Source organism: Myotis myotis, unplaced genomic scaffold (assembly GCF_014108235.1).
Source record: "Myotis myotis isolate mMyoMyo1 unplaced genomic scaffold, mMyoMyo1.p scaffold_m19_p_6, whole genome shotgun sequence".
Taxonomy (NCBI): Eukaryota; Metazoa; Chordata; class Mammalia; order Chiroptera; family Vespertilionidae; genus Myotis; species Myotis myotis.
This window is the reverse complement of record NW_023416368.1, coordinates 100,033,050-100,104,356: the sequence shown is the minus strand read 5'-3', so window position 1 is coordinate 100,104,356 and position 71,307 is coordinate 100,033,050. Positions and strand designations below refer to the sequence as shown.

The 71,307-nt window shown below is 51.4% G+C and overlaps 1 protein-coding gene across 1 annotated transcript; it reads right to left on the bottom strand.

Annotated features, from left to right (window-relative positions):
- Positions 1 to 42,930: 42,930 nt before the first annotated feature.
- Positions 42,931 to 70,362, bottom strand: QRFPR (pyroglutamylated RFamide peptide receptor). Its single transcript, XM_036314412.1, has 6 exons — positions 69,883 to 70,362; positions 54,825 to 54,983; positions 51,509 to 51,570; positions 46,446 to 46,681; positions 44,772 to 44,869; positions 42,931 to 43,616 (listed from the first exon to the last, which is right to left on the bottom strand). Exons 1-6 carry the CDS (start codon positions 70,220 to 70,222, stop codon positions 43,273 to 43,275), a joined length of 1,239 nt encoding a protein of 412 aa, XP_036170305.1. The 5' UTR covers positions 70,223 to 70,362; the 3' UTR covers positions 42,931 to 43,272.
- Positions 70,363 to 71,307: the final 945 nt, after the last annotated feature.

Genomic DNA, 71,307 nt, shown 5'->3' with positions numbered 1-71,307 from the left:
GGGTCTATAAACTACTGGTACTGATGTTTATACATATGTAAATGTAGTACAAAATGTGTAAGCATAATAGGATGTGTGTGTACGTGTGTGGTTGTGTGTGTCTGTGTGGTTGTGTGTCTGGCTGTGTGTGTGTATCTGAGTGGTTCTGTGGGCCTGTGTGGTTGTGTGTGTCTGTGTGGTTGTGTGCCTGTGTATTTGTTTATGTGTGGTTGTGTGTGTGTGTCTGTGTGTGGTTGTGTGTGTGTCTGTGTGTGGGTGTGTGTGTGTCTGTGTGGTTGTGTGTGTCTGTGTGGTTGTGTGTGCCTGTGTATTTGTTTGTGTGTGGTTGTGTGTGTGTCTGTGTGTGGTTGTGTGTGTGTCTGTGTGTGGTTGTGTGTGTGTCTGTGTGTGGTTGATTGTGAGGTTGTGTGTGTGTAGTTGTGTGTGTATGTGTGTGTGTCAAACATGTCACAGTGCCAGCCTCCCCCAGGGGACACTGAGAATGTGGCTAAGGAAACCATGTTCTCCTTGTTATTTACACTTATATTGCTGTCCTGTAGTCAGTTTCCAAACAGTGTCTCATTTCCCCGGACTAACCCGGGGTGAAAATAGTCGTGTGCTCTCCGTGTCTGAGAAACAACCTTTCTTTAGGCTGGTGTCCAGCGGGCGGGCACCCTCCTTGACAACACGAGAAGCTTCCTCTGGCTGGTGTCCAGCGGGCGGGCACCCTCCTTGACAACACGAGAAGCTTCCTCTGGCTGGTGTCCAGCGGGCGGGCACCCTCCTTGACAACACGAGAAGCTACCTCTGGCTGGTGTCCAGCGGGCGGGCACCCTCCTTGACAACACGAGAAGCTTCCTCTGGCTGGTGTCCAGCGGGCGGGCACCCTCCTTGACAACACGAGAAGCTTCCTCTGGCTGGTGTCCAGCGGGCAGGCACCCTCCTTGACAACACGATAAGCTTCCTCTGGCTGGTGTCCAGCAAGCAGGCACCCTCCTTGACAACACGAGAAGCTTCCTCTGGCTGGTGTCCAGCGGGCGGGCACCCTCCTTGACTACACAAGAACCTTCCTTCTAGCTGGTGTCCAGCGGGCACCCCTCCTTGACAACACGAGAAGCTTCCTCTGGCTGGTGTCCAGCGGGCACCCCTCCTTGACAACACGAGAAGCTTCCTCTGGCTGGTGTCCAGCGGGCAGGCACCCTCCTTGACAACACGAGAAGCTTCCTCTGGCTGGTGTCCAGCGAGCAGGCACCCTCCTTGACAACACGAGAACCTTCCTCTGGCTGGTGTCCAGCGGGCGGGCACCCTCCTTGACAACACGAGAAGCTTCCTCTGGCTGGTGTCCAGCAGGCGGGCACCCTCCTTGACAACACGAGAAGCTTCCTCTGGCTGGTGTCCAGCGGGCACCCCTCCTTGACAACACAAGAAGCTTCCTCTGGCTGGTGTCCAGCGGGCGGGCACCCTCCTTGACAACACGAGAACCTTCCTCTGGCTGGTGTCCAGCGGGCAGGCACCCTCCTTGACAACATGAGAACCTTCCTCTGGCTGGTGTCCAGCGGGCGGGCACCCTCCTTGACAACACGAGAAGCTACCTCTGGCTGGTGTCCAGCGGGCACCCCTCCTTGACAACACAAGAAGCTTCCTCTGGCTGGTGTCCAGCGGGCAGGCACCCTCCTTGACAACACGAGAAGCTTCCTCTGGCTGGTGTCCAGCGGGCACGCACCCTCCTTGACAACATGAGAACCTTCCTCTGGCTGGTGTCCAGCGGGCGGGCACCCTCCTTTGACAACATGAGAACCTTCCTCTGGCTGGTGTCCAGCGGGCACCCCTCCTTGACAACACAAGAAGCTTCCTCTGGCTGGTGTCCAGCGGACAGGCACCCTCCTTGACAACACGAGAACCTTCCTCTGGCTGGTGTCCAGCGGGCACCCCTCCTTGAAAACACAAGAACCTTCCTTCTAGCTGGTGTCCAGTGGGTGGGCACCCCTCCTTGACAACACAAGAACCTTCCTTCTAGCTGGTGTCCAGCAGGTGGGCACCCTCGTTGGAGACATGAGAACCTTGAGGACGCTTTTCTAAAGAGCAGCTCTGAGCCGTGAGAAATGTAGGGACCCCACCGCAGTTTCTTCTACTTCTACTCCAGAACTAAACTCTGGGTGAGGTTGGCAGGACCTTGATGGTGATTATGAAAATAATTCACTGGGTCCTGGTGGGGTGCTCAGTGGGTTAGAAGTCATCCAATACGCCAAGGTTTGGAGTTCCATCTCCGGTCAGGGCACATGAAAAAGTCAGCCAATGAATGCACAAATAAGAGGAACAACCATGTCTCTCTCTCCTTCCCCCTTCCTCTCTCTTAAAAAAATGAATAAATACATTTTAAAATGAATTAATGGTCAAGAGTACAATTAATTGGGTCAAGAATTCATTGGGTCAAGAGTTTGGCACGTAAAACACAGGGTCTCTCCCAGCCAAAGCATCAAGGGGTCAAAGGAAGAGGAAGAACCCTTCTCTCTGTGGTTCAAGACTTTTCACTACAGAAGACAAAGCCGAGAAAACTTTTTGGGTAAATTTGCATATTTTATTAATATTTACCTCCCCGTCCAATTTCATTCAAAGGCGATAAGAGGAAATGAGCAAAAGGAATGGGGTCTGCGTAGACCTTAAATTTACAGCTACTGACCTTCCCACTGCTGGCACACGTGGCCTCACCCACGCGGTCCACTGGTCCCAGGCTTTCTTACTCCGCCCACTGTGTATGCTAGACTGCCGTCAGAGGCAGAAGTGAAAATCCAAGCAAGACACCCCATCTGATGGCGCTTCTCATTCAAGGGAACATGGCTGACTCATACTTCTTCCTGGTTTTCCTGAGCTATGATTGACAGGTAACGTTGTATCAGTTTAAGGCTGTGACACCGGAATCTGATGTATGTATGTCCTGGGCAGTGATCATTACCATGAGCCAAGCTAACATGCACCCCTTCAGTGGTTACAGTCATTTTCTTATGATGCGATCTTTTGAGATCTCAAGTAGACAACCCGGAATTGTTCGCGATACTCACCACGCTGTACATCACACCCAAAAACGTATTTGTCTTATAACTGGAAGTTTGTACCTTTTTAAATATATTTTCATTGATTTCAGAGAGGAAGGGAGAGGGAGAGAGATAAAAACATCAATGATGAGAGAGAATCACTGATCGGCTGCCTCTTGCACATCACCCACTGGGGATTGAGCCCGCAACCCAGGCATGTGCCCTGACCTGGAATCGAACCGTGACCTCCTGGTTCATAGGTCAATGCTCAAACACTGAGCCACACCTCTGGTCCCCTTTACCCATTTCCCCAACCCCCCTACTAGTGGATATTTTAAGGGGACAAAACTTGTATAGGAAGTTAGGCAGTTTATGAAAAAAATCTTTTTACTTTCTTTCCTGAGTTTGCATCATGTTTTGGACTTTAGGACATTAGTGCTATTCATACCGGAGGAGTGGAAAGTGGTGCCAGCGACTGGCACCGACCACTCTGCTGACGGGATGAACCTCCAGCTATGGCAGCCCGTGCCGTCTGCAGCAGCGGCCTGGTGAGTGTCTGCGTGTCGCATGGCAACAGCGCCGTGGTCACGGCCCAGGGTGCCCGTGGGACACGCTGTCCCCATCACCCACCGACAAGGACCCCAAGACAGGCAATTAAAGTAGCAGGGAATTAGGTTGCTTACCAAGAAGTGTTCCTATAATTAGGAAGGAGGCCTCTTTTCTGAAATTTGTTTTTATTCTTCCTTAGAAAAAAGAAAAAAATTTTGGAAAGTGCCGTGGGTTTTTGGTCTGTCTCCTCCTTAGAGTGGCAGTCAAGTGACGCCAGCTCAAGTTCTCTAACAGGTGAATGTAAATTCTCCCCTGGTTTAATGGTGTTGCCATTGCGAGCAGACCCTCTGGGCTAGAGGAGATAGCTTTGATGCTGTGCCTGTGGAGTGGGGTGAAATTGAGATTGAAATGTGGGGTAGTGGTGTGCCATCTGTGAAATGCCCTTTGCACCTTCCCATCCATTTGGCAAGAGTCTGGAGGGCTTAACCCAAATACTTCCTGGTCCCAACTTCCCTTTGGCGCCATCTGGTGGCAGCAATCTGTAACCGGTTCATGGGGACTGGGATTCCAGAACCTTCTGTTTCCCTGGGGATGGCGGGAGACACTGTTCATGGTATCACCTGCTTTGCCTGTCACTCCCAAGGCGAGAACCGTTGCCTGCTCTTGGAGAATGTCAATTATTGCTGCATAAGCCACTCCCACAAGCCAATCAGAGCGACTATATGCAAATTAACCCAACCAAGATGGCAGCCGGCAGCCATGGAGCTGGAGCAAGCAGGAGGCTTGGTTGCCCGGGCGATGGAGGAAGCCAAGCTTCCCGCCTGCCCTGAGCTGGCTATGGCCTCCGCTCATGGCAACAAAGTTTCTATTATAAAAGCTAAATAAATCCCAGATACCTGCTTCCAGCCAGCCTCCACTGGGAGCTTGGGTGACTGGGGGTTGTGGCCAGCCTGCAAACAGCCATCAGCCACTCACCCTGCTGGCCACACCCTCATGGGGTAAGGGTCCTTGCTGGGGGGGCTTAGCCAGCCTGAAAACGGTCCTCAGTCCCTCACCCAGACTGGCCAGGCACCCCAGAAGGACCCCCCACACTGAAGGGGCTGTGGCCAGCCTGCAAACAGCCATCAGCCTCTCACCCAGGCTGGCCAGGCACCCCAGGGGGGACCCCCACCCTGAAGGGGCTGTGGCCAGCCTGCACACAGCCATCAGCCCCTCACCCAGGCTGGCCACACCCTCATGGGGTGAGGGTCCCTGCTGGGGGGCTTGGCCAGCCTGCAAACAGCCATCAGCCATTCACCCAGCCTGGCCAGGCACTCCTATATAATAAAAGGGTAATATGCAAATTGACCCTAACAGTAGAACAACTGGGAATGACTGGTCACTATGACACACACTGACCACCAGGGGGCAGATGCTCAATGCAGGAGCTGCCCCCTGGTGGTCAGTGCACTCCCACAGGGGGAGCTCTGCTCAGCCACAAGCCAGGCGGATGGATGCCAGTACAGCGGTGGTGGTGGGAGCCTCTCCCGCCTCCTCAGCAGCGCTAAGGATGTGCGACTGCAGCTTAGTCCTGCTTCCTGCTGGCAAGTGGACATCCCCCGAGGGCTCCTGGGCTGCCAGAGGGATGTCTGATTGCCAGTTTAGGCCCAATCCCCCAGGGAGCAGGCCTAGACCAGCAGGTGGTCATCCCAGACTGCGAGAGGGCACAGGCCAGGTTGAGAGACACCACCCCCAGTGCACACAAATTTTTGTGCACCGGGCCTCTAGTTAAAAAATAACAGAAAATCATTCATTGCCTTGGCCTGTTTCCACCCGAGAGCAGGGCTTGTGATAAAGGCTTCTGCACAAGTGGTTTGTTGGAAGTGCCTACAGAGGCCATGCCCTGGGGAGAGGAAGTATGGGCCTGCCTCCCAGGGGGCCTGCTGCTCCCAACCCAGGGGGTCCACTGTCCCTACCTCCCAGGGGACTCACTGTCCCCACCTCCCAGGAGGCCCACTGTCCCCACCTCCCAGGGGACTCACTGTCCCCACCTCCCAGGAGGCCCACTGTCCCCACCTCCCAGAGACCCCACTGTCCCCACCTCCCAGGGGACCCACTGTCCCCACCTCCCAGGGGACCCACTGTCCCCACCTCCCAGGGGACCCACTGTCCCCACCTCCCAGGGGACCCACTGTCCCCACATCCCAGGAGGCCCACTGTCCCCATCTCCCAGGGGGCCCACATTCCCCACCTCCCAGGGACCCACTGTCCCACCTCCCAGGGAGCTCACTGCTCCCACTCCCGGGGGGCCCACTCTTCCTGCCTCCTGGTCGGCCATTCCTGTGTGGTCTCCGTACGGCACCGATTGGTCTGTCTGAGTCACTGAGAACTTGCAGCAGAAGTGATGGGATTACCCTCCCAAAACTCGGTCACAAAGACACCGAGCTTCCTGCCTGCACTCTCGGTCCCTCTATGGCTCTCCTGGCCACTCACCCTGGGGACCCAGCAGCCAGGAGGTGCGCAGCCATTAGTGTGAACTAAGTCCCCAGCTCACAACCTGTGAGAACCCTGGGGCGCCCTCCAGCCCGGGTCGAGCCTTCTGATGACTGCAGCCCTGGCTGCCATGTGAGCTGTGTCCTCAGGAGAGACCCGACCAGAACCTCCAGCAAGGCTGCCTCTGATTTGTTGACAGAGAACCTTGTGAGAACAAATATTTATCGTTTGAGGTCCCTGAGGTTGGAGGTCAGTTGTTACACAGCAGTAGACAGTAATACAGGAAGCCAGTCAGGGAGAGGGAAGGTGAGTACAAGGAGGAGGTGGTTACCATGATGACTGGTGCTCCATCCATCAGCAAGACCTTCTGAACTGTGGTCCAGGGGGCTGTTCTTCCCGTCAGCCCTTCCTTTCACGGGCAGGCAGGCTCCACAATGTTACCCTCCGGCACTTCCAGACACACAGTGTATGCCCTTCCCCCGGGCGGACACCGGGTGTCTCAGAGCCAGGCTGCAGGTAGGGCCGTGCAAACATGGCTGGTCCAGACCCGGACCTCAGCAGCCAGCAGAAACGGCGAGGGCGCGGATGTAACCCCACACATCCATCGTGCTCTTCCCTCCGTAAGTCCATACTGCGTGCCCCATTTTCAATGTACCAATGCGTCGGGTGCTTTTTATATCGAAACTGGATACGTTCACCACAATTAATTTTTTACTGCATGTAACAAGTCTAATTCCATCATTAATGTGTGTTGTTCATTCTCTATGAATTTATAAATGAATTCCTTTTAACTAAGCAGACTCTCTTTATTTTCAATTTGCAACCCACTAAGTTAATAAAAGGTCATATGTTCTAACTGACAGGCCTGTCCGGTGTCCACACTGTGGGCCTCACCCCTCAGGTCCCTCTGGCGTCTGACGGCAAGAGACTCAGAGCCCTTCGAGGGCCGGGGCGCAGTGAGCTGCCCCCTCCTTCCTCCTGCACCTCCCGAGGGAGCTGACGGGCTGTGAGGATGGTGACATGGGGGTGCTTTCTTCTGGTTTGAACTGCAAACTTCTCTTTTTTTCTCTGCATTTGTGTGTTTTATTTCCCTTTATTTTATTTTCTTTTTTTTAAATAAATCTTTATTGTTCAGATTATTATAGATGTTCCTCTTTTTTCCCCCCATGGCTCCCCTCCACCCGGTTCCCACCCCACCCCATGCCCTTACCCCACCCCACACTGTCCTCATCCATAGGTGCACGATTTTGTCCAGTCTCTTCCTGCCCCCCACATCCCCGCCCCCCCAAGAATTGTCAGTCCACTCCCTTTCTATGCCCCTGCTTCTATTATATTCACCAGTTTATTCTGACTTAATTTAAGTCAAACTTCTCTTTGATTATATAACATCAAAGTCCTCTTTCTTTCTTTCTTTCTTTCTTTCTTTCTTTCTTTCTTTCTTTCTTTCTTTCTTTCTTCCTTTCTTTCTTTCTCTCTTTCTTTCTTGCCAACCTTAAACCTCCGAGGGTGTCCTACCTGCCCCAGGGAAAGCAAGGCACCAGCGGTGACCTGACCTTGTGCATCTCACCCCAGGGGTGACTGAACTGGGAGGGAAAGCCTGTCGGCAGAAACAGCCAGGCAGCCTCTGAAGGAGGGGGGACCTCAGTGCTGGGGGGCGGGGGGCGGGAGCACCCATTTCCGGAGATCCAGGAAGTTCCTTAGTGCTGCTTGTGAGTCAGAAGGGGACACAGGAGGGGGTGGGGACTGCTTACGATTGAACTCTCTTATCGAGTTGCACCTCTTGCAGAGACTGCAGTGTGTGTGTGTGTGTGTGTGTATGTGTGTGTGTGTGTGCGTGTGTGTGTGAAACATGCATGTGTGCATTTTATTCACGTGTGTTCTATGTTTTGCTTTCATAGGAACCCCCATTCTGCCGCCTATTGCTTTGAGTGAGGGCGTGCTGGGTGAGAGGTTTGTAAAAATGTGTTTCCTTGCGTGTCCCCTTTATCAGTGCCGCAGACGGGCCATCTCCCAGGGCAGGCGGTTCACAGCGCTGGGCTGGGGAACGGAAAAGGTCGGCTATGTTCACAGCCCCGAGCTCTGTGCCAGGCATGGCACCCACTCACTGCACCCACACACAGGGAACCGCGTCGCCCTGGAAAGTGTGCAGACGCTAACAGGCGCTTAGTGGTGATGAGCGACTTCTCCAGCATCAGCTGGGCAGTGGCCAGTGGCGCGGGAGCCAGGGTTTGCCTGGCCACCAGCCCATGGTGTGCAACCACATCAGACTGCCTCTGAGTCTTTGCCAAGGCCCGGTGCTGTGGCATCGGCTGGGCCACTTCCTCTTCTGAAAAATTAGATTCTTAAGGAGCCTGAAAGACAGCTCAGCCCAGCATGCTCTCACTGCCTCAGCTTACCTCGGGGGACTTACATTGGGGGGCTTACATCGGGGGCTTACATCGGGGGCTTTCATCGGGGGCTTACATCAGGGGGCTTACATTGGGGGCTTACATCAGGGGCTTTCATCGGGGGCTTACATCGGGGGCTTACATCCGGGGCTTATATCGGGGGCTTACATTGGGGGCTTACATCGGGGGCTTACATCGGGGGCTTACATCGGGGGCTTACATCGGGGGCTTACATCGGGGGCTTACATCGGGGGGCTTACATCGGGGGCTTACATCGGGGGCTTACATCGGGGCCTTACATCGGGGGCTTACATCGGGGGGCTTACATCGGGGGCTTACATCGGGGGCTTACATCGGGTGCTTACATCGGGGGGCTTACATCAGGGGCTTACATCGGGGGTTTACATCGGGGGCTTACATCGGGGGGCTTACATCGGGGGCTTACGTCGGGGGCTTACAATCGGGGGCTTACATCGGGGCTTACATCGGGCTTACATCGGGGCTTACATCGGGGGCTTACGTCGGGGGCTTACATCGGGGGCTTACGTCGGGGGCTTACATCGGGGGCTTACATCAGGGGATTACATCGGGGGCTTACATCGGGGGCTTACATCGGGGGCTTACATCGGGGGCTTACATCGGGGGCTTACGTCGGGGGCTTACGTCGGGGCTCGCAGGTCATCATGAGGCTGAGTAATATTCGTAACCCAGGTCTGGGGCGACCGGCCTGATTACATCGGGGGATTACATCGGGGGGCTTACATCGGGGGATTACATCGGGGGGGGCTTACATCGGGGGCTTACATCGGGGGCTTACATCGGGGGGATTACATCGGGGGGATTACATCGGGGGGCTTACATCGGGGGATTACATCGGGGGGCTTACATCGGGGGCTTACATCGGGGGCTTACATCGGGGGATACAATCGGGGGGCTTACATCGGGGGCTTACAATCGGGGGCTTACATCGGGGGATTACATCGGGGGGCTTACATCGGGGGATTACATCGGGGGGCTTACATCGGGGGCTTACATCGGGGGATTACATCGGGGGCTTACATCGGGGGATTCATCGGGGGCTTACATCGGGGGGCTTACATCGGGGGCTTACATGGGGGGATTACATCGGGGGGCTTACATCGGGGGCTTACATCGGGGGGATTACATCGGGGGCTACATCGGGGGATTACATCGGGGGCTTACATCGGGGGCTTACATCGGGGGCTTACATCGGGGCTTACGTCGGGGGTTTACATCGGGGGATTACATCAGGGGCTTACATCGGGGGCTTACGTCGGGGGCTTACATCGGGGGATTACATCAGGGGCTTACATCGGGGGCTTACATCGGGGCTTACGTCGGGGGCTTACATCGGGGGATTACATCAGGGGCTTCCATCGGGGGCTTACATCGGGGGATTACATTGGGGGCTTACATCGGGGGCTTACATCGGGGGATTACATCAGGGGCTTACATCGGGGGGCTTACATCGGGGGCTTACATCAGGGGCTTACATCGGGGGCCTTACATCGGGGGCTTACGTCGGGGGCTTACGTCGGGGCTCGCAGGTCATCATGAGGCTGAGTAATATTCGTAACCCAGGTCTGGGGCGACCGGCCTGCCCCGACTCAGACAGTGGTTATTACTCCTATTTGGTGGGATGTTTAGAAAGATTTTCTGCAAACAGAGAGCCTCCAAGCACCCACACTGAGCTGGGAACCAGCTTAGGTTCCTTATCTCCTGGGGCCTTCCTGGAGCAGCTTGGGAAAACTTTCACGAATTCTGCTCAATAAAATGATTCCAGTGGTGAGAATGGAGGAGGATTAGGGGCCTCTTGCCTGCTGTTTGCATCTTGGGGAGCAAGAGGAACTGACACAGCGGGGGGAGCAGGGGTCACTGAACACTGACAGCAACCCCTGCTGCTGTAAACGCGGCCACTGTTAGGCCAGAAGGTGCTCCCGGGACAGGAGGTGCTCCCCGGGGCAGGAGGTGCTCCCAAGTGCAGGAGATTATCCCTGGGGCAGGAGGTGCTCATGGGGCAGGAGATGCTCCCCGGGGCAGGAGGTGCTCATGGGGCAGGAGATGCTCCCCAGGGCAGGAGGTGCTCATGGGGCAGGAGATGCTCCCCGGGGCAGGAGGTGCTCATGGGGCAGGAGATGCTCCCCGGGGCAGGAGGTGCTCATGGGGCAGGAGATGCTCCCCGGGGCAGGAGGTGCTCATGGGGCAGGAGTTGCTCCCTGGGGCAGGAGGTGCTCATGGGGCAGGAGGTGCTCATGGTGCAGGAGGTGCTCCCCGGGGCAGAAGGTGCTCCCAAGTGCAGGAGATTATCCCTGGGGCAGGAGGTGCTCATGGGGCAGGAGATGCTCCCCGGGGCAGGAGGTGCTCATGGGGCAGGAGGTGCTCCCCAGTGCAGGAGGTGCTCATGGGGCAGGAGATGCTCCCCGGGGCAGGAGGTGCTCATGGGGCAGGAGATGCTCCCCGGGGCAGGAGGTGCTCATGGGGCAGGAGATGCTCCCCGGGGCAGGAGGTGCTCATGGGGCAGGAGATGCTCCCTGGGGCAGGAGGTGCTCATGGTGCAGGAGGTGCTCATGGTGCAGGAGGTGCTCCCCGGGGCAGAAGGTGCTCCCAAGTGCAGGAGATTATCCCTGGGGCAGGAGATGCTCATGGTGCAGGAGATGATCCCCGAAGCAGGAGGTGCTCCCTGGGGCAGGAGGTGCTCCCTGGGGCAGGAGGTGCTCCCAAGTGCAGGAGATTATCCCTGGGGCAGGAGGTGCTCATGGTGCAGGAGATGATCCCCGGAGCAGGAGGTGCTCCCTGGGGCAGGAGGTGCTCCCTGGGGCAGGAGGTGCTCCCAAGTGCAGGAGATGCTCCCCGGGGCAGGAGGTGCTCATGGGGCAGGAGATGCTCCCCGGGGCAGGAGGTGCTCATGGGGCAGGAGATGCTCCCCAGGGCAGGAGGTGCTCATGGGGCAGGAGATGCTCCCCGGGGCAGGAGGTGCTCATGGGGCAGGAGATGCTCCCTGGGGCAGGAGGTGCTCATGTGGCAGGAGGTGCTCATGGTGCAGGAGGTGCTCATGGTGCAGGAGGTGCTCCCCGGGGCAGAAGGTGCTCCCAAGTGCAGGAGATTATCCCTGGGGCAGGAGATGCTCATAGTGCAGGAGATGATCCCCGGAGCAGGAGGTGCTCCCTGGGGCAGGAGGTGCTCCCAAGTGCAGGAGATTATCCCTGGGGCAGGAGGTGCTCATGGGGCAGGAGGTGCTCATGGGGCAGGAGGTGCTCATGGTGCAGGAGGTGCTCATGGTGCAGGAGGTGCTCCCCGGGGCAGAAGGTGCTCCCAAGTGTAGGAGATTATCCCTGGGGCAGGAGATGCTCTCTCGTGCAGGAGATGATCCCCGGAGCAGGAGGTGCTACCTGGGGCAGGAGGTGCTCCCTGGGGCAGGAGGTGCTCCCTGGAGCAGGAGGTGCTCCCTGGGGCAGGAGATTATCCCTGGGGCAGGAGGTGCTCATGGGGCAGGAGATGCTCCCCGGGGCAGGAGGTGCTCCCTGGGGCAGGAGGTGCTCATGGTGCAGGAGATGCTCATGGGGCAGGAGGTGCTCCCCGGGGCAGGAGGTGCTCCCTGGGGCAGGTGGTGCTCATGGTGCAGGAGATGCTCCCCGGTGCAGGAGGTGCTCCCTGGGGCAGAAGCTGGCCAATATTCCCAGCAGTGTCAAGAGAGGTTATTTTGTTGTGTTGGTTTTGATAGTGTATTAAAGGATATATTTCTAGATGCCATGACTGCTTTAATAGCGCTTTAATAATCCTGTCTCATTCCTGGAAAAGAAAGACCCCAATGGCAAGAGACACCAGGCAGCAGAAACCTTCCTGCGATTGTCGGTATGAAGCGCTGTCTAGAAAATTTCTTGTCTACTCCATTCCTTTCGGTCGATCAGTCAATCCATGTTGTTCTTAAAAGAACTGTTTTGAAAATCAAAGAAATTGAAAATGCGATCCCTGCCCATTTCTGTTTGATAAGCCAGTGGACAAAGTTAACAGGGCAAATGGCAATGAAGGGACTTTAACCCAGGACAGCTGAGTGCAAAGGTCACTTCTTCAGGTTCCACGTGTGACACTCCCGGCCGTGTTTGTCCTGAGCCAGATGCAGTGGGTACCAGGCCTTGCATGAATGTCCGCTTTGCAGTTACATTATCTCCCTGGAGTTCAAAGCCAACGTTCAGCGTTCAGGTTGGGAGGGCAATGGGGCTTAAAACGCATTGGAGTTAAAGACAACATTTTGCAAAACAGACCTGGTGAGATCCTAACAACAGTCTCTTCAGGCACATGGGACAGCTGCCGAGACAACAGCAGCCAACTCTCTCACCTCGTCATTGGACTGTTAGGAACTTAATTTAGTGAAAACCTGGGAGGAATCAAATAGGCTCCGTTTATTTAAATTAGACCCAAATATTACACAGAGCAAAGGAATACCAGAGTCACAACATTTTAAAAAACAGCATGAATGCTACTGTAATAATAATAACTCATAAAATAAACCTTATTAACACTACAAATACTGCTAGTAACCATTGCTACGTCGATGATGATGATGATGATGATGATAGCAATTTCTTTTCCCCCGACCAGGTGTCCGCCGCTCTGCACAGTGAGGTGTGCTCCTGGCAGGACCATGTCTCTGTGCTCACGTTTGTGCTTCTGGAGATATTTTCAAATCAGCCTGGTGTTCTCAGTCATGGCCCATGACTGGTGAGTGACACGCCACAACATTAGACAATTCCCATTCATGCATAAAATTCAATGTTGGTGTTATACATTGCCAACTTGCTGAACACCAAACTCTAGAATTGTAATTTATTACCTATCAGAAAATTGAATCGTATTTTCAAACAACCAAATAAAAAGTTCATCCCGATTGAAGTCATTTTGATTTGAAAATGTGACAGTCATTCATTTTATTTTGCATTTTAATTCTCATGGTTGCAAATATTTAGAAGAAAATTAACTGAAACCATTTACGAAAAATAATTTTTTTTATTCTTTACACTTACTGTCATTTATATTTGTATACAATTTATACAGGGTGGGGCAAATGTAGGCTTACAGTTGTTCATATGGAAAATAATACAGTAATTAATAAATAATAATAATACAAGAATGAATTTTCGTGTAGTCTCAACTATAAACCTATTCTTGTCACACCCTGTATTTACATATTAAAATGTTGGACTCTATGAATATTTTATTTTTAATAGTTTAGATCCTTCCAGGCTACTGTGGGGGCCCTGGAGTTTGGGGGCCACTCCTCTCCAGGGGGCCCTTCTAGCGCCTGGGGCAGCGGGGGCCATGGGGCCATCGGGCAGGGCCTCCAAGCCGTGGGGACCTGCGGGGTCTGGTCCCTGCGTCTCCCCACGGGGCACTGGGCGGCTCCTGCGGGTGGACCCCTCCTCTGACCACTGCCTTCTATGGGATCACGTGAAACTGGGCCCCAGCGCGGAGGCGACACAGGGACTGGACGTGAGGCTCACTCAGGGCAGACACAGGTGAGTGCAGGACTCTGCCTGCTGCTGGCCTTGGGCTCACGCTGCACGTGTGACCGCGGCCTGGGCCTCACGTGTCTGGGTCCAACCGGGGTGTGGGGGTGGCAGGAGGCATCCTTCAGCTTGTGCCCCCTCCAGTGCTGGTCCCCAGGGCGGCCACGCCTCCCTCTGCAGCCCCAGAGCAGGGCACCTACCTGCTGAGGGAGCCCAGACCCTGAGGCAGTGCCCGGGGCCCCCACTCCCTGCGGTCCCTTGTCTGTGCTGGGAGCTCCGACGCCCGGCGCTGGGTCTGCCCTCGGTCCTGCCAGGTAAGCGTGATCCTCACCCGATGGGCACGCCCTTCTCATCCACTCACTGGCCTCTTGTCACCTTCTCACAGTGACAGCGCGTGGGAGGCGAAGCGCAGGTGACACTGAAAGGGAACAATGTAAGAGCACAGCGGTTACGGCCCGAGGAGCGCAAGGCGCGGCCTGCGTGGAAGACGGGCTCCAGATGCCCTCTGCGCCCTCTGGGTGGTAAAGGCCACATCAGCGTGACGCCGACGACTCCTCATGCTCCTGCCTAGACGGGAAGACGTGCTCCGTTGGCGAGCTCCGCACAGGGACAGCCTTTCAGGGTCCCGGAAGCAGCCTGTGGGCCACACACAGCCCGGGGGACGGCGTCACCAGCCATCAGCCGGCGGCATTGGCACAGCAGAGGCAGGAGCGGTTTCTCGCCATAGAAACCGGTTCGAGAGATCCACGTCCCCGTGAGCTACAGCAGCATTGCTGCCGCGCCCTGTGGTGAGAGACGTGGAATTAGCCAGAAACCACGCGTTTGTCGATCAAGAACACGAGAAGACGTTTCCAGGATCGGAACAGGAGCCGGTGCCTGGAACCACCAGGGCCCTTCTGAGCGGCTCACACAGCGACGAACGCGTGAGCACCTGGCCTCGCCCAGCGTTCTAAAGTCCTCGATGAAACCTGCCCTCGCCCGGCCCGCCACTGCTCCTGACGTGTCCCTATAGCCAGGGACCCACAAACAGCATCTGCCGGGGCCCGCACCCCCTAGAAGGGGCTCCGCGGAGGACCCCATGGCAGCCTCCGCCCCGGGCGCCTGGGAGCAGGGACAAGGCTAACTGATTACACAGGGAGTGTGACCTTATGCCCAAGGTCGCTGGCCCGGAAGAAAGAATCCCGGGTTCCGGTCTGGGTTTACTTCTTGCTGGCCGTGTGGCCTTCCGTGGGTGAACGTGACATCACAAATTCTCAGATTCCTCTCCCTACTTACCACTGAGGGTTCTTGTGCTGATCTAAGAAACCCACGTCTGTGAACGGGCTGGGCAAGCTGTGACGTGTTTGGAGATAGGCTTTTTGCAATACCAAGTGTCTATAAAGGCCATGCAAGTTTTTTACCCTTAAAGGTATTTAATAACAATCACATGTGGTTCATCCTATTCCTTTTTATCCTCACCTGAAGATATGTTTATTAATTTTATAGAGGGAGGGAGAGAGACCGAGAGGGAGAGAGAAAAACATCGATGTGAGAGAGAAACATTGATCTCTTGCCTCCCATACCCACACCAACCAGGGATTGAACCTGCCACCCGGGTAGGGGCCCTGGCTGGGAATCGAACCCACAACCATGTGCTGTACAGTATGATAGTGCAACCGACGGAGCCACTCAGCCGGGGATATTTTATTCTTGTTACACAGCGAAAAATAGTCTCTAATAGGTCACCGTTTCCTTTCAGTGGTTCTGAGCAGCATCACTTAGGCCTCTTCGTGTAATGGAAAAATTACATAGAAATCATTAAAAAGCCCTTTCCCCTCCGGGGCTGTCTGATCTGCCTTTCCAAGTCACAGACAATCTCGCTCGCTGCCCTGTGTTTCCACCACACGCGACACCTAAAGCTCAGGCTTAGGCTAAAGCGCCCCACAACTCCCCTCACCCCCAGGACACCTGTGTGATGATGAATAATTCTTGACATTTCAGAACTGAAAGCTTCGGCCACCACTCGCGGTGACTTCAAAGGGTGGGCCCCCACTGGGGAGTAAGTGCCAAGGGGCCGAGGGGTCATGTCTCCTGCCGCTGACACTCAGTTCCCTTCAGCCAGGGCTCCTGGCCCAGCAGCGGGCGGAGACAAAGGCTGCGGCCTGAATAGAAGGTCAAGTGGAGGAAAAGGTGGCTGTTTCCGGGACGTGGCTGAGTAACGCACCCTCCCCGCGCCTCTGTCTCTAGTTCATCACAGCGCCTCGCTGCAGAGGTTTGCAGAGGTGACGCCCACGGTGTGTCTGTTTCCATCCACGCCCACGGTGTGTCTGTTTCCATCCACGCTACGGTGAGGGTCGTCCCCCTCTAACCGTGACCTCCAGAGGGGAAGTCCTGGTGCCTGGGTCCCGGAGATCCTAACTGACCACCCCCAAATCCTTGCACCTTGTGGAATTGCACACGATCCAGTGGGGGGAAGGAGGGGGGAAGACGCTCACTATCTACCCAATACGTAGAAACAAACACAGGGAGGCAGCCAAAATGCAGAGGCAAAGAAACATGTCACACATGAAAGAACAAGAGACATCTCCAGAAAAAGACCTAAGTGAAATGGAAGCAAACAAACCACCTGATGCAGAGTTCAAAACGGTGGTTATAAGGATGCTCAAGGATCTAGGAGACTTAGTGGGAATTTCAAGGAGGTGGAAAGGGCTGTCAGAAACGAAGCATACACTAACGGGAATAGAGAATGATTCCCAAAGAAGCTCAGGTTCAGTCTGTCCCTCATCTTGAAGCGATGTCCCCGTCACACGCCTGAGCAGGTCAGAACCTGGAACCCACTCCTTCTCCGCTCCTTGGCCCGTTATTTCCCGATGGCTGCGGCTGCTTTTCTTCCCTGGGCCTCTGAGTCCGTCTGTGTCTCTGCCTCACGCTCCATCCCCGAGGGCAGCCCCGTGCCCTCCCACCCGGCTCACGGCAACCCCTCAGACCTGGTCAGCTCACCGTCTCAGCAGCCCCCAGCCACTGTCCACGTGGTGAGCAGGCTGTTTCCTTCACACGGACCTGAATCTGTCCCGGCCGGCATTGTCCCCATCGTTCTCTAGTTCTCTGCGGTCCTCCCAATAGATCCAGCATCTTAACTTGGGACAAAAGACCCTCCTGGCAAAGCCCCATGTGCCCCTGGCTTCATCAGACACCATGCCCCGCCCCCAGCCGCCTCCCACACAGACTGGATCGCCCAGACACCCGAATGGCTCCCATCACCTACAGAGCACAGCTTTCTCCTGCCGGGACACTGCATGTGCCCCTTCCCTTGCCTTCCACGCCCTCCCTGAACCCGTGCCAGCTACTCTCTGTCCTTCCTTCCAGAAGGTTCCGGGCTCCTATGCACATGTACCCAGCCCTTCCCTAAGCTGCACAGCAGAGGGCAGGACCACGTTAAAAAATAATAATAATAAACCCTGAGTCTGAATCACATCCTCCAAGGGTGAGACATGCCCATGGCCGTTTCATTGCCTGCCTGGCAGCACCGCACCGGAGCGCTCTGTTGGGGAGACTGGGGGGCCTGGAGCAGGGCTGTGTTCCAGGGTTATTTTCAACAGCCGCCTTCAGGGTGCATGGTGGTCCTGACTCTCATACTGTTTCTCATTTAGTCTGCAATGCGCCACAAAAGCACAGGTTCGATGCCTAGAACATGCTAGAAGGCAGTGAATAACGCTCTGAGGACAGGCCAGACCGGGCAGGGGGGGAGCATTCCCGCAGGTCAACTGCCAACTTGGTGACACTTACTGTGGTTTTGCCTCTATTCTGAGTTGTACATCGGTCGGGACACAGACAAGTGAGAATCATGGGGGAAATGTGCCAAGTGAGGGCTGTGCCCCAGCGGCTCCTCACCCGGGAGGTCAGGGGAGTCCTTGGCCCAGACTGGCGCTGTGGGGGGTGGGGGGACCTCCGTCCCCCCAGAGCTGTCTGGGTGGCGGCGGCTGTGTGTGCACCGCTCAGTGCTGTCAGGCTGCACGGAGCACAGGGGTTCTGCACATGAGGAAGAGGCGGGCGGTTTGATGTCATGGAAGTGGAAACCCCTCCTTCGCGGCCAGGCCTTCCTTCCCGGGCACCTCCCCAGGCCCTTCCCGCGGCTGTGGCAGTCGCTGGAGCGGGTGGCACCTTCTGCAGCTGCCCCATGAGCCCTGAAGGGAGCAGAGCAGGCCCTGAGCGGAGGGCTGCCCACAGCACCCCCACAGCACCCCCACTGGACCCCACGGTGCCTTCTCTGTGACACCCCCACCCGCCCCCCATGGAGCGGGACCTCCCAGCCTGTTCTACTTTTACTTTCCAGACAGTGAGATGCTGGACAACGTGGAACCCCAGACCAAACTGGGAAACCCTTAGCTCTCACCCCTGAGCCAGTCCCAGGTGCTGTCAGTCCTCTGAGACCCAATGCCCCTGCGGCTGACCCACCACACGCAGCCATGGCGCCACCTTCAGAGCGTGTGAAGGATGACAGGCGCTCGGCCATGGGGCTCAGATTCTGGGAGGGGGACGGGTAACTTTAGAAGCACAGACAGTGTGCTTTCCGCGTGCATCGGGGAAGGTGGGGCCGCCTTCACATGGGAAGGGCAGCTCTGTGCCCTTCACTTGGAAATGTGAAAAGGGAGGCGTACGAAGTAGGGAAGATAGTAAGTGTGGAGGATCACCTCAAATCCAGGAGGGATGGGGCTCCAGCACCTTCCAGACTGTGGCTGCAGAAGCAGCTGCCTCTGGTCTCAGAAATCGCCCCCCTGGGGAGAATTCCTGCAAACCCAGCCCAGAGCCTGAGCCTTGAGCCCCCGCAGGAATGTGGGGGTCGGCCCCACCCTGCTCACCCACCTTGTGCTAAACTGACCAGTCCGTGCAGCCTTCAGCCCAAACCTCACTCCATGGGTGGAGGACAGAGACGTGCATGGACCAAGGGGTGGGGTCCACCCTCCTGGTCCTGAGGCAGCCCCCCCACCCCCGACTCCAGACTCAGCTCTGCTCTTAAACCATCATAAGGAGGCAGGAAGGGAGATGGGCGGTGCCAGGGCCAGCCTGACAGGGTTGAGCCGGGCTGAGGCAGGGAGGTGGGAATTGAGAAAAGAAAGACAGGAAAGCGGGGTCGGGAGGACCCCAGTTCTCTTGATGAACTGAAGCGAATTTATTAGCTATACAATCCTATTTATACACAACACACTGAATCGGAGGTCTGTCAAGAGGAATGTATTCTTTGTTCCTCTTAATCTCTAAGGGAGGGGCACAGCAGAAGGACAAGTTCTCAGTACAGCATATCTCAGTAAATAGTTACAGACTTCTGGGCAAGCTATGAAAAGCTGTTCTCCTTCTACAAATGTTACTCCCATTCTACTGATAATCGCTATCCAAACAAGTCTGGGAAAACTGTGTGCGTAAGGGTCCCAGCCTTGCTAACCCCTGCAGGTGCAAGGACCTTGCCAGCTTACATCTGGCCCCCAACAGATCCCCCTTCTTTGTTTTTTAGGCGAAGTTCATGTTTCAGTGTCCGACAGTTTCTTATGTGTACATGTCAGCAGTAATATTTCAGTTCTGGATGGTGGACAAATGGTGGCAATGCAGCTCCGACCCTCTCTGGTTTGGTCCTGGGCAACCTGCAGCAATGCACAGCTGCTGACTGCTAGCATGAAAAAGCGTTGTCACCATCTTTATTTCTGGACTGCTTCTCTTCTTGTTGTCTCATGGGGCCACTGCTATTCTGTGGCTGGAGCAGTCCTGATAATTCCTCTCTGTTGCAGGAATCCACATGGTCTTGGAGTTGTTTTCTGAAAATATACAAATGTATTCTCGACCAAAGGTTAATAAAGGAATCATATCTATAATTTAGACTTGGGATTCTTTTAATTTTTGTCCAAACGATTTTTCTTTGGCTTATTTTGACACCACATATGTTTTTCATGGGTGTCTTGCTATTAGCATTATAAATGAAAAAATTAATTTTCAAGTAAAAATATTAAAGCAATTAAGGCATTTACTTAAAAGGTTATTATTCCACTATCCCCCCTTTTTTATTTTTTAATATTAGGAGGTTTTTAGAAATTTTTTAGTGTAGTCTTGATAACTTTTAATTTTAATTTTTGTATAAAAATATGACTGCTTTAGGTTTATAGTATGTTAAGCAATTTGTCCATGAAATGAAAATTTTGGCTAATACTTTATGAATAATTACTTATATTAATTAGTAAAATTTAATTAATCTGAAAACTTGACTACTATTTTACTGTTAAATTTAATACTTTAATAACAATCTTAGTTTATACTGTAAATATTAATGGAAAGGATTATTTTGCATCCTTGAGAAGGCCCTGAGCATTCCTGGTGTTAAGCTAGATTTATATATAGGGTAGCTGCTGTTAGCTAAGTCTCTGTTATCTGGGTGTCATTCTCGGCTGGGCTAAGTCTCTTTCTGTTATCTGGGTCCCGATCTGAGCTGGGCATGGGAATCGAGAAGCAGCCATGGGGACAGGAGACCTCCCTCAGAAGGGGCGAGTGTTCAAGCCCCTGCATAGCTGGGGGGGGGGGTGAGGATCTGTGCCCCACCTCTGTTGACCCCCAAGTTCTCCCCTGAGGCCCCCTGCGACTGTGCCTGTCTTAGGTTGCCCCTCCCAGAGGGGTCTTACCCGTCGTTGACTAACCAGCCATCCTCCGGGGCCAAGCAGGGTGATGTGAGGTTTAGTTTTGTCTCCTTGGTAGCATATGCCCCTGTGGCCTCCATGCCCAGTAACTGCCTTTGGATCCCCTCGCCTGCTGGCGGGGCCCCGGCATTGATCATGGAGAACCCAGATTTCTTCTCCAGAGAGGGCCCAGCTTACGCCATTGGGCAAGAGACAGATCCATGGTACCAGCCACCATGAGGCTTCAACCTCAGTATGAACAGAGAGTTTAGGTAACAGCTGTGGACAATTGGAAGAGGGACCCCCTTGGCAAAAAGGGCAAGAGAGGTCAATATAGAATGCTTAAGTGCCTTCCCAGGGGGCCTTCCACACAGTGGAAGGGATAAAATCCTTTTATGTTCTATTAAATTCCTGCCAAATAATTAGTTTGTAAGCTTGTTTGGAATAAATGTTAATATGTTGTTGTAAACTATTAAAAATTATTAATGAGCTTTTGTTATTTTAAATTATATCTTAAAATTCTACTGCTGTATTTTAAGAAATATAAAATAAGATAACTTGTTTTGCCCTTTCTTAGAGGCAAAAACTTAAAATATATATTTATTAATATTTATCTGATAAAGCTTTCTATGTGATTTCAAGTATGTTAAATTGGCTTTATTAAAAAATCTTTTAAGAAAAGAAAATAAACTTTTGAAAACATTTCAGGGCCCATGAAATGTCCTAAAGTCATTCCTTGATTATAGTTTTGAAATCTAACTTAGAAAACTATTAAATATATATGTGTATATATAATTTAAAGATTATATACCTTTTATAATTATTAAGAGATAACAATTAAATTAAAACTGATCTTAGTATTTAAAAATTTTGGTTGGGATTATAGAATTTATCCTCTTTTTTCAATTAGATATATGTTGAAATTTTATTATAATTATATGATTTCTCCCAATTTATGTAACCAGAACTTTAAACTCTTAGCTGGCAAGTTCAATATTTAGTATTTCTTAATCAGTAACATTTTTAAGAATAAACTTCAAAAATACATGACATAATCAATAGATTTAATTCTGTCCTCTAGATTTTTCATGAGGGACATTTAGATTAATATTTTAGCATTTTGTTATTTCAGAATATCTAATTTAATTTAGCAAATTCCTAAGCCTTGGGGTGCCATTGACTGAAAACAGGTAACCATTAAAATGCAAATTAGTTACATTCTTTCTACCAAGGATGGGAAACTGGGAAGCAAGCCTCTCTTTAAAAGTTATCACTGGCAGGAAATTTTTTGCCTACTTGCTCTGTTGGGGGAAGTGAGGCTAGCCCTTCCTCTATTAGAAACTGCTTTGGGAAGCCAGCCTTAATTAAAGGGCGTAGCCATCTTTTACCTGGGCTACTTAGATTTTTATAATTAGTATATTTTAATAATTCTTGAGATTTAAATCCAATTTATTATTTTAAGGCATATTCTTTAGCAAATTTTTGTAACAGAGACAATTTTACTGAATTTCCTTTTCAGCCTTGAAATTAACTTTTTAATATTCTTTATTAGTATTTAAAAACTGTTCTTTATTATGGAAATGCCAATTCTGCTGCTAGAATCTAGCCAGCATCTTTTTTCCTTTGGGTTAAATTTTGCCATCTTTCTTAGGAAATAATCAGTCTTGGGTTTTATTTTGTATATTTGTAAAGAGATTTTAGCTTGAAACTCTATCTAAATGTCCAAATCGGACAATGCGTGCCTTAGTTCCAAGCCAGTTCTCTCTTTACATGTGTACAGAAATCCCAGACGTATTTTTAAATTTCAGATCCGGTGGCATTTGCTATAGCTGTATCGGAAATGCAAGGAAATCATCGTTTCTTCTCTATGTGGGAGGTTTTAAATCTAATGATATTTTGTTTATTTCAGTAGGCAAGGGCAGCACCCAGGGCAGACAGAATGTCTTATTCCTATGGATCCAAGGTCCAGCCCGGCACTCCCGGGGGTTGCTCGGAATAGCTCTTGTATCTATTTTGCTCTCTGGGGCGGACTGGGTGCTGTGCAGCCTGCTGGCCTTGAGACGGCACAGGGACAGGAGGGTAAATAGACAATGCCCCTGTTATTTGCTGTGTCTGGGCTGGCCCCTTTTGGTAGTTTCTCAACTGGTGTTGAGGCAAAGAATTTCCCTGAATATCTGTCTTAGATTTACACTCATTTGCCCAATGTTTTCCTTTTTTACATTTAGGGCATAGTCCAGGTTGTTTGGGACCTCTGCCATTTCCTTTATTAATCCCTTTATTAGAAGGAGACTGTTTTGCCATGTGTCCTGTTCCTCCACAAGTGTAACACTTGTATGTTTGACTTTTCCCTGTGCTAAATTGTTGCTGAAGAATTCCTTCAATGGTGGTTCCCTTTAATGCAGCCGCAATGGCAACTCCTTGTATATATGAGGGACCAATATCTGCGCAAATGCGGATATAATCTGAGAGAGTCCCCTGTCTTTGATAGGGCTGCAGTGCAGCTTGGCAGGCAGTGTTGGCGTTTTCATATGCCAGCTGTTTAACTATTAGCATGCCAGCCTCTCCATCCACCACTACTCGGCCAACAGCCTGTAATAGCCGAGAGGCAAAATCCGGATACTTTTCATCTGGCCCTTGAATAGTTTTTGAGAGCGCCTCTGTTTTCTGACCAGAGGTGGGTAACTTTTTCCAGGCTCTGACCCCAGCTCCATTAATCTGTCCATAAGCTTCCTGGGGGTATTGAATTTGATTGTGGGTATCAGCACAGACTCCTTCACCTGCCAGCATTTCATAAGAAATATTAATCCGGGCCGCTCGATTACGAGAAGCTTGTTCCTTAGCCTTTTCATCATATTCTGATTTCCACAAGAGATAATCCCCTCCTGATGAACAGGCCTTGGCAATAGCTCTCCAGTCATTAGGCGGGAGAGCCTCTGAGGCCATAGCTTCCAAGACGGTTAAAGTATAAGGGGAAGTGGGCCCATACTGAGCACAGGCTTTTAACTCTTTTAAGGCTTTAAAAGGAAGCGGGTCATAAGCACGCTCACGCTGTCCCGTGTGAGGATTCACCTGTTCCATAACAGGGAAGGCATGAATGCCCAATTCCTCACCACACTTCCGTGCCTCCTGCAAAGCCATCTGCAGAGGGGAAAGTGGAACTGGTGCCGCACAAGGCAGCGGAGAGCGGCGGGAACGGCCCCCGCGGCTTCTCTTTTTCTTGCCAAGAAGCTTTAATGTTTCTAAAAAGCATTCCAACACATCCTCTGTATCACTGCCCTCTTCAGTTCCAGCAGAAAAACATTCTTCCTCCTCTTCTGCCTGAACAACACCTGCATTATCATCATGACAGAGAGCAGCAGCTTCCTCAAAATCCTCCTCATCTTGAGGAGTTAAATTGTCTTTAAAAGTTACATTATTTCTTTTTAATATACTGTCTTTTTTAGACCCCTGTTTTGTGCTATCACACTGCTTCTCCTTTTGTTCTGGCTTAAGAGACGGTTGATTATGGTCATGCCTGGGATCTGAATAATCCCGTATTAAATTCGATAAGGAAATGCAGACCTCCTGAATGAATTTTAAAAAATTTTCTACTTGCTTGTCATTAACCTTAGTTCCTCTACTATTGAGCATAGACTTTAACATTTGCCCATAAAGGGCATTTTCTCTAGATTCTAATTGCCCCATGCTTTACTCCTGATTATCAAAAAATTGCTCCTCCGTTACCTTAACGAGTGCACTCTTTATCCGGAGGAGATCCTCACGTCGTCTCTCCAAGCCCGACGGAGTTCCTCACCGTCTTTTTCCCAGTTCCTCAGTCCCTTAGCTCGGGCGCCAGATCTGCCAGGGCCAGCCTGACAGGGTTGAGCCGGGCTGAGGCAGGGAGGTGGGAATTGAGAAAAGAAAGACAGGAAAGCGGGGTCGGGAGGACCCCAGTTCTCTTGATGAACTGAAGCGAATTTATTAGCTATACAATTCTATTTATACACAACACACTGAATCGGAGGTCTGTCAAGAGGAATGTATTCTTTGTTCCTCTTAATCTCTAAGGGAGAGACACAGCAGAAGGACAAGTTCTTAGTACAGCATATCTCAGTAAATAGTTACAGACTTCTGGGCAAGCTATGAAAAGCTGTTCTCATTCTACAAATGTTACTCCCATTCTACTGATAATCGCTATCCAAACAAGTCTGGGAAAACTGTGTGGGTAAGGGTCCCAGCTGAAAGGGCGAGGGCTACGCCCTCCATCTTACCCTGGATCCTCCATGTTGGGGCAGAGGCCATGTGCTCAGAAAAGTGCCTTCTTCCCGAGCCCAGGCCCCTGCTGGCCACGCCCAGGATTTCTTTGAACTAACCAATGACAAGCAAGGGATGTGCGCGCCATAGAGATGACCACATCCTGTGTAACAAGACCCGACTTGCGCCTGGCCAATCGTCAGGGCCCACAGCCAGCTCCCCTCCCCTCACTATTAAAGCCCTGATTTTCTCATGGGTGGCACTCGGTTTCCGGTCGCTGCGGCGACTGGAGGCCCGGGTCGGGTTAGCTAACTCAATAAAGGACCTTCTGCTTTTGCATCGGACTGACTCCCTGGCATGGTTTCTTGGGGATCTTGAATTCTGGGCATAACATTTTGGGGGCTCGCCGGGATCCCCAACACCATGAGGGACCCCCAGTCCAGAGGGCCTGACTGACCGCGGTAGGTCTTTTGTTTGTGTCGTGTGTTTTGTTTTGTATCTATCCGGTGTGAGCTCACTTCTGAAATCTGTAAATGCCTGTAAATGCCTGTAATAATGATCTGAGTGGATGCACAGGATCAATAGGCGGGAGGAGCCGGGGGACGCTCTGATCCTCCATCTGAAGGGGTATAGCTTTGCTTCCGCGGAGTCGGAAGGTCTGTAGGAAACCCCTTAATCTGAGACAGGCAGGAGGAGAGTCGGGGGCGCCCCGATCCTCCATCTGAAGAGGGGAAAATTTGCTTCCGCGGAGTCGGAAGGTCTGTAGGAACCCCTCAATCTGAGAAAAGGCGGGTCGCTCCTGCTGGTTGGCGCGCAGCCATCGTCTAGCTTTCGGTTTTTGCTTCCATGGAGTTGGAAGGCTGTATTTTTTTGGGCCCTTTAGTTGTTTGTGTTTCCGTTTTATTTTGTGGACTTGCTGGATTAATAATTTCAAGGAGATTGGGGGAGGCTTTAGAGCTCCCTCAGGAATGGGGAAGTTGTTAGGAATTGAATGGATTGTTTAAACTCTGAATGGATGTCTGGTGAAAGTGTATTCTAAAATTAAAATCCTTCTTGTAATTGAAAAGCGTTTACAAATTTATAAATGCATCCGGGATTTCTGTGCACATGTAAAGGGAAAAGGCCAGTTTAAAAACGAGTGCGCATAGTTTTGAGCTGAACTTGACCTTTTGCTGTGTACAGAATAAAAACCCGAGACTGTTTTGGCCTTAAAAATGGCAAAGTTGAACCTAAGAAATACAGACTGGTTTCTCAAGGCCATTTAAAGTAGCTCTTTTGAAATTTCCCGCCCTGAGGCAAAGTACCACCAGGAAGTTGATAATCAAGTTTACATGTGAATAGCTATGGTTTTGTTTCTTGACTTCCCCAACAGGAAAATTGTGACCATTTTAGCAGCTATGCCAGGCTTATTGGCTGGAAATTTAAAGCTTTTAAGTGCAAATCATCTAAAAGCATTGAAATTTGTAATACTGAAATGTTGATCTAAATATGCCTAATATGAGGTCTAAATGATAGAAGTTAATCTGTTAATTGAAAATGCCTTTGCTTATTAATCTGATTGAGAAGAGAGGATTGATTTTGTGACCTCAATTGAAGATTTTTAATACAAAAACCAGTTTAAACTTAATTGATATTAAGATAATTATAAAAAGTATAAACAGCTAATGAGATTTCTGTTTGTCTACAATATAATGTTGGCCATCTACCTTCTAGGGGTTTTGGTTTGCTCTGTCAGAGAACGGTGGACAGCCACAATGTTGAGCTGCCTGACTTGGCAGCTGCCATGTTGGCCGCATGGCATGCCGCACCCCTGGGGGCCGCCATCTTGGAACAGCCCCTCCCTCTGACTTAGCCAATAACAAAAGGAGTGTCTGCTCACTGAGGCAGGATGGGATTTCAGGGGTGGAGTTTTAAGGCGGAGTTTTACTGCGGAAATGCGGATGGGGCAAAAAGTGTGCTAGCCTCGCGGATTTATTTAATACTTAATAAATTAGCAATCACGGTCTTAATATAATTTCAGTGGTATGATAGCAGTAGAACCACAGTTCTCTTAAAATGTATTGCTAATCACCTAAGAATTAAGGCTAAGAGTTCTAGCTACCTGGAAAGCATGGCCTTGGTGTGATAGGAGAAAAAAAGAAATGTTAAGTGAATAATATACCAGTGAGCTGGGACTGGTCACTAATGATGGATTGTGAGAAGGGCTGAACATGGCCTAATTTCTCCTTCCTTGGTACCCCTGAAACGTCAGAGGATCCCATGTGTTTAATCCTCTTGAAGGACATTGAATGGTTCTTTCCTTCCTCTTTAACTTTTAGGGGATTGTATCAAGAATCTCTAAGGGTTTTAGAAAGATAGAAAAGAAGCATTCCTAGACAGTTTTCTACCACCTCTGTTCAGGGACTTGTTCTGTATCTTGACACAACTGAAACTGATTTGTTGGTATTTTGTGATGTAAATGTGGCATGCACCTCAAAGTTCTTAATGGGGAATGTATCTAGTTATCATGTCTATTTAGTCTTGATTTCCTTGTTCAACATGAGTACCGTTTCTATCTGGATGAGACATAGGTCAAGAATCCCATCCTGGGACGTGGGAAAGGGAGGCCCCCACATCTGTTCCTGTCAGGCCCCCATCAGGGGACTTGGGCGGTGTTCCTGTTACCTGCTCAAGATCCCAAGACTGTATTTGTTTATGTAAGTGTGGAAATATATTCTGTGCTAGGTTGGGATTTTGGAATTCTGGGGTAGATTTAAAAGATATTTGTGACTTTTCTAGTCTGATTGGGACATTTAAGGGTAGGGCTCACAGTTCCTCAGGGCAGAGATTCCATGGGCCCTTCCCCCTGCCTGTGCTGAATTAAATAATACAGGCCAGTGTCATTTAGCTTGCTGGTTAAAGGAAAACAATGGACCTTAGAATCTGTAAAGGTGGGCGGGAATGAAGCTGGTCAGATGTACTGAAAGAGTTTGGTACCTGTTGCTGCTAGCAAAGGAGGGGCTGATACCCACTTCTAGCGCACTCCCTTGAAAGAAGCCTGGTTGCTGCTCTGCCACAAAGGGAACCGGTAGAAAGACAAAAAAGCAGAGTGCTGTAACTGATAAACAGGGTTACCTAGAAGCCATCAGGACTTGGAAGTTCTCCAAGAGAGGAGGAATCTGACTCAGAGACTGGTGAGGACTGGGTGGCTTTTCTTTAACAATCTCCTTCCTTGAGAGGGCTCCAGAGGGTGCACGAGGACATTTGGTCGCGCCTCCATGCCATCTATGGGACCAGCCCAACCCCAACTCCTCATCAGCACAGACCAGGAGATTGGGTCTACATCAGAAGGTACTGCTGGGAGACCCTAGAGCCACGTTGGAAGGGTGTGGTGCTGAAGACCCCCACCGCTCTCAAGGTAGACGGCGTCACGACCTGGGTCCATCTGGAAAGACTTCATCACCAAATGGAGCATCGATCGATCAAGATCAACACAATCCGCTCAAGCTCAAGCTACGGAGTGCTTGACCTGACTGATGCCGGTAACATGACTCGCGATCGCTCCTGTCACCAGGAGCCCCCACAATACTGTGTAATACACTTAGATAATGCCTGCATCTTCATGGATATGGCTCCAAAGAGACAAGGACCATTTATAGGATCACATGTTTAGTGGTAGATTTGGCTACCTGAAGCGGCCATGATGCCAATATTATGTTTCATTGTATTGATATGTTATATTAACCTTTGATTCTTTTGCAGGTTTGAATGTATGTTGGCTGTCCTGGAAGGGAGCTGTGTGGGGTGACCCCCAAAAGTAAAGGGTGTCTAGCTGCCAAGAGGACAAGTGCCCAACTGGGCAGGGAAGGGTGCCCATCAGGTTTTGGTCTCTGTTGAGAGACAGCTAACAGTTGACAGCCTGTAATACTGTCTTGCAGGCCTGAGTCACCATGCCCATGTCAGGGGTAGTAAAGCTGGAAAAAGCCTGTTTAGATTAGAAAGTCTGAGGCATGGACCAACAATTACTGTTTTGTTTAAAATCCATGAAAAGAAATTAGCAAGGAAAGTCAGAAAATCTTAGAGTAAATCAGTATGTTTTTCTCCTTATGTAATTCCTCCAAAATCTGGCAATGCTAAGTAAGTACGTTTCTTTGCATAGATTCAGTAAGACTGGTGCCTAGTAGTGGTTTTATTAACGGAAAACTTTGACTGGAGTATCATGTTTTAAAGAGCCCTATTTGAGCTCTAAAGACTTGAAGCCACTAAGAATGCCACGAAGAAAGCCTGGTATCCTGCCTGGGAGCCCTGAAGACGGCTGGCGCTGGAGCGTCAGGCCCATGCCCTACCATCACTGGCGGTTGGTAAGAGTAGAAGGGGAGCAGTAAAGATGCCTCTGCATCCCTGAAGAACCCCCACACACTCTGGGCCGCAACGAGTAGGAGGGCTACTGAGATGGGCCTTAAAGCCTGGAGCGTGGGCTCAGGTGGAGTTGCTACAGGTGAGGGATTCACCTAACTCAGCAGATACTGCAGGCAGGCCTGATGGCAGCTGGATGGCTTGGCTTCCTGGCCCTACGGGGCACATTAAGGTTCAACCATGAAATTCCAGCAAAGGTAGTCAGTTACCATTCTTGTTGTGTTTATGCAAACATCAGGACAGTAAATAAATTAATCTTTATTTGGCTTTTTAATAGCCATGGAGGAATTTTAAGAAGAAAAATCCTATTTCAATAGAAGTTGTTAAAGCTAAAATGGTTTCTTTCCCTTCCACCGGACCATTTGTTAAGTGTATAAAATAGTTCAGTTGATAGTTCTGTGTGCTCACTACGGGCCCCTAGCGACGGTGAAATAGAAGTGCAGTCCGTCTCATGATTGAGCCGGAAGTTCCAAGACAAGGGGGGAATGAAAGGGCGAGGGCTACGCCCTTCATCTTACCCTGGATCCTCCATGTTGGGGCAGAGGCCATGTGCTCAGAAAAGTGCCTTCTTCCCGAGCCCAGGCCCCTGCTGGCCACGCCCAGGATTTCTTTGAACTAACCAATGACAAGCAAGGGATGTGCGCGCCATAGAGATGACCACATCCTGTGTAACAAGACCCGACTTGCGCCTGGCCAATCGGCAGGGCCCACAGCCAGCTCCCCTCCCCTCACTATTAAAGCCCTGATTTTCTCATGGGTGGCACTCGGTTTCCGGTCGCTGCGGCGACTGGAGGCCCGGGTCAGGTTAGCTAACTCAATAAAGGACCTTCTGCTTTTGCATCGGACTGACTCCCTGGCATGGTTTCTTGGGGATCTTGAATTCTGGGCATAACACAGCCTTGCTAACCCCTGCAGGTGCAAGGACCTTGCCAGCTTACATCTGGCCCCCAACAGGGCGGGGAGGGGGATGGGAGTGTATCTCAGAGGCCAGTGGAGCCTGATGCCAGGGCGTCGGCCTTGAAGTGCTCCCAGCCACTCCAGGCCCCTCTGTTCTCATCCTGGGAGTTCAGCTTCCCCAGGGCAGCGGGGACCCCAAGCCCCAGTCCTTACACCACAGTCAGGCCTCTTACTTGTTCAATGGTTTCTGGAATCTACTGAATATTTTCACTTCAGCATTGTTCTAGGCAAGTATATCCGTAAGGATATAACCATTATATTTTTTCTAGGCCACATTAAGCTAAACACATGGCATTTCAGTTGTAAAATGCTCAACAGCATCCCACCCCAAAACTCACCTGTGGGCCCCCCCAGAGCACCGGGGCCCGTGCACAGGGCCCAGGCATCCATGCTGGGCAGACCCCACTTCACCTCCACAACCTCATTGTGATTCCCCTCCACCTGGGGGTGGCGGGGAGCCACAGACCCATGGCTCCCCAAACCGTAACCTGTGAGATACTTTCTAACTGTCCAAGGCTCCTATAGCCACTGTCTCTCTGGAAATCTGAGGTAACTTAAATATATTTGCCGGTGATTTCCAATGGGCTAGACTGGGATTTCATTTGATAAGGAACTATGTGGGTAGTTCATAATAACGCCAACATTGGTGGCAGTATAAAATGACCTGTGTGGTTCTCTGTGTCTGGGACACTCCAGTAAAAGTTTATAATGAAAAGAGAGAACTCCCAGGAGATTTCATTCCAATAAACTTGGTGGTGGGTGGACTAAGTTAGAGCCAGGCTATTTTTAGAGAAAGAATGGGCAATGGGCGTGGAGTAGGTATTCAGGTGGAATGAAGAAAGGCCCCGACAGCTGACCTGGGCCTTTCCATGCAGAGGGCTGTGTTTCAGGTCTAAGTCTCTTAGCCCCACCGGTGTGGCTCAATGGGTGAGTGTCGACCTATGAACCAGGAGGTCACAGTTCAATTCCCAGTCTGGGCACATGCCCAGGTTGAGGGCTCGATCCCCAGTGTGAGTCATGCAGGAGGCAGCCGATCAATAATTTTCTCTCATCACTGATGTTTCTCTCTCTCTCCCTCTTCCTTCCTCTCTGGAATCAATAAAACTATACTTTTTCAAAAGGAGTCCCTTTGCACCATAATGCAAATGGATTAGAATCAAAAGAAAAAATGATGAAATGATGAATCATTTCAATAAGAATTATCTTGTGACCTGCCTAGGGCTTTGCCAGGAGGGTTTTTCATACCAAAAATGATAAAGGGATGAATCACCCTTCCTTCAGAGATCTAAATTGGCTATTTTCCCCCACTGATTTGAATGGGGATTACAGTTTTTTTATTATACTGTTCACCCTTTGTCATATAACTTGTTTCTTTTCCTTTTGGCTTCAAGTAAATATTTGTTTTGGTAGCATTATATCATCATGGTCACAGGCATTTTAAATGTAGCTATTCTTTTCAAACACTTGGACAATAAAAGCACTTTTCATCTCAGAAATGTCCGATGCAGATGGAGAGAGGAAACTGTACCTCAGAAAACAGAGTAGGCGGCACTAGCTATTGAGTAGACAGAAAGTCTGTGATGAAGAGTATAATGAAGTCTCTAAAAGAGACATAAAAGCTGCAAGGAACAAAGGGCTCATTCACAAAGGTTTCATTGGAGACAGAAGCGTTCATCGAGAGAAGACTGCTTTTAAAGTTTGCTTACATTTTTAAGTGGCTCACGTTATGGAGACTAAAATACATGATGACAAAACGCCATAACTGCTGGGAATGAATAAAACGAGGGTGGGTGCTGCCCTGGGTCCTCCTGGTAAGGGTGGTCCCGCGGCGATGGCTTTTCCGTGGTGGCTGGCAGGGTCCTGGGATCACCAGTGAAACCACGGGGCTCCCACCCCCAGTTCTGCCCACGAGCCTAGCCCACTCAGACCTTTCGTCCGCCTTCCGACCAGCTCCCATCCCAGGTGGGCACACAGCTTCAGCAATGGAAAGAACACCTGAGACCTCCCGCCGGAAATGTCAGGAATTTCGTAATCCGAAGACAGGAAGTGTTTGACAAGAGACCTTATTATAAAACCCTGAGAAGCAGTGGTTTCACCTCCTGGCTTCTGTCCTTGCAACCTGTTCTGTGCAGTCTTATCTCCAATGAGTACTGCACATGTTCTGGAACTGCTGGGCTTCTGCTGGGCCGTGTGGCTCAGTTGTCTCTGAATACAGAGGGAGAATAATGGGGATTAAATAAGGAAACGTGAATTGATCCACGCACCATCAGTGTGTGGGGATAGAGACACCTCCCTTGAAGGAGCCTACAGATTCATTGGCAAGATAAGATACGCATGCCACTCACACGACATGGAGCATGAAATCACTCCATAGCCATGTCCTAAGCTGTTTGGCGGAGGAAGTATTGACTACTGTAACTAATCTATCCAACTGGGTATTTGAGAGCTCTCCAAAGTTTCAAAAACAAGACAACTCAACATGTCTAAGAGGAGAATCCCATCCTCTCCTCCAGAGCCTTCGGTCCCGGTACCGATACCTGCATCTACCCTTGTGTTACCCAGGGACCTGGGGTCCCCCCAAGTCACCCTCTCCCAGGCCACGGAGCAGCAAACTCCCATCCTAACCGCTCACATCTCTGCAGTCTCTCTCATTCCTCCCATCTTGATTTCGACGTGTGTCTCTCTTTAGGAATGTCTGGCCTCCCCAGTAGACATTAAGCTCCACCCATCAGGGACCCCTTTAATTCTGGCCACTGTCCTCAGATGCTAGCAGGACCGCTGGTACAGAACAGGCCCAGGGCACATAGAGTGAATGCATGACTGGGCAGACCCAGAGAGAGGCAGCTCTAGTAGGATCCACTTTCATTCTGAACGCCAAGCAGTCAGTAACACAGTCATTCCATGGTTTTTGCAAACTTATGTTCACGTAAAAACCTGCACACACATGTCTAAAGCAGCTTTATTTGTTCAATGGCTTATATTTCTTCAGTTGAAAGGAATAGAAAGAGAGAGAACATGTGGTGGCTTGAGCAAGATTGAAATGAGAGCCATGCCTATTTGAACATCCCAGACCATTTTCCTCCACGCAGCCTCCCAGTGAAGCTCCATCCAGGGCTGGTTCCTCCTCCGCTTGGAGCCTCACTCTTCAGAGGAGGCTCATTCTTAAGTCACGGTGGTGCATGATGTGCAGGCAGCCGCCTCGGCGCTCCTCCTGAGCCCAGCAAGAAAGTCAAAGCTCTTCTCTTCCCAAGTTGGCAAAGATGCCCTGGGCCTGGCTCTCATTGGCCAGAACTGGGTCACGTGCCTATTCCTAAGCCAATCGCTACAGTTTACACAGAACATCCCTGGAGCTGGGAGTCCAGACAATCCCAGTCAGATGACCTCGTCTACCTTGGAGAAGGAGTGCGTTCCCAGAGGAATACTTTGCCATGAAAAGGATGAATGTTCTCAGTAGGGGAATTAAATAAGACAGCCAACCACAGACGCCTCCTGGTTACTGCTGTCACTAGGGCAGATGAACACTGATGTCTACAGAACAGCGTGTAGGCATAGAGGGCTCAGATTGGAGCCAAAGAACTATAGCACCCACCACGGCCCTGCCCTGGTGCAGGGGCTGGTGAGGGCGGGGCGCTCACGTACAGAAAATATTAGAACAAATAAAATAAAGCCTCAACCCTACATGGATGGGCCTCAGAACAAGCCAGGAAGCCTCACTGGGCGAGACGGGAGGCCAGAGCCACATGATGCAGAAGCGTGCGCTTCTTTTCCCACCATGGATGGGGTTACTGGAGACTGACTGCAAATTTGCCAACCAGTTGAAAAAGATGCCCCACGTATGCATCTAGTTATGGGTATGCAGATGCTGGGACCCAGGGTGGGCAAAGTGCGCCACTCCTCACTGTTGCAGAAATGTGCATGTGTATGCGAGGTGCACAAAGGCATGAAAGCAACAAGGGCTAAGACAACAGAGCGCAGAGTGGGACTAAGTGCCAGGGACAAGCTACCGGCCACAAGTGCCCGAAGTCCCAGGAGAGACCAGTGGGGGCCAAGCTCTTCAGGGACAATGGCAGACAATCGTATTTTGCCCCTCACATCAGAGAATCGTTAAAATGTGTGCTTTTACTTGCTTTCTCCCCCCAGCAAATAGGGACATCTTGGAAGTGATTCAGCCTCATTTCTTAGCCTGACTCTTTGTGATGTGGGCATGTATTGATGGAGGACCCGCTAAGGGGAAGGTTGTTCCGTGTAACCATGGAAACACAAAGCTTTACTCAGTTCCTGGACAATCTTAGGAGCTAGCATTTCTCCTACCGAATTTTGAAAGCCTCAATGAAATTCCATTCTCAGAGGAGAATTCTTGCTACTATAAGGCCAGACCCCATAGGAGAGTAGCATCCTCCCTCCTTCACCCAGGGGATGAGAGGGAGAGGTGGTGTGCAGAGGGTTAGGGATGAGAGGGAGAGGAGGTGTGCAGAGGGTCAGGGGGTGAGAGGGAGAGGTGGTGTGCAGAGGGTCATGGGGTGATGAGGGAGAGGTGGTGTGCAGAGGGTCAGGGGGTGATGAGGGAGAGGAGGTGTGCAGAGGGTCAGGGGGTGATGAGGGAGAGGTGGTGTGCAGAGGGTCAGGGGGTGATGAGGGAGAGGAGGTGTGCAGAGGGTCAGGGGGTGAGAGGGACAGGAGGTGTGCAGAGGATCAGGGGGTGAGAGGGAGAGGTGGTGTGCAGGGACCCAGGTGGGAAAGGTGATTTGATTCTTGGAATCCTCTACTCTACTGTTGAATCCCTGTAAATTATTCTGTATTACAGTTAGTGTATGTTTCACTTCTGACAACCCTTGTTCATGTATTTGAAATTCTCACTAAGTCTCTTGAAGCTCTCGTTAAGATCCTTGAACATCCTTATAACCATTGTTTTGAACTTTGTGTCTAGTAGTTTGTTTGATTCCATTTCACTTAAGTGTTTTCTGGAGATTTCTCTTGTTCTTTCATTTGTGATATGTTTCTTTGTCTCTGCATTTTGGCTGTTTCCCTGTGTTTGTTTCTATGTATTAGGTAGAGCTGCTATGTCTCCTGGAATTTGGTAGAGTGGCCTTGTGTAGTAGGTGTCCTGAAGGGCCCAGTGGCTCAGCCTCCCCAGTCACCTGTTCTGGGCATTCTCGGTGCACCTGTGTGGGCTGTGTGCACAGTCTTGTAGTTGAGCCTTGATTACTGTTGGTGTAACTGGGACAAATTCATCTGCAGGCCAATTGGCTGTGAGGACCAGCTGCGACTACAGTGGGAGCTTCTATGCAAGAGACACCCCTATGGAGCAGGGCTTGTTTCAATGAGGCTTTGGTGCTCACTGAGTCTGCCCCTTGAGTGTGTCACTTGTGGATGTGAAGAGTTGTAATCTGATATGGTCTGAAGCTGTCCACCAGATGCACTGGCTCTGGGGCCTCCCAGGAAGTGCAAAGTCAGCCACTGCCTGGGGCCACCTGGCAGGAGCTACAGAGAGATCTGCAGATGGCTGCTACTTGTGTTGAGCTAGGAACTGCCCAGGCAGGGCCCAGCTGTGAAGCAAGGCAGGGTGGTGCTAGTGCTGGGTCTAGGGTCTTTTATCAGTAGGTTTGGGGCATGCTGATGCCAACTGCTACTTGTTTGAGAGATTTTAGCAAAGTCTGAACCTGAGCAAGGACAGGCCATTCATATGGAAAAGCTGCTTGCAAATAGCTTGGATGGGGCCACAAATTGGATGGGGTGGGATCTCAGGGAATCACCAGGGGGGTGTGAGGAGTGTGAATCAAGCTGATGGATATTCAGATATTGCACCTGCCTGTCAGCTCAGCGCAGGAAAACAATGACCCATGTGAACACCCCAGTCTGGGAGAAAGCTGCCCCTGAGTTCTTGCTCCAATGCCAAACAATCCAGTTCCTCCAGGCATGTCCCTGGCTCCCCCCTGAGCTGTTGCCCCAGTTTTGGAGCTCAGAGGGAGTGAAGCCATGTGAGTTCATGTGCTGGCCCTTTAAGAGGAACACTTGGGTCTCCAGCAGCCTCCATGTCACTCCGCCACAATCCCCACTGGTTTTTACAGCCTGAAGTTATGGGGACTTCTCTTCCCAGCTCTAGAATTCTGGGCTGGGGGGCTGGTGTGGGGCTGGGACCCCTTGCTCCTCACAGGGGGCCTCCACAGCTGAGATATCCCTCCTGGTTTAAAAAAAAAAAAAGGCACACGTGGGTGTCAGACCAGACCATTCCAAGCCTCTGCCCCTCCTCCCAGTCTCAATGCGCTTTCTTCTTTACTTCTCTAGTTGTACTACTTCCGTTCAGCCAGCTTTCAGGTGGTTCTGAACGATGGTTATTCTGTGTTTTAGTTGTAATTTTGATGTGGTTGTGGGAGGCAGCGAGCACCAGTGTTTACCTACGCCACTATCTTGGTTCTCTCCAGTGCAGCCGTGTTAGTCTCACAAAAGCCGCCCTCTAATGAAGTGCATCTCATAACTTTCCTGCTCTCTCACAGAACCTTCAAAATAGTATCCTGCAGTTTATCCCATCAACTTGGCATTTTCCTTAGGATGTCTCAGCGCGTGGATCTTTCAGGCATATTGTGTGTTGAGCAGGGAATTCTTTGTGGAGTCATGTGTTCAACTTGTTGAAACGTTAAGGGAAGACACCAAAGGGATCTCTCACAATACCATTCCTCTACCGTCCCTACTTTTATTACAAACACCCAGACGGAGAAAAGCAAGACCAACGCAGACCTCCACCAGGGAGACACTTTTGTGGGACAGCGATGGACCATAACCACGGCAGGTCACAAGATAATTCTTACTGCAATGTCTCAGCGTTTGAACATAATAAGGCTGCATTTTATTTTATTTTTTTAAATATATTTTATTGATTTTTTACAGAGAGGAAGAGAGAGGGATAGTTAGAAACATCAATGAGAGAGAAACATCGATCAGCTGCCTCCTGCACACTTCCCACTGGGGATATGCCTGCAACCAAGGTACATGCCCTTAACCGGAATCGAACCCGGGGCCCTTCAGTCTGCAGGCCGATGCTCTATCCACTGAGCCAAGGAAAGGCTGCATTTTAAAGTATAAATTATTTTACAAGCGTTGATATTTTAGTTTTTGCACATTTTATACATTCTAGCTTTATCATGGTCTTGAGGCTTTAGAAATGACGATTACCAAAGTTATGAGTATGTACTTGTTTCCAACATCATCCATTAGCTTTGTTCAAAGCTACATCCCATTCTCTGGACTGGCCTGGACAGTGTCTAGAGCTAACACTTTGGCAGGTGCAAATTTAGCATATAGAAGACATTCGACAAATTTATACTGGATGGATGGGTAGAGAGATGGGGTTAAAATGTGCATGGCTCCCTCTCTGACTGAGTGGCTCATTGACCGGAGTATAGTCTCATACACCAAAAGGTTCGATCAATGTTTCTCTCTCACGCATCCATGTTTTCTTTTCTCTCTCTCTCTAAAATCAATAAAAACATATCCTCGGGTGAGGATTAAAAAATTAGTTAATTAGTTAATTAACTTTTTTAAAAAACGTGCATGGCCCCAATCTCATTGTAAAAGGAATTCAGCTGATTGCACAGTAAGATGGCCAGGGTTGCCCAGGGGGGTAAGTGGCTGTTTTGATTACTGTTGTCTGGTAATAATACAGTTTGAAGTCAGGAAGCATGCTGTGGCCACCTTTGTTCTTTCTCAAGGTTGCTTTGGCTATTCGGGATCTTTTTTGTTCCATACAATTTTTAGGAATGTGTGTCCTAATTCTGTAAAAAAAAAAAAAAAAAAAAAAAAAGTGCCATTAGAATTTTGATAGGGGGTCCATTGAATCTGTAGATTGCTTTGGGAAATATGGGCATTTTAACAATATTAATTCTTCCAATTAGTGGGCATGGACTATCTTTCCATTTATTTGTGTCTTCTTCAAATTCTTTCATCAATGACTTATAATTTTCAGAGTACAGGTCTTTCACCTCCATGGTTAAATTTGTTCATTGGTATTATTCTTTTTGATACAATTTTAAATGGGATTTTTTTTTCTTAAATTCTCTTTTTTTCTAGTTTATTGTCAGCATACAAAAATCCAACATATTTTTGTATAATAATTTTATACCCTGCAACTTTGCTGAATTCATTCATTAGTTCTAAGAGTTTTTGATGGTATCTTTAGGGCTTTCTACATATAAAATTATGTCTGCAAATGGTGACAATTTTACTTTTTACATTTTAATTTGGATGCCTTTGTTTCTTTTTCCTGTCTAATTGCTCTGGTTAGGATTTTCAATATTATACTGCATGAAAGTGGTAAGAGCGGGCATCCTTGTCTTGCTTCTCATCTTAAGGGGAAAGTTTGCAGCTTTTCACTCCCGAGTATGATGTTAGCTGAGGGTTTGTCACATATGGCTGTTATTAGGTTGAGGTATATTCCCTCTATACACACTTTGTTAAGAGTTTTTATTGTAAATGGATGTTGAATTTTGTCAGATGCTTTTTCTTTATGGGTTGAGATGATTCTATGATTTTTGTTAACGTGTTGTATCAGGTTGACTGACCTGTGGATATTAAACCAGCCTTGCATTCCAGCAGTAAGTCCCTCTAGATCATGGTGTGTGATCCTTGCAATGCATGTGGAATGCAGTTTGCTAATGTTTTGTTGGGGATTTTGGCATCCATGATCATCAGGGATGTAGGCCTATAATTCCTTTTTCAGTGTCCTTGTCTGGTTTTTGTATCAGGGTAATGCTGGCCTCATAAAATATGTCTGGAAGTCTTCCCTCTTTTTCCATTTGGGGGAAAATTTGAGAAGGATAGGTGTTAAATCTTCTGTGAAAGTTTGGTAGACTTCACCTGTGAATTACTCTAGTCCAAGACTTGAGCCTGTTGAGAGGTTTTTGATGACTGATCCAATCTCCTTACTAGTGATCAGTCTGTATAGATTTTCTATTTTATCACTATTCAGTCATGAAAAATTGTGTTTCTAGGAATTTATTCATTTCTTCCAGATTTTTCAATTTGTTGCCATTTAATTGTTCATATGTGTTTCATATAATCCTTTGTATTTCTTTGGGATAAGTTGTAACTTCTCTTTCATTTCTGATTTTATTTATTTGGTCCTCTCTCTTTTTTTCTTATTGAGTCTAGCTAAAGTCTCAACAATTTTGTTTATCTTTTCAAAGTGCCAGCTCTGAGCTTCAGCAATCATTTCTATTGTCTTTTTGTCTGGTTCATTTATTTGTGTTTTGATCTTTATTATTGCCTTCCTTCTGCTAGTTTGGGGCTTTGTTCTTTTTTAGTTCCTTTAAGTGGATTTTGTCAGCATCACTTCGCCTGCCACGCGTGGCAACAAACACCCTTTGAAAATAAAGATCATATGGACATAACGTAAGTGATTTGGCCATTCCTGTGGCTGGGCACTCGGTTCGTTTGCTTTCCTATTTTTGAGTCATTGTTTCTATTGATGAACAGGGGTGCGCATCATTTTTAACTTTATTAAATATATTTAATATTATTATTAAATATATTTAAAGAAGGTCTATTGATAATGCTTTTTTCCTGGAAAGCCTCCCTGTAGCTACTAGAGATAGAAAGGGACATTTCATAATTATAAACCGGCCGCTCACCAAGAAAGACACGCGTCCTGTGCGCGGCACCTGTAGCGTAGCCGCGGCCCATCAGCAGGCTGGCCGGCGGGTGGAGGAAGCCGGGGCTCCTGGAGGAAGCGGACACATGTGGAGCACAGCAGGAGACGGAGCGCACCTCTCCCAGCAACTGATGACCCACCACATGAGGCGTGGGCACGAGCCAGAAAGGAGACCCTGCGAGGGTGACGAGTGACAGGGGGGAAGGTGACACCTGTCCGTGCGCTCACCTGCGCCCTCTGGACCTGCGCTAGCTGGTCCCTTTGATTATGAACTGGGAGCCCTCAGCCTGTGACGCGGGGGATGGGACAGTGCCCGCTCAGGCCAGGCAGTTTGGCCACATGGTCACTGGTTGGTGTGGCAGGTGGTCTCCCCTGGCGCCCAGTAGCCACAGGGGCTACATTTTGGTGGCTAGGAGTTCCTTGCTGCAGGTGGCATGGGCTCGCTCCAGAAACCCAGGGGGAGCAATTTCTACAAGCAGCGGAAGGGTAGCCCTGCCGGCGTGGCTCAGTGGTTGAGCGTCCACCTATGAACAAGGAGGTCACGGTTCACTTCCCCATCAGGGCACATGCCCGGGTTGCGGGCTTGATCCCCGGTTGAGGGTAAGCAGGAAGCAGTCAATTGATGATCCTCTCTCATCATTGATGTTTCTCTCTCTCTCCCTCTCCCTTCCTCTCTGGAATCAATAAAAATATATTTTTTAAAAAGCAGTAGAGGGATAAAGGGCCTGGTTTGGGTACTGGGACCTCCCGTTGTCCCAGAGCCATTTGGTTGAAAGAGTTGCCTTTCCCACTGAATCGTGTTGCCACCTTGACCATATTCGTGTGTTTCTATTTCTGGTGTCTCTATTCTTGCGCATTTACATCTATCCTCAGGCCAGTGCCACATTCTCTTGATCCTTGTCATTTATAATAAGTCTTTAAATAAGGCACATAGCCCTGCGACTTGGCCCTTCTTTTTAAAGTTGTTTGGGACTTAGAATAGCCGGAGGCGGCCTGGCGTGCCTGAGGCTGGTGTCCTGACCCACAGGCGGGAAGGGAGGGGCGTTCTGCAGACACAGAGTGCGTGTGGCCCCGTGATCCATCGTGAAGCAAAGCGCTTGCAGGCGTGCGACACACGTCCTTTCAGGGTTTCATCTTTTTGCCCAAAGGCCGGCAAGAGGAAGGCTCGGTGTTGTTCCCCCTCCCCAGCTCAAGCACCCCTCCCGGATCCACAAGCCTTTTCCGTTCTCACTCCACGCACCCAATGAGGGGAAACCAGATGGAATGAAGAGAGAGAAAAGGGGGAAAGAGCAGATCCCAGGGTGCGAGGCCAAGGAGCTGGAGAGACTCAGGGGAGGGAGAGAGGAGGCTGTCCCAGGGCCCCTTTGCGAAGGTGGGGACTCCCTGTGGCCTCACAGCCTGCTCCCCCCTCAGGACTCGCTTCTCCCGCTGAGAGTAGGCGTTCCTCAGCGATGGACTGGACCTCCTCTTCCCAACGTTCACAGCAAAGCGCAAAGCACCATGTCCGACGGGAAGGAGCGGCGGCTGCGGCTTTAGTCTCTGAAGCGGCGTTAACACACCGTGCGTGAGGAAGGCCGCGCCCCCGGCTGCCGGGAGCCTGGCGGGAAACACTCAGATCCTGCCCTGTCGCTCAGGGCTCAGGCCCGGCTGCAGGGCTCAGGCCCACCCTGGGAGAACCGGCCTCTAACCTCACGTGCTCTTCCCTGAGTCCCAGGGGGAGTGTGCCTCGCGCTTAGGAAAAGGCGCCGGAATTTGCTGATTGAGTGAGAATAACCAACATCAGTGAGTCCGGCTCGTCCCTGACGGCTTCGTGAGATGGAGATAATCGTGGCTGCAGGTGCCCAGGCATCGCAGGGCGCCCAGCATGAGGCCAGGACGAGGCCTTTCAGCACAGCACGCACCAGCCACCCAGCCTCGCGGCCTCCGTGCACCGCCCTGCGCCAGCTGGGCCACTTGGTCGCCCCGTGTCCTGCGGATGCCTTCCTGAAACCACACTCTTCCCCCTTTGCTTCCTGTCATTCACGCTCACGTCGCCACAGACAATGGAATGTCTGCCTCCAGAAAGACGCCAGCGGCCGCGTTCTCTGGTTCCCAGGCCTCCCCGGGGGAACCCACGCGGGAACCTGCACCTGTGCGGGCTGGGACTCAGTGAGGAGGGAGCGCTCCTCTGGGAGGCAGAGGAGGAGCCGAGAAGTGGGAGTTGAGGTGAAGGGAGATGTAGGTGAGGCCCAGAGTGGGGCGCCCTGCGGGCCTGCCTGCCCCTTTCGCGGGGCCATCATGGGCGCAGTGAATGCCATGGGCTCGGGGTTGATTCTCTCTCGTCTGCTACCTGCGCCAACAGCCCCTCCTGGAGCCAGAGCCTTTCATCCCGCTGGTAAAGCGCGAAGGGCTCACAATGCAAACATTCAGGGCAGCCTGGCTTACCATGTCACCCTCAGAAGAGACTCCTTCTCCTTGCGAGTGGAGAACCCGTTACAATGTGGGCGCGAGTGGGCAGGCGGGCAGGCAAGGACCAGCCTCAGAAAGGGAGGGGGGCAGAGGGAGGCCTGAGGGCCAGGGGCTGGGACAGAGCTCAGAACACAGCCATCTGCTCGCAGCCGCTGTTCCCACAGGAAGGAGCGTGGGGGTTACGGGGCGGGCTCATGGGCACAGCGGTGGTGACTGGTGGAACCACCAGAAGCTCAAGCCCAGCCCAAGCCAGACCGGCTCAGCAGATAGAGCATCGGCCTGCGAACCGCAGGGTCCCAGGTTCGATTCCCGTCAAGGTACGTACCTTAGTTGCAGGCTCTTCCCCACCCGGGCCCTGGTCAGGGAGTGTGTAGGAGGCAACCAATCGATGTGTTTCTCTCACATCGATGTTCCTTGCTGTCTTTCCCTCTCTCTTCCACTCTCTCTAAAATCATGGAAAAACATCCTTGGGTGAGGATTTAAAAAAAAAGAAGCAGCAGCAGCTCAAGCCCAGGTGTCTGCCTCTGCATCACTCACCTGCCGCCTGCTGCTCCCCGTCTTCCTCGGCATTATCACCATTGGGCAGACCTGGCCGCCAGCAGCGTCCCCAAGCTTCAAGTTCAAGGGGCCCTGGAATTACATGCTCGACTCTTACTCAAGAAGGAAGATGCCATTTTTATTTTCTCATCCAGTTTCAACAACACAGAAAAGCCACGTCACGTTGACTGGAGGGGAGACTACCAGCCACGCGTGTACGAGACTTTAAATCCACACGAATGATCCACAGGACGGGTCACTCATTTCTCAAATCTGTGCGTTCATGGTTAAGGTCAGATTTTTATGGGGAAACGACTCAAGGTGACTCCGTTTCATCACTCGACCAGTGAGAGAAGTCTCTGGCCTGTGCTCACAGTCCCTTCCCTTCCGATGGAGATGTGACATTAACGATGAGGGCGCTGTTGCCACGTGCACCACGGCCTGACGCAGCTGCTCCGGCCCAGGACGCGAGGGGGGCGGTCAGCGGGGCCACCGTGTCTCCTTGGGCAGGTCGCACAGCTTGACCTCGATGTGGCCGTGGCTGAACGCCTCGCCCTTGGTCTCCTCCACGGTGTCCTCCCTCCGGCCCAGCGCGGCTCGCTTCTGCGTCATGGCCGTCCCCGAGGGCCCACGCCGCCGCCATGCGGGGGACAGGGTTTCCCTCACCACGCAGCAGCACACGGCGGCCAGGAAGTTCTTTTTGAAGTTCTTGTTCATAAAGGCGTAAACGATGGGGTTGCAGATGGTGTTGGCGAACCCCAGGAATTGCACGACGGCAAAAGTCATCTTGATGGTGACCTCGTCGTGCTCCTCCTCGAAGCTGCCTGGAATGAGAGAGGCACATTGAGAACGCGCATCTGTCTTAATGGCCCGAAAACGAAACCTCTGCATCTCATCCGCCTTTGGGTTCATGTCTAAGGTCAGATTTTTATGGGGAAATGACTTAAGACAGCGAGGAGCATCGGTTCGCACTTGGGCGAGTGGTTGAAGGTGTGGGAACTGCTCCAGGCCGCTCTCGGGGGAGCAGGGGTGTCTGCAGAACACAGCCCCGTGAGGAGCTTTCATTCCCAGAGCAGCCAGGCTGACCACCACGCCGGGCCCAGCAGACGTGGGGCTCATGCATCCAACCGGACTGCAAGCTGCAGTTACCCTGGGAGCCGTGGTTGCTCTGCAAACGTTCCCTGCTACAGAAACGTGGTCATCCGAGGACCCCGCCAAGTTGGAAGCCATGGGGAGACTTCTGAAGGGCGGGAATGCACGGGTTACTGAGTTCATGGGGCTCAGGGCAAGGCTCTCGCTGGGGACAGAGGCTGCCTCCTCTCCTGACACCTGTGTGACTCGGGGGCGCAGAAGGCACAGCATGAAGGGAGGGTGTCGGAGCGTTCCTGGCTCGTCTGTAGTTATTAAAGATGTGGTCACGGTCAGACAGAATTCTCTGCCATGGAATGGTCTAGCCCAGTGGTCGGCAAACTCATTAGTCAACAGAGCCAAATAGCAACAGTACAACGATTGAAATTTCTTTTGAGAGCCAAATTTTTTAAACTTAAACTATATAGGTAAGTACATTGTTATTAACTTAATTAGGGTGCTCCTAAGCTGGCCTTTGCTAAAAACGTCAATCTGAGGGGTTGACCTCAGCGAACGTACTCCCACTTCTTCTAACGCCACTTCTTCAAAATAGACTCGCCCAGGCCGACAACCGACTCCTGCGCATGGGCCACGAAGTTTCAATCGCACTGTATGTGCGCGCCCACGTGTGGTATTTTGTGGAAGAGCCTCACTGAAGGGGCCGAAGAGCCGCATGTGGCTCGCGAGCCGCGGTTTGCCGACCACGGGTCTAGTCGCCTTGCAAACACGAAAGAAACCCATTCAACATTCGGTACTTGATGGGCCCCGCGCATAGCAACACATTTCCCAGGTGCGTTGTGCATTCCGGCGGGAGACGCAGCAGGGCCCCGTCAGGGGAGGACCACACTCACTGTATTCCACCAGCATGTGCACCACGTGGAAAGGAGCCCAGCACGCGGCGAAGAGGGCCACCACGGTCACCATCATGGCCACAGCCCGCTTCTTCTTCCTGGGCCCACGGGGATACAGTGTCGGTTAACCTCTCCCTGGCAAGCGTGTCGGATCGATGGCAAAGCTAGTAAATCAAGCCGGAGCCCGGACCGCTAACCATCATTCCACCGACGTTAACAGAGTTAACGATCAGTTCAGTGTGGGCTGTTCATCACCTTCCCGTCGCCATCACCCTACCCCCACATCTCACATTATAAACACCCTCGGACGTGTGCGCAGAGGGGGCCGGCCTCCCGCGGGCTGCTGGGCACGGGTGATGTCATCAGTCTTCCCAGCAAGCCTTTGACGGATGCAGAAACGGGGCCCCGAGAAGGTCAAGTAACCTGCAAGGTCAGACTGGCCAGTAAGGGATTTAAAGGAATCAGGGCTCCTCGTATTTAAATTTAGGCAGTCTGAATTCTGTGCCTAAGCTCTTATTCTTTTACATGGAAGGCCACTCGCCCCTGTGATAGGAAAATATCAATATTTATGAAATATGGGCAGCCCCAAGATATAATTAAAATGTAAACCTTTATTATATCTCTAAGGGACATCATTAACCAGGATTTCAAACTAGTTTTCTCCATTACTCCTGTAAAGGTGATAAGCAGGTGCAAGCAATCGGCTCATTCGCCTGGTGCTTTAGATCTATACAAGTTCATGGTCATTATTTCTCATTTCAACGTGGCAGCCCTTTCTTCCCAGGAGGGAGGGGGGCTGAGTCCCTGGAAGTTCCAAGCTGCTGGGCATCTCCTGCACTGAGGGAGGATGTCTTCCTACAAACCGGGCACCAGGGGGCGCTGCGCGCGTGAAGAAATGCAAAAGTCTCCTCAAACCACTGGACTTCTTACCAGGTTTTGTTTATTTTTGTTTTTAATGGCCATTCCGTGTCGATTGTAAAATGAACCATAAGTTGCATTTTAAATTTTCCGCTAATGAATGCAATCAAAAAGCAATGCCCTTTGGTAAAGATAAAAGATGTCAATAACTAAAGAAAATAGCACGTTCTGGCTTCTCAAGGACTTTCCTAAGTATCATCTCACATATTTTAGCGTCGTGCCTGGGCGGGAGGCAGGAGGGACGGACTCCGTGCTCCCTGGGACCTGTGAGGAAGGCGGGGCGGGAGGCAGGAGACTTCTGGGCATCACGGGGCTGTGAGTGGCAGGGAGGGGGTCCACAGCTCTCCCGCCTCGTCCTGCGGACATACCGACGGAACAGACACTGTCTAAACCCCGAGGAAGCTTCCATCTGAGAGGGTGGATGCGGGGGCTGGCGAGCTTGCTCTTTCTTCCTGCCACACATGGACTCTTAAACGTGTACAGACAGCTCATCCCTACACGCGAAGGACAAATGGCACTAACAAACGCACCCCGGAACTCTGAGGTCCCCGGTAACCGTCCCGTCCAGCACAACTAACTAAAAACACTTGAGCCTGGCTCTGGTTGAACGTCCACCTGGAGCCAGGAGGTCACAGTTCGATTCCCGGTCAGGGCACACGCCGGGGTTGCGGGCTCGATCGCCAGTGGGGACCATGCAGGAGGCAGCCAACAAATCAGATAGATACGAAACTGAGGAGGATCTTTCATTAAACCGACCTGGCGATTTTTGACATCTCGTTTCCATGGATGGTTCGAAGCACCGAGCTGTCCCCCACTCTCCTGTGGGTCCAGAGTTCGTAACCGATCTTACTGTACAGGCTGAGCATCACCAGCAGGGGCAGGAGGAAGAGGATGACGAGGATGAAGGTGGTGTAGACCTTCTGGTGCACGGGGCTGCTCCACTCCTCCAAGCAGCAGACGTGCTGCTTTTCGTAGAGGAAGTCGTACTTAACCTTCGGGATGAGAAGGGCTGGGTGAGGAGAGCCAGCAGCCACGGACCACGGGGATGCAGACCCTCATGTGGTTACCATGGGGACATGCCTCAAACGACATACAATTTTGATTGTCCTTTTGTTCTGAACTGTGGGGGTTTTCCCACGTTGCTGCTTAAATTCTTCAGAGATTTAATACTTTCTTTTCTATTTTAAGTGGAATTGAGGTCCAAAGCCTGTTCGCTTTCTATCTCTCTCCACTCTTCACACGCTGGTCATAAGTTTTCAGTGGGGTACAAGAACACTTCAATGACCGACATATGAATGAAAATACCAGTTACAATGTCACCCCAATAAATTTAATAAAACAAGAGATTCTGAGGTGAATGAGAAAGTGGGATCAAAACTATTGCTGATATAAAAATATTCAGACTCAGTGGTAAGCCTTTGAGGGGTGTATTTTATAGAAAGTCAATGTCTGTCAGACTCATCTCATCAGTTCAGATGTATTACTAATAACAATATTAAGAAAAAGAGCAATGCTAATAAGAGACAAAGTGAACATTTAGCATGTATTCAAGTCATTTCTCTGGATAATAGGAATAAACGTTAGGAATTTATCAAAGCGACTGTCATTTTACCCACTCTGGCACTTCTCAGATGGAAGATACTTAAGTCTTAGCCATCCTTCTGCCTCCAACCCCAGCAAATTTTATCTCCACTCTTCAGTGCCAATTGAAGGGGGTGGGGGGGGCGGTTTGTATATTCACCAAAGATAAACTTCACGCTCTGATCTAAGCATTATTTACAGACACCACGAACTGGGAATGAAAACACTCAGTGAAGAGTAAGTTAAAGATCCAGACTTCCAGAGAATAGGACATCAAAATGAAATCCACCTGACTCCATGCAGAGGGCGCCAGCAGGGCCAAACACGGCGACTGCTCGCTGGCATGTCCTAGCGCAGCACAGGTGGCCGGCCGACAGGGACAGGTACGCGCTGGTGGAACGACCAGTTGCTATGAAGAGCACTGACCACCAGGGGCAGATGCTCAATGCAGGAGCTGCCCCCTGGTGGTCAGTGCACTCCCACAGGGGGAGCACCGCTCAGCCAGAAGCCGGGATCATGGCTGGCGAATGCAGTGGCGGTGGCGGGAGCCTCTCCCACCTCCAGGGCAGCACTGAGGATGTCTGACTACTGGCTTAGGCCCACTTCCCAACTAAGCCGGCAGTCGGACATCCCCCGAGGGCTCCTGGACTGCAAGAGGGTGCAGGTTGGGCTGAGGGACCCCACCCCCACCCCCACCCACCCAAGTGCACAGATTTCATGCACTGGGCCTCTAGTTGTCCCATATGTCAGCCCTGGGAGGGAGCCTGCAAGAAGAAAGCAAGGGGTCGGTGGTGCTTTACGGCACTGGGTGGCAGTGCCAGCCTCAGTCAGGCTCGCACACACTGCTCTGATAGAATGTAGGCGCGAGAAGGAGGCCGCGGGATGCATATAAACACGGTTATTTGCTTTGAAGAATGAACTCATACTTTTTCCTGACAGAAAGCAAATTTGATTTGGCTGCTCTACCCGGCAGCAAGCACTGGCTTTGTCGCTTAGATTATGTGTATTTTCTACAAACTAAATTAGTTCTATAGATTTAAAATCTATTTGGAGCATGTGCTACAGTAATTGTATTTATTTTTGTTAATCCTCGCCCGAGGACACTTTCCCATTGATGTTTAGGGAGAGTGGAAGAGAGAAGGGAAGACAGAGAGAAACATCCATGTGAGAGAAACACATTGTTGGTCTCCTGCACGCACCCCGACCAGGAGCCTGCAACCAAGTACATGCCCTGGACCAGAATCAAACCCGAGACCCTTTGGTCTGCAGGCTGACGCTCTATCCACTGAGCCGACTGGCTAGGGCTAAAATAATTGCATTTTAAAAGCAGACAAATCTCCTAGAGTTCTGTGGGCAGGAAATGGACCCCACGGTGGGAATGAGTGGGGCCATTTCTGAACAGGGCCCCTCCGTGTGGGTTTCCTGTGGGAGAACAGGCCTCGGAGAGGGGGCGGGTCACAGAGTGCCGGAGCCCACGCTCCCGGAGCAGCCACCAGAGCAGGAGCAGCAGCCGGAACCTGGGCAGTTTTCTCGTGGAGACATCCGTGAAGTAAAGGCTCGGTCACAGGCCACAGTCACACTCAGGGGCACCTCCCCTCCTGTCGCCACTCTGCTCCGTGGCCCCCAGGAGAGAGGGACAGGCGAGGAGGCGGAGAAGAAGGGGATGGGCATCCCCTCTCCAGCGGGCTGGGTGCTGGACCCACAGCAGCTCCCACCGGGGAGGGAGACGTTGCCGACCCACGAGGATTCGGGCTGATGGGGTCGTGACACCGGGCTGGACACGTTAGCGACAAACTAGCACTGTCCTGGCGGTGAGGTGACCGGAGGAGCGCCAGGCCCGCACCAGGCTTCGTCCTGCGTCCCACCAGGTAGCAGGGAATGGAAGGAGCCGGCCTCCTGCCTGCGTGTTGGAGCCTTGCTCACTCAGCATCCACTTAGGTCGAGAATCAAGCCGCATGCTCCCGGACAGAGACGTGCAGAAAAGCAAAACAGGCCATTCTCTCACATCATCTACAAAATAAACTCCCAACGGGCTACAGGTTCCGTGCAAGGCCTAAGGCCTGAAAGCATAAATCTCCGAGAAGAAAGCACAGCAAGCAACTATCTGACATCCGTCTGCGTGATATCTTTTTGGACACATCCCCTCAAGCAAGAGAACAGAATAAAAACAATCAGTAGGAACTGCATCAGACTGAAAAGCTTTTGCTCAGCGAAGGAGACCACCAACGAAGGGAAAAGACCACCAACCGACTGGGAGAGCTTATTCACGAATGGTATGTCCGATAAGGGGTTGGTCTACAAAACAGAGAGTAAACGCACACAACTCAATCACCAAAAAAATAAAATAAAATAACAATCCAATCGAGCAATGGCCAGGGGACGTGAAAAGGCATTTCTCCAAAGAGGACATACAGATGCCAGCAGACCTCGGGAAAGAGGCTCCACAGCACTAATCAGCAGGGAAAGGCAAGTCAAACCCACAGTGAGATGCCACCTCACACCTGGCAGAGTGGCTACCATCAGGAAGTCCACAGACACACGTGCTGGGGAGGATGTAGAGCAAAGGGAGCCCTCATGCACTGCTGGGGGGAGTGCCGACTGGTGCAGCCACCGTGGGAAGCAGGATGGCGATTCCTCAAGCTACTAAAATAGAATTACCCTATGACCGAGCAATTGCACTTCTGGTATTTACTCAAAAAAAGAAACAAAAAGAGAGAGAAACAGAGAGAGAGAGAGACAGAGAGAGAGAGAGAACACTGATTTATATGCAGTCCTAGATTCATTGCGGCATTAATTGCAGCATTCTCTACAATTGCCAAGGTAGGGAAGCAGCATAGGTGCCCATTGATAGATGAGTGGATAAAGAAGCTGAGGTGGCCTGGCCAGCATGGCTCAGTGGTTGAACGTCGACCTATGAGCCAGGAGGTCACGGTTCGATTCCCAATCAGGGCACATGCCCGGGTTGCGGGTTCCATCCCCAGTAAGGGGTGTACAGGAGGCAGCCAATCAATGATTCCCTCTCATCATTGAGGTTTCTATCTCTCCCTCTTCCTTCCTCTCTGAAATCAATAAAAACATATATTTTTTAAAAAGAAGATGAGGTATATGTGTACAATGGAGTACTACTCAGCCATAAAAAAGAATGAAATCTTGCCATCTGTGACAACATGGATGGATATAGAGGAATCATGCTAAGGGAAATAATACTAGGCAAAGACAAATACCATGTGATTTCACGTATACGTGGGATCTAAAAACAAAACAAAACATAACCAGACTCATAGGAACAGAGACCACAGGGTGGTTACCAGACGGGAGGGGAGAGTGGGGTGAGCAGGGGAAGGGGGACAGAGTCAACAACATTGTGATGAGTGCACAGGATGAAGATGACACTAGAGTCAGGGGGTGATCACATTATAGGGTCTAAAAATCCCTATATTGTACACCTGAGACTAATATACCCAATATAAGATGGCATACCAACTTGATTAAAGTTTAAAAAATAAAAATAAATAAATAACGCCAGGTTTTAAGTGGACCCTTGTCTGAGGCACATCTGACACCCTTGCTGGTGGACCTCGCATGCTGTGTTGATTTCAAAAGCACAGAAGGACAGAAGGACGCACAGTTTAAGCATTGTCTTAGGGAGTCCTGGGCGACCCCCACCTGGGTTTGAAGACCACTGTCTGTGCTGGACACACCCCCCAGTGGGCGGGGCCACTAGAAACCAGCAAGGCCCCGCCCCCTCTGTGACTCCCCAGGCAAGGCGGGGCCCAGCTAACCAAGAGGCTGGATAAGACAATCCCCCCACGTTTCCAATTCAAACTGCAATTTGTCACTGAATAGAAGACAGGTGAGAAAGGACTTAGGACAGAGACTCAAATAAGTAGATAATCGATAACAATTTTTTTATGTGACTTTAAAATAAAAATATTTGGAGTGACCCCCGGATGCTCACGACCTGACTGGCCACGCAGGACCCTCGGCGAGCCGCGTCCAGCTGCAGGAAGATGCAGACCCTGACCCTGGCCCGTCTGACCCACGGAAGGTCAAGGAAGAGCGAGGTAAAACAGCGGGGAAATCTGAACACGTGTTATCTGAGTCCGGTTGGAAAACCGCCAGTGAAATCATTGCGATCACGCAGATTCACTGAAATCTCTTGCAGGAAGGAAAAGGCTTTCAATCAAGAGGGCGGGACATTCTCATAGTATCAATATCAGCCCCAGCCCCGAACCCACCTCCAGCCGCTGCACGTGCCACATGGGGGCTCCCACGATGACCGCCACCAGCCAGACCACACCTGTAACGGGGCACAGTCATCAGAACACGACTCAGCCAAGCAAAACACGTCGTGCTCAGTCCTCTAAGCTTACAGACTCCAAGGCCCCGTGCACCCCGTCACCTCCCCAGGAGCCGTGCAATGGTCTCCTTGCATGTTCTCACCTCCACCCTCTCAGCCCCCTCAAAAGTGCTGCTGGAAGAGTCTCCCTAAAACACATTTCCAATGTTTGAACGTCGGTAACAGTGTCCCATTGCCTCCAAATAAGACCCGACTCCCTAACAAGGGTCTCTGTCATCTCACCCACCTCCCGCTTCCCTCCTACATGTCAGTCCATGTACCGAGTCCCCTCCTGCGGCTACAGAGCTGGCTTCCGTCCCTGCACTGGAAGGCACCGTGCTGCTCCGCGCCTCCATGCTGGCCTCCCGGATCGGCACCTGCTCACACCCTCTCTGTGCACTCCTGCTCCAGGACTTGACTCAGAGCTACCTCCTCTAACAGAGCTTCTCGGGCCACTGCCCTGTCCAGCTAGAACGGGCCACCTGGATTCTCCCAGCCAAATAGGTGCTGGTTGGATGAATGAAAAACTGAAGCTTGACACAGATCACCCTCTACAATTTCTTCTCAAAGAGGAAAGTCCGTTTACCTTCACCGCCCTCAGATCGGCACTCTTTTCCTATTTACGTAACAAACACAACAGCAGAAACGGGGAGGCTGTTGGGAGACTTGCTTTAAGGATGGGTCCTTCGAAAGGAGCAAGAGAATCTTCAGAGCCTGGGACGGGCCGGAACCAAGAGCCCAATGTCTACTGCAAGTAAACTTCCTGCTCCCACTCCTCTGCTCGTTCCATATGAGCAGGACCAGTAGGGACACCGTGGGTTGTCTTGGGTTCAAGGAACCAAGGAACTGAGACTCACTTAAGCCACATCGGGTTTTTTATAAGGACACATACCCCCTGGCACACTGCCCAGAGAGCCTGTATGATTCAAGACAGTTCTCTCCCTCTCTCTCTCTCCCCCACCTCCCCCCTCCCTCTCTTTCATCCCTCATTTCTCTATCATCTATCTGTCTCTCTACCTATTATCTATATCTATCTATCTATCTATCTATCTATCTATCATCTATCTACCTATCATCTATCTGTCTATCTATCTATCTATATCATCTATCTATCTATCTACCTATCATCTATCATTTATCATCTATCTATCTATCTATCTATCTATCTATCTATCTATCTATCTATCATCTATCTATCTACCTATCATCTATCTATCATTTATCATCTATCTATCTATCTGTCTATCTATCTATCTCTGCACATGGCCAGGTACATCTATTCTACCCCACTCCTCACTGTATTACGTTACCTTGTGTCCAGTCATTTCTCCAGCCACCAGTAGTGTTTGGGCGGAGTTGAGTCTAATTGGCTTAGCTCAGTGCCAATCCCGGGTGCAGGGCGGGCTCAGGGGCAGACACCTAAGGCTGGGGGAACACTGCGGAGGGGTCTGTGAGCTCTGAGCAGGGAAGTCTGGCATCTGCTGCTGGGGCAGGTGCACAGCCATGGCCGGAGGTCGGAGAGGGTCCTGGGCGCTCTGAGCAGGACCCGCCTGGACTGCCTGTTACCAACTTTGCTTTCAGATGGCGAGCCCGCTCTGCGCCTTTCCTTTTTAATAACTCCGTCAAGTGCTGCGCTCTGGGCCCTCCGTCCACACCACCTGCTGCCTCTAGATGTCCTGAGGGTGAACGACTGCCAATTACTAAGAGCCAAGAGGCCTTTGAGCTCTTTGTAGGAAGGATGCGACATACATTTGGGAAGAACTAAAATGAGCAATTTTGTCCCGCCTGGTTTGTCTCCTTGAAATGAGTGGCTTCGGAAGCCCTGGGCCCCCCCGGAGAGCGCGAGAAAGGCTGGCCCCACTCTCCCGGCCGGCTAAGCGCTCTCTGGGTGGTCACTTTGCTAGTAGCCGCTCTGGGAGAGCAGAGCTTGTTTCGCCTAATGCACTCCACGCTGCGAGGGGCCTGGCTGTAAACAGGGGCCTGGCTGTAAACGGCTGGTGCAATGACGGGGAGAGTCCCCCCCGTGACTGCGGCTCTGGGATGGGATGTTTCCCTCCAGGGCCCACTCAGCAGCTTCGTGGACGGACGCAGGAAGCCAACTGCCCAGTGGCTGTGTCTGTCAGGGCCAGCAGCCCCCCGCACCAGTGTCCCCGCGGCCCAGCCTCTGGGCAGCACCCCTGTTCTCCGCTTTTCTCAACACACTTTTCCTGCCCCTGTGCGTACTGGGCACCGTAGCCACCTCTGGGGTCGGGAAGTCATAAGGACTGTTCCCGCAGCCCTGACACCATGGGCTGGCTTAGGTCACGCCAGCCCGCTGGGAAGGTTGAGCCCTAAACCGAAGGGGCACATCTGGAATGAGAGGCATGGTGCTGGGGTGGGCCCGGAGGGGAGGAGGCGGGAGAGGGGGATGGGAAGGATGGGTGGGCCCAAGGGGGAGGGGGAGGGGGAGGGGAGGAGGAGGAGGGGTTGGCCTGGAGGGGAGAGGTGAGGGGGAGTGGGCCCAGAGGACAGGGGGGAGGGTGGGGTGGGCCCAAGGGGAGGGGGGAGGGGGTTGGGCCAGAAGAGAGTGGGAGGGGGAAGGAGGAAGAGGAGGGGGGAGGGGAGAGGGGGGAGGGTGGGGTGAGCCTGGAGGGCAGGGGGGAAGGTGGGGAGACAGAGAGGACTGAAGCCGATCACGTTCCCTATGCTGCGCCCTCACCCCCGCGCCCCCTCACCCCCTCACCCCCGCGCCCTCACCCCCTCACCCCCACGCCCTCACCCCTCACCCCCGCGTCCCCTCACCCCCCGCGCCCTCACCCCCCTGCCCCCTCACCCCTCTTGCCCTCCCCCCCCTCACCCCCGTGCCCCCTCACCCCCTTGCCACCACCCCTCACCCCCTCACCCCCCCTCACCCCCTCCCCCCCCCTGCCCCCCCCCCCCCCGCACCCCCTCACCCCCGCCCACCCCTCACCCCCCGTGCCCCTCACCCCCTCACCCACCCCCCGCCCTCCCCCCCTCACCCCCCGCCCTCACCCCCTCACCCCCGCCGCCCTCACCCCTCACCCCCGTGCCCCCTCACCCCGTTGCCTCACCCCCTCACCCCCGCACCCCCTCACCCCCGTGCCCTCACCCCCTCACCCCCGCGCCCTCACCCCCTCACCCCCGCGTCCCCTCACCCCCTTGCCCTCACCCCCTCACCCCCTCACCCCGTCACCCCCGCGCCCTCACCCCCTCACCCAGCGTGGTGAAGGCCCTGCCGTTGGTGTAGCGGCACTTGGCTCGGAGCGGGTGCACCAGGCCTTGGTGCCGCTCCACGGCGATGCAGGTCAGGGTGAGGATCTCCGTCACCACGGCCGTGCACTGGGCGAAGGGCACCATCTTGCAGACAAAGGCACCTGCGGCCGGGAGACAAGGGACACCTCAGAGGGGGGACGCTGGGTCTGCGTGGGATCCGTTCACGCGGAGCCTCCGTCAAAGGCTCTGTCTGCAGCTGCACCACAGAGCGCCGTGGCCCAGAGGGTGCCCGCGGGCAGGTGGCTCCCTGAGGGGCTTCTGAGCTGGGTCTAAACACCCTCTTCAGTGACTGCGCCTGAAATGTTCACACCTTTTCTGCTAGAGTTTCCAAATGGTGGCTTTACATTGAACTTAGAATCACACTTGAAATGAACGGGGCCACGTAATAGTTTCTGTGGCTCTGAGATTCCTGTGACTCAGAGGAAATGGATTTAGGTGTTGCTCCCGATACTGCCCTTCCCGCCCCTCTCCGAAGCTCCAACCCTGGTCCAGTTCCCCAAATCCTAACCCTGCCCAGAGTCAAGGCCTCTCTTGCCCGGCACCATCGTTTAGATCAGTGGTTCTCAACCTTCCAATGCCGCGACCATTTAATACAGCTCCTCATGTTGTGGTGACCCCCAACCATAAGATTATTTTCGTTGCTACTTCATAACTGTAATGTTGCTGCTGTTATGAATCGTCATGTAAATATCTGATATGCAGGTTGTATTTTCATTGTTACAAATTGAACATAATTAAAGCATAGCGATGAATCACAAAAACAATATGTAATTATATATGTGTTTTCCGATGGTCTTAGGCGACCCCTGTGAAAGGGTCGTTCGACCTCCAAAGGGGTCGCGACCCACAGGTTGAGAACCGCTGGTTTAGATGCTAAGTGCAGGAATTTCCTTTCGATACTAATACATTTTGTGGTTTGAACACTGCTCTACTGTGAATGAAGTGGCTTTACTTCAAATCCTGTTTCGTATGTGATACTTGTGTAAATGAGCATGTGAACACATTCTTTATCTGCACATTCATCCTCTCTTTAAAATTTTGGTGAGAATTTCTTCTATTCTTTCAACCAAGTTGTGTTGTATTTTCTTAAGGTGGACAGTCCAAGGTTAAATGAGCATCAGAAGAAACGTTCCACGCAATGGACACAGAACCATCATCACACAGCTCAGGCATAACTACCCCAACAAATGAGAATGACTGTCGCAGTGGCGTCTCCTTGTAGCGCTATCCATCTTGTCCATCGTAATCGCGTGGGACATTGGTCCCCTGACTGCCTGGTGTCATCTGATTCATCTGATCTCTGTAGTAGGTGCTCTGAAGCCCAATATCCCCCTCTGTGAAAAGGGATGGATAAGACCCACCCGTCCCGTGAGTACGTGTGAGTACTTCACACAGTGCGATGAGCACCCGGTACCAGATATGTGTTTGAATAAATGCCAGCTTTTCGTCATCATCAGGCAGCCAGGCTAAAGCACTGAGCTCAGGGTGGCACAGTGGAGGTTGGCAGGTTGCTTGTGGCTCACCTGCCCAGCGCAGGACACCTCGTTCTATAAGCTTATTTCCCAGTGACGGTGCCGCAGCGCAGAGGAGAGGTGCCTTCCTGAGGGCACACAGCTGTGTGTGACCGCATGGAGCCGGGCCCAGGTCACTACACCCTGTCTCAGTGCAGCTCTCATCCATTTGCTTACACGTCACCTGTTCCATAGTCCGCGGGACAGGTCTGCACCAAGCCCTGGTTCTACTCTCTGTCATCTTGCCCTCATTATGAATCCAGACAGCATTCGCCCAACGCACTACTTCTGACGTTTCTCCAAGCAACTTGCTCAGAAGTCGCCAACACTGGTCACATCCAAACTTGGCCACATCCCCGAATCCGTCCATGTCCTCATGGGACTGATCTCGCCGAAGGTCCGAGTTCTTCTAAAAAGCAGGTAGGTGCTCTTCGGCTCCCCCCTCATTTATCTTGATCTTTGTTCCTATTCTAACCTGCTCTGCTTTGCCCTTTTTAACTCGGGGATCATTTTTCAAGGTCTGGCGGCCGGGAGCGAAGGAGGCCCTGAGGACTTCGGTTTTGTCTCTGCCCTTTAGGACATGTCAACCCCGACCCTCCCTTCATTTTTAGCTCCTGTTTCTGGTGGCTCTTCAGTGCACTCCCTCTACACGTGAGCCTTCCCAATGGACTCGTGCAGGTCTAAGCTGTTTTGCAAGAATGTGTCCTTTGTGACATTTCTTCCCATAAGTGCTGGCCAAGTGGCTCCACTGGTGGAGTGTAGTCCTGTACACCAAGAAGTTGAGGGTTCAATTCCCGATCAGGGCACATGTCCAGATTTTGGGTTCAATCCCAGGTCAGGGATCAAGGAACGTATGGGAGGCAACCCATTGATGTTTCTCTCTCTCTCTCTCTCTCTCTCTCTCTCTCTCTCTCTCTCTCTCTTTCTCTCTCTCTCCCTCCCTCCCTCTCTCTCCCTCCCTCCTCCTTCCTCTCTCTCTCTCTCTAAAAATCAATAACAACATATCCTCAGGTGAGGATTAAAAAATAATAATAAAAATAAACTGGGGTAATCCTAGAATTCCTGGTGTAGGGCACTGTTTCTTGGGACGCCCTCCCCTTTTTTCCCTCCGGGGCCGCCAGGGTGTCAGTCAGTGTGCTCCCCGGAGCCTGCCTAGAAAGGCTACTTCTTGTATTGTCGTTGTCCATCTACCTGCATTTCTCAACCTCAACACAGTTTCCTCTGGTGCATGAACTCTGCTCCCTGTGGGCAGGTGAGGCAGGCGCCCCTCCTGGGGAGACAGGCAGACATAGGTCCTCCCAGGGTTGAAAGAGCCAGTGAAGATGAAGAGGGTTGAAGGTAGGCGGTCCAGTGCCCACCAGGTCATCAGCGACCACGGACCACAGCTTAGACGCTGATGCCGACCTCTGTGGACCCTTGGCCCCTGCTTGCTCCTCCAGCTTCACACCGATCCTGGGTGCCTCCAACATCCTTCTAGTACATTCCCTTCTCAGCGGTTCTCAGAATGAAGTGAACTTACTTGACATCCTTTTTGTTTGTTACTTTTTCTCTAGCAGGTACGTTGCCTAAAGTGCAGAATAGGCTGGTCAATGCTCCTTCTGACAGCACAGTCCAAATCTGATGGTTTCAGTTTGCCTCCATCGTTGCTTCCATTTCTACTTGAAAACTGCAATGGTTCCCCTTTGCCTACTGGATTGGATTAGAAGCAAATGCTTTGGTTTAATGTTTATCACTCTCCTGCCTTAACTTGCCTATGCAGTTTTATTTCCAGAAGGTAAAGGCTTTTCTGGGCACGAATGGTGTCCAATGACCTATACTCACACCCGCCTTCACCTCCCATCACACACAGTGCAGGCCTCAATAATTTAAATAGGAATAAGAGCTCATTATTTCCGAAAATGAGGCTTGGAAACAGAAAACAGTTGGGCCAGCATTTGTTTTCACTCCAGTGTAACAGTGACTCTCAAAAGGATTCAAGTGAAAAGGACAGAGTGAAACGAACAGAGTACTCACATGCAGGAAAGATGAAAATCATTCTTAGGTTAATTTAGAAAATGGCATAATGAGCTATAATTGCATGAAAGCATCTAATGATGATATCCACTCTGAAGAATTTGTTCCAAGGTTGAGTAAAAGAAAACAATGTGAGTTGATTTTGTTCTTCTTTCCTAGCTCTTTAAGATGTAATATTAGGTTCCTGGGACTTGAGGAAATAATAAAAATTAGAGCAGAATAGAATGAAATAAGAACAAAAATACTATATAAAAATTAATACAACAAAGATCTGGTTCTTTGAAAAGATTCATAAAATTGACAAACCCCTGGTTAGACTCACTAAGAAAAACAGAGAAAAGACCTGGACGAACAAAATCAGAAATGAAAAGAGAAGTCGCCAAGACATCACAGCTATACAAAGGATCATACTAGAGCCGTGGTCAGCAAACTGCGGCTCGCGAGCCACATGCGGCTCTTTGGCCCCTTGAGTGTGGCTCTTCCTCAGCCTTAGGAGGACCCTAATTAAGTTAATAACAATGTACCTACCTATATAGTTTAAGTTTAAAAAATTTGGCTCTCAAAAGAAATTTCAATCGTTGTACTGTTGATATTTGGCTCTGTTGACTAATGAGTTTGCCAACCACTGGCCTAGAGTATTATGAAACACTACCTGCCACCAAATTCAATACCTGGAAGAAATGGCTAAGTTCCTAGAAATATATAACCTTCCTAGACGTAATCATGAAGAAATGGAAAATCTCAATAGACGGATAAATACTGAGGAAATTGAAACAAACATCAAAATCCTCCCCCTAAAATAAAAGTCCAGGACCAGATGGCTTCACCAGTGAATTCTACCAAACATTCAAAGAAGATTTAATACCTACCCTTCTCAAACTCTTCCAAAATATTGCAGAAGAGGCAATACTTCCTAACACATTTAATGAGGCCAATCTAGCCCTGGCACCATAGCACTAGAAAACTACAGACCAATATCTCTGATGAATATGAATGCAAAAATCCTAAACAAAGTACTAGCCAATCGAATACAACAATACATTTAAAAAAATAATACACTATGACCAACTAGGGTTCATTCTAGGGGCACAAAGATGGTTCAACATATGCAAATCAATGTAATACACATTAATAAAACAAAGGATAATGAGCATATGATCTTATCAATAGATGGAGAAAAGGCATTCGATAAGATACAACATCCATTTGTGATTAAAACACTCAATAAAATGGGTATAGAAGGAAAGTACATCAACATAATAAAGGCTACATATGACAAACCCTCAGTCAATATCATACTCAATGATGAAAAACTAAAAGCTTTTCCTCTAAAATCAGGAACAAAATAAGGCTGTCCATTCTCATCACTTTTATTCAACATAGTTCTGGAAGTCTTAGCCAGAGCAATTAGGCAAGAGAAAGAAATAAAAGGCAGCAAAATCGGAAGGAAGGAGTAAAAGTGTCACTCTGCAGATGACATGATCCTGTCTATAGAAAACCCTAAAGGTTCCACCAAAAAACTATTAGAAACAATAAACAAATACAGTAAAGTTGCAAGATACAAAATCAATGTACAAAAATCCACTGCCTTCCTTTATACTAACAATAAAGCTTCAGAAAAAAAGAAATGAGGAAAAAAAAATTTCTTTTGCAATAGCAACAAAAATAATAAAATACTTAGGAATAAACTTAACAAAGGAGTGAAGGACCTATATTCTGAAAACTACCCTGGCACCATAGCACTAGAAAACTACAGACCAATATCTCTGATGAATATGAATGCAAAAATCCTAAACAAAGTACTAGCCAATCGAATACAACAATACATTAAAAAAAATAATACACTATGACCAACTAGGGTTCATTCTAGGGGCACAAACATTATTAAAATGCTTTATTTAAAGAGATTGAAAAAGACACAACAAAATGGAAAGACAGTCCATGTTCATGGATTAGAAGAATCAACATAGTTAAAATGACCATATTACCCGAAGCAATATACAGATTTAATGCAATCCCCATAAAAATCCCAATGTCATTCTTTGAAATAATAGAATAAAAGTCATCAGATTTTTATGGAACCACACAAAAAAATACCCTGAATAGCTTAAGCAATCCTGAGAAAAGAAATTAAGCCAGAGGTATCATACTACCTGGCTTCAAATTATACTACACAGCTACGATAACCAAAACAGCATGGCATTGCCAGAGAAACAGACACACAGACCAATGGAACAGAAATGAGCTCAGAAATAAAACCACATGTATATGGGCAAACCTTTCTTGACAAAGGAGCCAGAAACACATAATGGAGAACAGAAAGCCTTTTCAATAAATGGTGCTGGGGAAATTGGAAAGCCACGTGCGAAAGAATGAAACTAGATTACAGTTTGTCCCCGTGTTCAAAAATTAATTCAAAATGGATCCAAGACGACCTAAATATAAGATCCAAAACTATAAATTACATAGAAGAAAACATAGGTATTAAACTTATGGACCTTGGTCATAGAGAACATTTTATAAATTTGACCCCAAAGGCAAGGGAAGTAAAGGCAAAAATATGTGAATCAAACTAAAAAGCTTCTGCACGGCAAAAGAAACTGACCCCAAAACAAAAAGGCAACCAACCTGAATGGGAGAGGGTGTTTGCAGACAGCAGCTCTCACAAGGGGTTAATATCCAAAATGCATAAAGAACTCACCCAGCTCAATACCAAACAAACACACAATCCAATTAAAAAACGGGGAAAGAACCTGAACAAACACCCCTCCCAAGGAGACATACAAACAGCCAACAGATACAGGAAAAGGTGTTCAACCTCACTGGCAATTAGGGAAATGCAAACCGAAACTACAGTGATACCACCTCACACGTGTTAGAGCGGCCATCACCAACAAGACAAGCACTAACAAGAGCTGGAGAGGGTGTGGAGGAAAGGAACCCTCATTCACTGCTGGTGGGAATGTCAACTGGTACAACCACTGTGGAAAACAGTATGCTGGTTCCTCATAAAATTAAGAATAGAGTTACCATATGACCCAGCAATCTCTCTTCTGGGTCAAAAAATTCAAAAACATTTATTCACAAAGATATATGTACCCCAATGTTCACTGCCGCATATTTTTTAAAAATATATTTTTATTTATTTCAGAGAGGAAGGGAGAGGGAAAGAGAGAGAGATAGAAACCTCAATGATGAGAGAGAATCATTGATTGGCTGCCTCCTGCACGCCCCCTCCTCCCCTTAGTATCGAGCCCACACTGGGCATGTGCCCTTGACTGGAATTGAACCCGGGACACTTCAGTCCATAGGCCAATGCTCTATCCACTGAGCAAACCATCTAGGGCCATTTCAGCATTATTAATGGTGGCCAAGACATGGAGATAACCCAAGTGTCCTTTGATAGAGGACTCGATAAAGAAGATGTGGTACATATATATTACTCGGCCATAAGAAAAGATGAAATACTACCATTTGTGACCACATGGATGGACCTTAAGAATAGTATGCTAGCCCTAACCAGTTCGGCTCAGTGGATAGAGCATCCGCCTGTGGACTGAAAGGTCCCAGGTTCGATTCCGGTCAAGGGCATGTACCTTGGTTGAGGGCACATCCCCAGTGGCGGTGTGCAGGAGGCAGCTGATCAATGTTTCTCTCTCATCGATGTTTCTAACTCTCTATCCTTCTCCCTTCCTCTCTGTAAAAAAAATCAATAAAATATATATATTTTTTAAAAAAAAGAATAGTATGCTAAGTGAAATAAGTCAGTCAGCAAAAGCTAAGAACCATATGACTTCACTCATATGTGGGATATAACATGGAAACTCATAGACACAGACAACAGTAGGGTGGTTACCAGAGGGAAGGGAGGTGGAGGGGATAGTATAGGGGCTGAGACATACGGTGACGAAGGTGGTTTGTCTTTGGGTGGTGGGCACACAATGACGTATACAGATCACGTACCATAGAAATGTGCACTTGGAACCATGTGATCCTATTAACCAATGTCACCCCAATAAATTTAAAAAAGCATGGACAGACATTTACAGTTTTTTAACGGAAAGGCTACTGATACAACCTCTATTTACTAGTAAAACAGTGGTTTACCCAGACCCAGAAGCCACTGTGGGTAACGCCCTGCATTTCAGATCAGCCAGAGATGTGGCAGTGAAGATACCCAATGGCCAGACTAAAGTGCTAGCTCGGCGGATGACAGGTAAGAGAAGAAAGAACGTAGACGGGCCCAGGCCAAGCACTCAGAAAGGGCAGAACCGGAACGTGAACGTAACACCACGTGCACTGAAGGAGCAGTGTCTGCTAGCGCATTGCACAGTGAGGAGCAGGAGGCAGCGCTGCGTCTTCAGGGACATGTTTCACTTCCGCAAATCCAGGGATATTTGTTTAGGGCAGAAGAGCCTCATGTTCATGTAGCATCGCCCCCAAACACAAGGCCACATGCTGCAGTGGCCGCGGAGGAAAGCCACTGTGTGGACGGAGAGAGGACAGCGGACAGCGTACACAAAGCCTGCACGCCACGACAGGTGCAGCGAGCCCATCTAGTCGAAGGGAGAAGGGAGCCTGTGGTGGAGCTGGGGCCTCGCCTGCTCCTGCCCCACCGCCTGGGCTCTGGGAGCTGGGGAAACCTTGCTGTGGGCTGTGCTAACTTAGAACCGTTCTTCTCGCCCAGCCAGCGTGGCTCAGTGGTTCAGTGCTGACCTATGAAGCAGGAGGTCACAGTTCAATTCCTGGTCAGGGCACATGCCCGGGTTTGAGGGCTCGATCCCCAGTGTGGGGTGTGCAGGAGGCAGCTGATCCATGATTCTCTCTCATCATTGATGCTTCTCTCTCTCTCCCTCTCCCTTCCTCTCTGAAATCAATAAAAATATATTTTAAATAAAGAACCGTTCTTCTCATCTTTCTCCACGTGTCTCCTTTCTCCACATTTTCATCAGTGTTAACTTCTCTGCACGTCCCTCTGGCAGGAGCCCAGCAAGGTCGGGGGCTTTAGTAAAATGTAGCTGCTCCCGCACAGAGGCCGCCCCGAGGTCCACGTGGGACCCCTGCGGGCAGCCTGCCTCTGCAGGTCCCGGCATCGGCCTCCAACTGCCCCTTTAAAAGCGGCAACAGCTGGACACCACTGTCTGTGCGGCGGGCCCTGCGCTATTCGAGCGCTTTGCATCCACTGTTCCTCTCGGCCTTCCTCACAGCCAGGCCTGTCAGCGCTTACAGATCATCAGTGGTTCTCAACCTTGGCTGCAAGTTAGAATCTTTTCTTTATTTTTTTATTGAATTCAGAGAGGAAGGGAGAGGGAGAGAGAGACAGAAACATCGATGATGCGAGAGAATCATCGACCGGCTGCCTCCTGCTCGCCCCCCCACTGGGGATCGAGCCCGCAACCCGGGCCTGTGCCCCGACTGGGAATGGAGCCGTGACCTCCTGGTTCACAGTCAAGGCCCAGCCACTGAAGTTCTGTTGGGAACTTCTGGAAATCAGGTGGCGGGTGTCACACTCAGCTGGTCAATGGGAATCTCAGGGCAGGAACAGGCGCTGTTTGTGAGCTCCCAGGCGATGCCCAGCGTTGCCGAGGCTGAGACCCGCTGCTCTAGGAGGAAGTCCCCACCAGCTGCTCAGAGCACTGAGTCTGACACTCTCTCTCCCAAGCAGCCGTCTGCACCTGCAGCAAATGCACTGGGTGTGCGGTCCCCAGGGCACTGCTGCTACCTGGGGTGTTTGAAGTCCTTTCCTGGAATTGCTTTCAGTCAATTTCCCAGCCACCATTAGACAGTCCTTCTCACTGACCGCAGGCCCAACGGGGGAGCCACCTTCTCACTGCACCCCAGGCCCACAGGGGAGCCACAGCGCTGTGTGCTGGGGCCTGTCCTGTCCCGCTGGGGCTGCACCCACTGCAGGAGGAAGGCTTGGCCCACTCTGTCCCTGGCCCCAGGCACTCCCCGCCTCACCTTCCTGATGCTGAGAGCCAGGAGGAGACTGGGTTAGAGCTGACTTCCCCGCTCCTGGCAGCTCTTCAGAAGGAGTCCTCCCACGCCTTAAGCTCCCAAACCTCAGTCACCACAAGTCCCCGTCTCCTAGCCCCTCCCTAGGCCCTGGAGAGCCAGGACCTGAACATCCCCACCCTGACCCGAGGCCCCCACTTCCCAACACTCCCACTGTGCGACCCCACTGCGCTCTCCCCACTGAGTGTCCCCACTGCACGTCCCCACTGCGTGTCCACACTGCACTCTCCCCACTGCACGTCCCCACTGCACTCTCCCCACTGCACGTCCCCACTGCACTCTCCCCACTGCGTGTCCCCACTGCACTCTCCCCACTGCGCATCCACACTGCACTCTCCCCACTGCATGTCCACACTGCATGTCCACACTGCACTCTCCCCACTGCATGTCCACACTGCACTCTCCCCACTGCGTGTCCACACTGCACTCTCCCCACTGCGTGTCCACACTGCACTCTCCCCACTGCGTGTCCACAACTGTGCTCTCCCCACTGCGTGTCCCCACTGCACTCTCCCCACTGCACGTCCCCACTGCACTCTCCCCACTGTGTGTCCACACTGCACTCTCCCCACTGCATGTCCACACTGCGCTCTCCCCACTGCGTGTCCACACTGCACTCTCCCCACTGCGTGTCCACACTGCACTCTCCCCACTGCGTGTCCACACTGCACTCTCCCCACTGCGTGTCCACAACTGTGCTCTCCCCACTGCGCATCCACACTGTGCTCTCCCCACTGCGTGTCCCCACTGCATATCCCCACTGTGCGTCCCCACTGAGCGTCCCCACTGAACTCTCCCCACTGCGCGTCCACACTGCACGTCCCCACTGCACTCTCCCCACTGCGCGTCCACACTGAGCATCCAGAGGCCTGATGTCAGCAGATGCTCATGCTTCCTCCATCCTTTCTTAGAACCCCCCTCCCCTCCTGCTCTGAGTGAGGTCTGGCTCATCCACAGCACACCCTCCTCAGCACCCACACCCCACAGGTCACCCTCCTCAGCACCCACCTCCCCCAGCACACCCTCCTCAGCACCCACCTCCCATAGCACACCCTCCTCAGCACCCACCTCCCATAGCACACCCTCCTCAGCACCCACCTCCCCCAGCACACCCTCCTCAGCACCCACACCCCACAGCACACCCTCCTCAGCACCCACACCCCACAGCACACCCTCCTCAGCACCCACCTCCCACAGCACACCCTCCTCAGCACTCACCTCCCACAGCACACCCTCCTCAGCACCCACCTCCCACAGCACACCCTCCTCAGCACCCACCTCCCACAGCACACCCTCCTCAGCACCCACCTCCCACAGCACACCCTCCTCAGCACCCACCTCCCACAGCACACCCTCCTCAGCACCCACCTCCCACAGCACACCCTCCTCAGCACCCACCTCCCACAGCACACCCTCCTCAGCACCCACCTCCCATAGCACACCCTCCTCAGCACCCACCTCCCACAGCACACCCTCCTCAGCACCCACCTCCCATAGCACACCCTCCTCAGCACCCACCTCCCACAGCACACCCTCCTCAGCACCCACCTCCCATAGCACACCCTCCTCAGCACCCACCTCCCCCAGCACACCCTCCTCAGCACCCACACCCCCCAGCACACCCTCCTCAGCACCCACACCCCCCAGCACACCCTCCTCAGTGGCTGATGCTGGGACGCTAATGCAGGTGCATAAGGGGGTTGGCTGGCAGCTTGCCTCCTGCTGGGCGGGCTGGGAGCCCAGCATCCCTGATCACCTTCTGGTGAGTGTCACTCAATGAAACAGAGTGTCTGGGATCCCCTTGTCTCCCACGTGCTGTCGTGCACCCAGGGAAGCCCATGTCTCAGCTCCGTGGTGCTGGACACCACCCGTGTGGGGTTGTTTTAAAGGCCTCCCTCCTGGCATCGGTTCCCACCATGGAAATCTCCCTCCGCGACCTGCAGCAGCAGCAGCACGAGGGCTTTCCCTGAGGACCTGGGCAGAGCCTCGCGGGAGGCTCAGGGTGGGCTCAGGGCGGGCTGGCTCCCAGCGCAGAGGGACCGTGTCTGGACTAGCGACTGGCCTGGAGCCACACCGGCTGGGTTTTCAGTCCTCCGAGGATGTTTTCATTGGTTTTGGAGACAGAGGGAGGGAGAGGGAGAGGAGGCGGGCAGAGAGAAAGAAACATCTATGTGAGAGAGAAACACCAGCTGGCGGCCTCCCGTATGCACCGGGACCAGGATCAAACCCGAAACCTAGGTATGCCCCCGACGAAATTGACCCCATGACCTTTTGGTGTACAGGGCGATGCTCCAACCAACGGAGCCACCAACTGGGGCTCAGAGATCAATTCCATAGGCCTCGGGAGCATCTCTGTGCAGCCAGGCCTGCGAGCCGTGGGCCTCACCCGGGGATCTGGTCAAAATGCAGCTGTACCCGGAGGTGCTGTTGGTCCCCAGCCAGGGACGTGAGTGGCAGAAACAGACCAACACCCGGTCGGTCATCCCCACCCGCCACGGTCAGAGCGTTTGGGGAGGCTTTGGGACTCGTCCCACCTGGAAGTCTGTGAATTCTCGTCCCACAGAAAGTCTCTCTTTCCCCAAGTGCATTTTACCTTTTGAATGTGAAGTAAATGCCAACATCATCAAGATCTGTCGTAATAAAATGACAAAAGCAATAACAGCAATAAAAGGAGAGCTGACAATACTGGGCAAAGCCCCCCACCTGGGGCCTCCCCAGCAGCCCTGCAAGCTCTCCCCTCTCCCTGAGTGTCCTTCTCTGTGTCGCTTACTCAGGTTACAAGAATATTCATTCTATAAATCTGGCCCCGGACAAGCATAGGCCACCTCCAACCAAACACTCCTGAACAGAATTACTGCTTTGCATCTTCATGCCATGGTTAATTTTTTTTTCAAAGCACTTTTACTAGCACACGTTATCCTCTCACTCACCCTGTGAAATAAAGCAGCAACGTATTGCCCCTTCTCAGCATTTAGCAGCTAAAGGAAACGCCCTCCATGACGCGGGAAGCGAAGAAACAGGAAGCGCGAAAGCCCGTGCGGGGCCACCGGGTCCTCAGGTGGGAAGAAGCAGGTGCATCCTTCCCTGGCCTCGCTCTCCAGCCGGCTCGGCTCTGAGGGCTGCCTCCTCCTGCTTCCCAGCGTCCGGAACCCTCACGCTTCATTGAGACACCGAGGTCCAGACACGAAGAATCGGCATGGCTTAGAGCCACAGGAGGAATCTAGGCTTTTGATCCTCAGTAGAAGGCCCACTTTGCTCAGCGATGCTGTCCTTTAAACATGGAGCTACCACCGCCCAGCAATACATTTGCTTCCTAAGTCTGTCTTCACAAACATTTAGAAACAAAAGCGCCTGTGCCTATTTCTAAGGACAATAAATTATATAAGACTAGTAGCCCTGCCCTGACCGGTTTGGTTCAGTGGATAGAACGTCGGCCTGCGGACTCACAGGTCCCAGGTTTGGTTCCAGTCAAGGGCATGTACCTTGGTTGCAGGCACATCCCCAGTAAGGGAGTGTGCAGGAGGCAGCTGATCGATGTTCCTCTCTCATCGATGTTTCTGGCTCTTTATCCCTCTCACTTCCTCTCTGTAAAAAAATCAATAAAATATATATTTTTTTAAAAAGACTAGTAGCCCTGCACATGAATCCGTGCTCCAGTAGGTTGCTGCAGCCCTCCTGTAGCTCCCCCCGCCCCCACCCCACCCCCCATACCCTGCTGCCCTGCCCCCTCCTGTAGCTCCCCCCGCCCCCCACCTCACCCCCCATACCCTGCTGCCCTGCCCCCTCCTGTAACTCCCTGGCCCACCCTTCTGCTGATGTGTGATCTGGTTGTGAAGCTTGGTCCGTTAGGCCTCAGGGTGTAACAGCTAATTAGCATATTCCTCTCTTATTATATAGGATGATCAAAAGATTCCACATACACTTTATGGAGGTAGTTGCACTGGGCAACTTTAACATACTCCACCGGGTAATTCCGAGTGACTGAGGAAGTCTCTAACCCGTAAATCCACTTCCCGCCCCCGGCACTGCAATCCACTTGCCAGTCGCTGCTCCGGACTGGAGTGTTGTCTGCATGTGGGGAAATATTTACATTCTACAGGAGACGGGAATGAGTGGGGGGAAGCAATGCCAGGGAGAGAAACTGAAGATCTCAACTTAGTGATTGTGGGATGCAAGGAATACCCTGCAGGAGATTGAAAGGAATTAGCAAGGGGCGGGAAGTGGCGGGGCCTGAGGGCAGAAGGTCAACTTCTCTCACAGCCTCCCCCTGTCTCCACCACTTTTTGTGGATTCTGGATTGTGGGTCTGAGTGCACCCACCCAGGGCAATGCCTCCTTCCCAGGCGCACCCAGGGACCTGCGGCTGCTTGTGGGTGACGAGGACACACTCTCCAGGTGTCTCTGGAAGGACTGGATTGTTCTGGAAGTGCAGTGTCTACTCTCCAACCTCCACACACTGCCCTGGACTCAGGGACCCCCAGGCTCTGCAGTTTCCACTCCCCACTAAGGAGGGAGAGGAACTGTCTCCTCTCTCAGGAGGGCAGAGGTTCTGTGTTCCTCCCCCCGCCTGGCCCTGATAATCCTTTTATAAATGACGGGTCCAAGGCACCCTTCTCTGCAAATGGATTATATTAGTCTTTGTAAAGGTTTAAGTCCACAGGTCTGGAAGCCACACTGGCACCTTGGGGAGTAGCCGGGGTTGGGAATGTGGGGATGTTGGGGCTTTTAGTATTTGAAATATTTTTATCTTTTATTAAAAATTAGAAAAAACAAAACCTTTGTAATTATCTTTTATTAAATATTAAGGGGAAAAAACCTTGGTAATTATCTTTTATTAAAAACTAGAGGCCTGGTGCACAGATTCATGCACAGATGGGGTCCCTCAGCCTGGTCTGTGGGATGGGGCCAAAACTGGCTCTCTGACATCCCCTGAGGGGTCCCGGATTGTGAGAGGGCACAGGCCAGGCGGAGGGACCCCACTGTGCATGATCGGGGCCAGGGAGGGATTGCGGGAGGGCTCCAGGGCGTGTCTGGCCCATCTTGATCAGTCCTGATCAGCCGGATCCCAGCAGCAAGCTAACCTACTGGACAGAGCCTCTGCCCCCAGGTGGTCAGTGCGCGTCATAGGGACTGTTCCGATGGTGGAGGGGTGGGCACTTAGCATATTAGGCTTTTATTCTGTAGGATTAGAAAAAAATCTTGGTAATTATCAAAAGAAGCTGAACTGGCTGCGGAGTGGGAAGCGCCCCACCCCCAAGCTGGTCCCTGACCCTGTCGCTAAGCCACAAGGAGAGAAAAACTGGGGATAGATCCCAAGAGGCAAAAAACTTTTCTGCAAGTGAGCACAAGTGAGGAAGTTCTAAGGCCGGGCCCTCTGCTAGAGAGGCAGTCAGGAGGTCAGAGGAGCCGACTGTGTGGGGCGGGGAGGGTCCCCTGGAAGGACGGACGGGCGGCGGACTCACCCCCCAGCCAGGTGTCCGAGACGTTCTGCAGCGTCGTGACCGGGATGCAGAAGAAGGCGATGAGCAGGTCGCTGAGCGCCAGGGAGCAGATGAAGATGTTGGTGACGGTGCGCATGGCCTTGCTGCGGGCCACCACGTAGACCACCAGCGTGTTGCCGAAGAGCGCCAGCGCGAAGATGAGCGCGCCGGCCAGCACGAGGGCCAGCTGGGCGCGCGCCGGCAGCTCGGGCACCGAGACCAGCGGCCGCAGCCCGTACCGCGCGATGAACTGCCGGCGGGTCAGGTTGTGGTCCCGCAGCAGCCGGGAGAACTGCTCGGGGGTGATGTTGAGCGACTGCATCGCGCCGGCCCAGCCCGGTGCCCCGACAGCCTGGCTCCCCCCGGGCGCCGGCAGGCAGGTGCGGAGAGGGCAGCCCCGGCAAGACGCGCGCACCGACCGGCGGTTCTCAAGTGCAAGTGCGCTCCGTCCTCCTGGGCGCACCGCCGGCTCTGGCTCCGGCTCCGCGCTCCAATCCGCGCTCCTGGCGGGGAGGTGGGGCTGCGCCTGGCTGCGCGCTGTCGCCTCCCACCCAGGGAGGAAGGCCGCTCCCCTCTGCAGCACCCTCCTCCTCCCCAGGGCATGGATGCGCAGAGCTGAGGTCCCTCGTTTGCTTTCTCCTCTTATGAAATAATGTTGTTTTTAAAAAATCATTATAATAACACAGAGGTCCTGTGCGTCCCTCACCTGGTTTCTCCCTCTGATTCCATCTTACTTAAATCCGGGAGAGCTGGGCACAGGTCGTGTGTGTGTGTGTGTGTGTGTGTGTGTGTGTGTGTGTGTGTGTTGGGGGAGAGGGGAGACTGTGTCATTTTATCCCAAGTGAAGACCCCGGAACCACCACCAGAATCTGGCCAGGGACACCTCCCTCCTGCCCCCAGCTCTCGCACCACCTCCCACCCCTCCCAGTCACCAATCTGTCCTCCAGCTCAGTGCTGCTTCTGACGGAGGTTATGTACACGGGCGGTACAGGGCACAGCCTGTGGACGCTGACTTTCCCACTCAGCACAGCGCCCTTCAGATCCGCGCCCGCAGTCGGGTATGTCCGGCTCCTGTTTGTGGCTGGGGATGGATCACAGCTCCTTGCACCAGGTCACTGCTGTGGGCATGCGGGTGTTTCCCGGTGAGGCTGTTACAAGTAAAGCTGCTATGGAGAGTCGTGTCCAGATTTTTTGTGTAGACATACGTTTTCACTTCCCTGGGAAATGCCAAGAAGGGTGCTGGTTGAGTTTATGGTTTGTAAGTTTAGGTTTTGAAGAAATTGCCAGATCGCTTTCCAGAGTGGCTTGCACCATGTTACATTCCCACCAGCACTGTATGAAATTCGGTCTCTCCACATCCTTGCCAGCATCTGACGCTGTCTGTCTTTTTTTTTTTTTTTTTTTTTT

What these genes read in the sequence shown, in the direction of transcription:
- QRFPR (XM_036314412.1), bottom strand. Translation starts at nt 70,222, where the DNA reads ATGCAGTCGCTCAACATCACCCCCGAGCAGTTCTCCCGGCTGCTGCGG. An exon ending in CAGGGCCTTCACCACGCTGG is followed by an intron (nt 51,571 to 54,824) that starts GTGAGGGGGTGA and finishes GCCCCGTTACAG; the next exon opens with GTGTGGTCTGGCTGGTGGCG. An exon ending in GGCACGTGCAGCGGCTGGAG is followed by an intron (nt 46,682 to 51,508) that starts GTGGGTTCGGGG and finishes CTCATCCCGAAG; the next exon opens with GTTAAGTACGACTTCCTCTA.